The 72,089-nt window shown below is 42.7% G+C and overlaps 1 protein-coding gene across 1 annotated transcript; it reads right to left on the bottom strand.

Annotated features, from left to right (window-relative positions):
• Positions 1-13,979: 13,979 nt before the first annotated feature.
• On the bottom strand, positions 13,980-63,015 carry LOC306794614 (uncharacterized protein). Its single transcript, XM_079292734.1, has 48 exons — positions 62,983-63,015; positions 61,554-61,648; positions 57,123-58,147; positions 56,178-56,376; positions 55,731-56,080; positions 54,866-54,991; positions 54,587-54,784; positions 53,896-54,036; positions 52,861-53,121; positions 51,773-51,953; positions 51,498-51,664; positions 51,254-51,397; positions 50,924-51,102; positions 49,890-50,062; positions 49,496-49,720; positions 49,269-49,378; positions 48,019-48,234; positions 45,880-46,006; positions 45,612-45,801; positions 45,325-45,472; positions 43,693-43,870; positions 41,997-42,174; positions 40,201-40,327; positions 39,943-40,062; positions 39,329-39,479; positions 39,137-39,249; positions 38,312-38,462; positions 37,915-38,157; positions 37,356-37,568; positions 34,741-34,922; positions 34,377-34,560; positions 31,064-31,206; positions 29,916-30,097; positions 28,379-28,638; positions 28,025-28,265; positions 27,768-27,948; positions 26,872-26,998; positions 26,547-26,630; positions 21,708-21,893; positions 21,270-21,553; positions 20,923-21,071; positions 18,676-18,760; positions 17,668-17,782; positions 16,590-16,721; positions 16,270-16,497; positions 15,108-15,240; positions 14,831-14,984; positions 13,980-14,749 (listed from the first exon to the last, which is right to left on the bottom strand). The coding sequence occupies exons 3-48, from the start codon at positions 58,134-58,136 to the stop codon at positions 14,336-14,338; spliced, it is 9,087 nt and encodes a 3,028-aa protein (XP_079148860.1). The 5' UTR covers positions 58,137-58,147; positions 61,554-61,648; positions 62,983-63,015; the 3' UTR covers positions 13,980-14,335.
• Positions 63,016-72,089: the final 9,074 nt, after the last annotated feature.

Below are 72,089 nucleotides of genomic sequence, written 5' to 3'. Positions count from 1 at the left end.
ATTTCTTAATTTTCAGCAATTTTTTCACAATTAATTTCAGCTTTCAGCATTCCAACGCATTTTCAGCAGGAACTATTGTTATCCTGTTTCTTTATTCCACTATTTCGTCCGTCCCCCGTTTCGTCGCAACGCTTCTTCTTCATTTTTTAAGCTACAGAATCCGTTCAACTATCAAAATGTTCAGCTCCTTCAGCTCATGTATGCTATGACTTTTTCTATTTCTAACCTTTAAACCTTTTGAATTATTAAGCTTTTAGCAACTTTTCTTTGAATGGGTTTCTATGGAGAATATTTACAAATCCTCTTAAACTTCTTCAACTTTCAAATCCTTCAACTTCCTCATACCTTCAGCTACAGACACCATTTCAACTTTCAAATGTTGAGAAACCCTCAACTATTGCCAACATGATTCAGCTTTTTGATATATTTTAAACTTTTTGAACTGCAGCAATTGAACTTTTATGATTTTTCAGCCCTTTTCTGACTTTATAATGGATGTGTATTGCGCAGCTTAAAGTGCGTGATGTCACCGCTAGAGTGAAGAGCAGCTTGAGATTCTTGTGAAAAAAACATTTGTATTTTGCCACTGTGTCCACAATCTTCACTCTTCATGCATAATTTCTGGATGTAGAAGTAGCTAATATTGTCCTTGTCGTAGAAAAATTACTGTGGAATCCCACAGATTTCCACATTTGACACGGAAGCCGTTAATTGAGAGGAAAACCAACTTTCTGCTCCATAGAGACCAATGTTAAATGTTGCTTCAAAAACATCTTCCACAGAACACGGTACCCCATTTCTAGATCGCCAGTTAAGCCACAATTGCTACACTACAAACACAATTTTTACAGAATCTGTTCTTCAACTCATTCTTCCCCTCAATTATTAATATCGGAGCAATAGGAGGTACGGTTATGGGAGTTTTGATGATTTGTTTGAGAGGTGTTTCCCTGTTTTATCTCCATGAAATGGCTTCAGGCACACAGGTGTTTGCGATTGAGCCAATTAGTGATGTTGATAAACACACAGACTCACAGACACACGCGCACATACACTCCTCTCCCTCTCCCTCTATCTCTCTGTGTCTCTCATACAGTCATTCAGGTCTTAGGGATCTTTAGAGGTCTTTCCCCCCTCCTCCACCCCCCCCCCCCCCCCACACACACACATGCCATTTTAAAATAAAAGCCCCACAGAATGAATCCCAACTGAAATGCTTGTGATGAGCCTGTCATTTAATAACCGGTTTGTGTTTATCTAACATTATGATTCTGTCTCCTCTCCCCTTCTCCCCCACACCCCATTTCAAAATAAAAGCCCCAGAGAGTGAATTCTAACTGAACTGCTTGTGATGAAGCCTGTCATTTAATAACCTCTGTTTACGTGTCAAACATGATGATTATGTCTCCTCTCCCCCTCCCTCCCCCACCCAGTCCCACCCTTTCAAAATAAAAGCCTCATGGATTAACTGTATTTAAACGTTTCGCTCAAAATTAGGCTTTTTTGTTGAAATACTAATACTGCGACAACTACTACTACTGCTAATATTTCTAGTATTACCACTACTACTACAACTTTTGCTGTTGCTACTATTACTACTACTGCTACTGCTATTACTGCTACCATAAATATTATTACTACCACTACTGTTATTACTACCACTACCACTACTATTATTACTGATACCACAACTGCTAATACTGCTATTCCTGCTACTACCAGTACTAATAACCAGTACTAATACTACTACAGCTATTAGTACGACTGCTGATACTACTACTACTTCTTCTAATTACAAATACTTCGACGACAACTTCTACTACTACTGCTACTACAAATATCACTACTGCTACAACTAGTACTTATTCAAATGCCACTCATACTTATTCTGCAAATAATACTTCCACTACTACTACAACAAATATCACTACTGCTGGAATTCTTTTAAGCTACAGAAACCGTTCGAATATCAAAATGTTCAGCTCTTTCAGGAGAGGGGTGATATAACTTCATATTTGTAATCTTTCAACTTTTTGAATTATTCAGCTTTTTGCAATTTTTTTTAAATTGGATATCTATTTTCAGCAATGTTTTTGAGATTCATTTCAGCTTTCAGCATTCCAACGCATTTTCAGCAGGAAATGCATTTTCTAGTTCTAAATACTACTCGCCAAGTGCAATGCCAGAGCTGAGCTGTGAGCTGAGTCTCTCTCTCTCTCTCTCTCTCTCACACACACACACACACACACAAACACAAATCCAGTCCTTGCTGCAGTGATTATTCTTGGTGATTGTTTTCTCTTTTTCTTCCTGCCTGTCTCCATCCCTGACTCTTGTCAATCTGCCCTCCCAACAATCTCAGGAAAACCAGCAACACTTGGACTGCTGTCATATTTAAAGCACCTTCTTTATCATCAACATTACCAATCTATACACAAATTACGTTTATCTGATATTCTTCCCAAATCCTTCAACAAGTCCTCTTTCCACCATCTAGTTTTGAGATACAGAAAATAATTCTTATATGTCCTGAGCAGCTGTCATAACCTGCTTCATCACGTTAAGTCACCATGTGACTAAATACACACACACACACACACACACACACACACACACACACACACACACACACACACACACACACACACACACACACACACACACACACACACACACACACACACACACACACTGGTGAAAGTAGCTTGGTCTCCCCTCCACAGGCCTCGTGTCCGTCTGTGGGAGTGTGATATTTGTTGTGTGAAGCGGCCAGGAAGAGTAGTTGATATCAGCAGGTGAGGAGGGATGAGTCAGTTCGGGTGATGAATGGCAGCGCAGAGAGGATGTACTGTACCTCTCTCTCTCGGACTCACTCGCTAAACACGCACACATGCACGGGGGGGGGGGCTGGCTGTAAACAGAGAAGGCCATTTGTTTCTGTCCAGGATCAGGAGTGCTTACTGTGACACTGCAGCATGTGTGACTGTGTGTGTGTTGGAATACCGTTAAATGACCATCCTGAGCATCTTCTTGGACTTCATGAACATGTGTGTTGTGAACTGTCCAGTAGGTTCCATGTTAGTCCTGTCACAAGAATTGTATTGCCGAGTTTCATTTTTCTGATGCTCTGCGCAGACGACAAATATCCTGTGATCTCTCTCTTAGTCAGCATATTTAGATGCACACACATCACATTACTGTATCTGTGGACTGTTACAAGCTATGAGCCAGATTTATGCTTCGGGTTACACTGTAGCAACCGCTACGAGTTTCTAGTGCTGCCGGGGATTATTAACAACACAGCAAGTGGAGGAAAAAAACAACATCTCTCTGCTTGCTGTGTCTGTTGCTCCCTATCATAGAGGGAATGACACATGATTACTTTGGCTATTAATGAGTAGCCAAAGTCAGTACATTGGACAAGGCAAACCACATGCACATCACAAAGTGATGTAAAACAAATAAACAAAACAAAACAAAACAAACTCAAATAGGAATGAATTCCTAAACCAGAGATGCACACTCAAACAGATCAAATGATAGGATAAAGGTTCTATGTGAAACTTTTGACACAATTGTTTTACCACCGTCCCCGACTGTCTGTTATAGCCTGTGGACTGATCTATGTGAAGGACTCAGGGTGTGTGTGTAGAACAGCATACATCACACACTCTCTCCTTACCTGTCTTTCTGCTCTCAGCTCTGTTATCCAGTCAGAACATCTATGTGTCAGCCTGTTTACCAAAAAGAAAGCTGCTTCTGTGTTGATATAGCGGCAGCATTGGACTCATAGCTGAATGAGTCATCAGGTCAGGACAAATGTCTCCATGTGGAGAGGAAGTCTGCCATCCCACTCTCTGTGTGTGTGTGTGTGTGTGTGCTACGCAACACACACACACACACACACACACACACACACACACACACACACACACACACACACACACACACACACACACACACACACACACACAGGCTCAGTGTTAACAATAGCAGTAACTCAATGCACAACTAGCTGTATTTCACATCCTCAGAGTCGGTCCATATTCAAGAAAATCTGTATCTGAAAATTGTTTGTGTCAAGGAAAACCCTTTTTAATATGTCATTAAACTAATGTTAACATACAGAGGTAGATGAAGTACTCAGTTCTCTACTTAAGTCAAAGTAGCAAAGAATCAAAAAACACAGGACATGATGTTTGTCTGTCCTTTGTGCCAAGGTGGTGAGCACTTCCAGGAAATTAACCTTGTTCTGACTTCTGAGTGGTTGACGATCGGCGAGTGGGGGTTTTCCGGCTTGTGTGTATCTTGGTCTGGTTTAAGTTGTAGAATTTTGGGACACTGCATCAACTGTATCTGAAAAGTGTGTGTTCAGGAAAACCCTTTTTAATATGTCATTAAACTAATGTTAACATACAGAGGTGGATGAAGTACTCAGATCTCTACTTAAGTAGAAGTAGCAATACTACAGTGTAATGATACTCTGAATCTGTAACTTCAGTTATTTAAAAAATGTAGTGAAGTAAAAAAGTACACTATTTCCCAGTGAGTTATTTATGTTACTGCTTTAAAGCAGGACGTTTTTCTGACTATTGGGCTGTATTCAAAAGCGCCTCCAACAAACACTGTGTTTGTCAGTAATACGCAGTATGAAACTGTTAAATTGACTTATTTTGCAGTGTTCTTAAAGCACTGGACAAAAAACTAACACATACCAATATTAAAATATTATGGAAAACTGCAACTTATTGAGCTTTGCATTCTCTTTTGTTTATGACCAATGTCTGTTTAAAATACTGCATGGTTTCCCTCACCACTGACTGCTCTGTAGAACGGGATACACTGGAAGGCGCTTGTGGAGTTTGTCGAGATTTTCAACTCCAAAAACGCAGGTACATTATATAATGAGATCTGCGGGGATCCAGCTAGCGGCCCCGGTAGGCGCTAACTGTTGGTGGAGACACTGACAACATTGGAGCCAATTATTGATTCGCCATCAATTTTCATGAAACTGCCAACAATTCGAAATCTACACAGTTGATTTCTCACCTCAAAAATTCTCAGAAGTGAATTTAGTGATGTAATAGCATACGGAAATTGTAAAACACTTTTTGGCCACTGTAGTTGTGACCATAGTCTGTGCCGTTCCAGCGCTTTGCATTGTGGGATACAGTAGGCAAGGTAGAGTGGTCTGATGCATACTGGAGATTTTTTTCCAAATGAGTATGACATCTGTTTTTGTTAGACTGTAGATTTTGCTCTTGTTTTGCTATATTTGGGCCAAATCCGTATGTATGCCGTTTTGAATGCAGCCTTGGTGTTCCAAAAGAATAGGCTTTCGGAACAATGTCCCCCTCTCAACATCCAATAATGTACAACTAACACTTCTCAACAACCAAATAAAGGAGAATACACGGCATTAGTTCGCCCACCAGCTGGGATTCGATGAAGATGGAAAAGTAGCTGATATGCACTTGCCAACGTTATGCTGGGGCTAGCCACAACAGCTAGCATTTGCATTACCATACAATTTGGGGTCCGAATAGTGTTTTTGTTGTGTGGAGTGGACACAGAGAAAATGGGACACGGTAACAGCAACTTGCTCGGAACCTTTGTGCAGAGTAGATTTTCTGTATTTCTGCACCAAACTAGTGAGAAACTGCTTTTATTCTGTTTCTATTGTAAATTTGATATTTTCGGGTTTTGGACACAAGCATTTTGAGGACGTTAACGTGTGCTATGGTCAGTTGTGATGGGCATTTTTCACTATTATGGAAATTCTATAGACTAAGCAAATATAACTGATTAATCCAAAAATCAATCAATAGATTAATTGATGACAAAAAAATAACTGTAACAACACAAACCTTAGTTAAAATGGTAATAGTAAATGGACTGTACTTGTATTTCTCTTTTCTCGTCCTCTGACCACTCAAAGCGCTTTAACACTACAAGTCATCATTCACTCATTCACATCCATTCATACACTGATGACAGGGGCTACCATGCCAGGTGCCACCTGCCCATCAGAACTCTAACTAACATTCATACCCATTCATAGTCCTGCGGGAGCAAGTTGGGGTGAAGTGTCTTTCCCACGGACACATAGACATGGACTAGTGGAGCCGGGGATCGAACCACCGATCCTCTGATTGAAGAATGACCCTGCTCTCCACTGAACCACAGTCATGCAATCATTGCAATACATGTTGCAATGATTAGCCGATTTATAATACTCCTTCTTTCCTTCTCCGGACTGCACCTGTACACTCCCACATGCCTTCAAATGCAACGTACTGGAAACACAAAATACACGATGATCCTTTCAACACCCCCCGCTGAGTAGCACAGTACCAGCAGGTGTGTCTGTGTGTGTGTGGTGGCTTAGCCAACAGCTGACATCATAGCAACTCAAATCCCCGGTGTAGCAGATGACCATTTAGAGCTTAGTTTAAAGGTCAGCAAAACAATGATTCAGACTTCCTCCCTCTGTAACTGACACCTGAACTCTGACCTTATTGTAATTAGGAATCTTTTACAGCCTAAAATCACATTCAAACCCTGCTCATGAACAAGTTGTCAATTCCACATTCTGGCTTTAAGGGGGGCCTCCAGCAATTTACAGGTGAATAATGTCTTTTATGACCCCAGAAAAGAACCCCTTAAAGTCACGATGATGTCATCAGGAGGATTGAGTCTGAAAGACATGAGTGTTTACCAGCCAGGGAGGGTCTATCGGAAGATCATGTTATATATAATAAATAGAATATTAATAAAATAAGATAAAATGGGTCGGCAAAAATAGGGCGGCTGTTAATGTGGCAGCCCACCCAAGTAATATCTCTGTCTCCCATCAATTTTACATTTAATTTGTCTTCAGGAGAATCATGTGATTGAGTGACTGTGTACCTCATTGTCTGTCCACAGCAAATCTCAAATTCTGCTACAGCAAACTGCATAACATTTTAGGTACCCAGTTATGCATGCTGCATAACATTGACTCACTCTTTCTCAAATCACATTTTATTGGCTGTTTTATACTTCCATTAACTGCCTGCTGACTCCTCACTCACTGCTCTTAATCGACCCCTGGAAGGTAGGTGATAACACAGCTCAGTGCATCTCCAACCCCCGTCTGCTACTCTGCACCACAGACTGTATATAAGAAGTGGACGTAGTCATCTGGACGTGGTTTGTGGACTGCTGTTTTGTAGCCTCGAGTTCGGCGATTTTGCCTTCCCCATCTTGGATTACAGCCGTCGCCATGTCGTTGTTTTTTGCAACCGAAGTTACCATATTTGGAATATGGAGAAGTGACGTAGAGACGCTGTATACGGCTCTGGTAGCGGCAGCAACCTGTCAATCACAGTAAGCCCGCCCAAATATAACCTCTAGGGCAGGGGTTCTTAACCTTTTTGACCTCGGGGCCCAACTTTTCAAGTACAAAGTGTCCCGGGGCCCACTCTGACTATATGCATCAAAAGTGTCAGACAACCTGTAGGTCATACAGAAACAGAGCAGTGGGCCTTTGGAGTCAGTACAAATTTAAGATTTTTGTCCGCATAAAATAAAAAAGTATCTTTCAGTATAAATAACTGCCGGTGGCTGTATCTGTACAGGTAAAGGACAGTATTGGGCTGTAACTACACTATCAGTGAACAACTGCCTCAAATTTGAAGAAGATTGGACAAAGTATGACCATTCTACAGTGTTTCTTCCATGAAGAGATCCAGGCGGAGCTCTAAAAGGACATTTGGAGACCCAAATGGACACATGGTAACCACATGATATTCTGACACACTAAAGGTGTTTCTCCCTTTATATTGTGACATTATATTATTTTGCTTTTATTTTTAGCCTTTGCAAATTGCAAAAACGATGTATATATGGTCGAAGACATGGTGTGTGAGTAGCGGACTTGCTGTGCTTAATGTAATGGCTGCGACCGAGCGCACGAACGAGAATGAGAATAGCTCAGTTACGCAAACGTTGGTTGACGGCTTATGGAAGAGGAGGATAAGGTTTGTACTGTAAGTACTAGCGTTTTCTGAAGGCAGTAGCTCCATGGTAACATCCGCTAGCACGTTGTCGGGTCTGTAATGTGTCTTTTTCCGTCGAAATGCTGCAAGATACGACTTGCAGCGGTTATGGTGACTTTGGACAGTGTGTGTGTGGGCTCCTTTTGTGGAGAAACCATAAGAAATGAAAGAAAATCGATGATTTCTTTGCAAAGATGAGGATTTTGGGCATGCTGGGACATCAAACACGGACATGTTTTGTGACGTATTTGCGCAAACAAGCCGTAGGAACGGAAGGGGAGGGGATGGAGGACGCCGGTGTTGAACAGGCAAAACCCTCGTTAAATAAATGAGATGATACAATGTGATGATCACAAAGACATTTATAATCATGTGTATGTAAACCTGCATACACAACAAGAAGCCCAACAGACTTTCCCACGAGCGTTGGATGTTTCGTCGCTTGGTGTCGCTTTATTTTTGAAGGCTTCAGTGCTTCGTTTGATAGCATTAGCTCACATTCCACACACTGAGCCCTCGGCTCTGCCTCGTTGCCTCCGTTCACAAAGCCGTACTTAAGAAAGTCAGGGTTGTACTTGCGCACACATTTAGACTTTTGGGGGGTATGGCACCACTGTCGTCTTCATTTTTTCTTTTTAATAACTTATCCATAACTTTCGCTACAGGCTAGCGGCTAGCTGAGTGTCTTCTTCTGCTTATTGCAGCTTGTTAAACAACTGACTGACGCATTACCGCCACCAGGTGGTGGGAAGCTATATTGTAACTGAGCGTCTCATGGATAACAGTAATATCTCTGGTGTCTTCAATTGATAACCTATGCGGTCCCGCGGCCCTCGCGGCCCACAGGTGCAAAACTGAAAGTTTTTCGCGGCCCTCTAGGTGGCGCTATGGTTAAGAATCACTGCTCTAGGGTATTCACGCTGCATCCTTTGGACCGGAATTACAAGCAACCAAGTCTGAAAACACTCGCATCACTTTTACATTTCGATGGTGCACAGATTAATTAAACAAGGTCCACAGTGTTCATTTGTGATATTTAGGTGTTAGTAGCTGAAGTTTTTAACTTTCATCACAGCCAGGCTAGTTTTTTTCCCACCTGCTTTCAGTCTTTATGCTAAGCTAAGCTAATTGCCTTCTGGCGCTTCATGTTTAGCCTACAGATATGAGAGTGGTGTTGATCTTCTCATATAGCTCTCAGCCAGAAAGCGAACAAAGGTCACAAAATGTAGGGCTGCTCCAATAGAAGGCTTGTCTACACATTTTTGCCCCCGAGCAAGCTCTAATAAAACAATACATAAAGAATGAATTGTTGCAGGTTTGCTTTTACATGTATGAAGACTTTGGCGTCATGTAGTCTACCACATACAAGTGGAACACAGTGCATCACTGCACCCACATTCAAATTAATTTGCTCATCTGTATATAAGCAACATCAGCGCATATCCCAATTTCCTACCAGCTGAAGTTCCCACCCCTGCCAGTGAGATGCCCGCTGGCTATGTGACCTACATTGTGATCTGTGACTCATCATGCTGGGGTGTATCTTGCGTGTGTGTGTCTGCTTTTACGTGACATCAAGGAGTTTAAACCCACTTTTGATCAGCTGTGTCTCGGACTTCACACACACACACACACACACACACACACACACACACACATACACACACACACACACACACACACACACACACACACACACACACACACACACACACACACACACACACAGACATAAAGCAACATAAAGCAATAGAGGATTACCGTAAAAGAGGAATTAATTACAAGGTGGTTCACTCATACATTAAGTGAGAATTTCATTAGTAGCATGTTTTCTGGGTGATTATAATGCAACTTACTGGGTGCAAACACTTTGTCTCAACCTTTAATTGTCATTAGGAAGGCACTGTGCTTTGGCCCAGCGAGCACTGACACCAGCATGTGGACAGAGGCAGTGAGGATGTAAACACTATGATTCTTTCTCCAGACATCCTCAGCTTCAGCGTTCTGTCGAGCTGCGTCATGTTGGTTCACTTCCCACCTGCAGTTTGTCCTCAGACTGCACTGACTCTGTGAAAAATCACTGTCACTTAGTATAACTTCCTTTAGAGCTGAGTGACAGGCAAACAAACCAAAAACGCACGCACGCACACGAGCTGCTGCAGATAACTGTCTTGTCCCCCAATACACAGGACGCATGTATTGGTGGGTGAGGCTGTGTTGTGATCAATAACATAAATGCCACTTTATAGGAATACTGTGAACAATCTCAATTACAGCGTTTTGTTGTTTCCTGGAGATCAATGGGAGAACACAACACCCACCATCAAGGACCACAGCATTGTGTTCACTGTATGCTGCTGCACATAATAGGCCTAATCCACCATGCACTAAATACAAGTACACACGGTGTTATAGATCCCAGTTATTACAGTATATGCTGTAGACTATCATTTTGTGAGTCAGATGCGGGTTAGTCAGGGTGCAGGTGAGCATAGATGAAGTGTCAATCCGGCTTTTTTCCGCTACTCACCCTTCAATTGGTTTCCATATGGAGGCTGTGGAGTCCGCCCTGTCGACCGAGGCTGCTGGGCTATATACCTGGGCGAGATGATCTAAGCGCATACTAAGGCCAGGTGAGCCGGGAGAAACGCCTGATCTCGGTGTCCTGTGAGAAGCCTCTTTGCAGCCGTGTGACGGTGGATGTGGCGCCGATCATCCTGCAGACTGCTCGGGCTCTGCGTCCTATTGTCTCCGCATCGCTCTATCCTCTAAGATGGGAGGAGAGAGGAGGAGAAGGAAACGACAAAGAAGGAGAGGAGCGCCAGCAGTGAGCCCCCCCCCCCCCCCCCCCCCCCCCGCTCCGCTCCGCTCTGGCCAATCGCAGCGCTGCTCCGCCAGGAGCTGCCGCTGCTCGCTGTCTCCGTACAGACTATGCTGCATTCATGGGTAGTCGGAAATATAAAAGTGATGCAGTGGTTGGCAGTTCATTTATGCTTCACTGTCAGGCCATATGACATTATTTTCCTGCCATTATCAACCACAACTGTGCAACATTCAGTGAGTGTGACTTGATTTCTGAAAACCAGATTTTAAATTCATAAATGTTTGCTCATAATGCTCCAAATTACAAAATCAGACTATGCATTTAAGGCAGGGGTCGGCAACCCGCGGCTCGCGAGCCGCATGCGGCTCTTTAGCCCCTCTGTTGCGGCTCCCTGAGTCTTTGTGCAAAAAATTTAAAAAAATTTAAAAAATGATTTTAATGTTTTTTGTCAGTGGACAATCTTTCAAAGGGAACACCTCATATCTTGGAGTTTGAGGTGATACTGTGTCACGGAAAACAAAAAACGTTTTAATATTTAGTCAACTAAAATGTGCGTCACATTCTATTACGTCGCCGTCAAGCGCCTTCCCCTGCAGGTGGCTCGTCGTGATTGCAGACTCGGTAAGGTTATCAATGGATAAATCCAAAAAAAGAAAACTCCTGGAAGAAAATAGAAAATAGAGAATTTAATTCTGCGTGGACGTATTTATTTGCGTTCACTGCCAACAACGCTGGCCTACCTGTATGCTTAATATGTGGCGAGAAATTTGCAAACAACAAAAAATCGAATGTTGAAAGACACTTTCAGACCAAACACACAGCATGTGCTGAAAAAGATCAAGCTGGAGATGCGCTAAATATCGCTCCCGCCTCACAGATGACAGCCTGCAGTCCTGTTTGAAGCTCAAAGTCACATCTTACAGCCCTGACACAGAGAAACTCTGCAGCGATGTTCAGAAACAAAAGTCACATTAAACAGCTGAGAACAATATCATTTAACAGGCTATTATCTTGGAGAAAAATATTTATTTAGATCCTGAACTGATGTAGTTGTGTTTTTATGTTCAGGCGCGACGGTTGATGGCTGTACGTGTCTGAGGAAAGAAGATGACATCGCACTGAAATGGACTTTAGTCTTACTTAAATACAAACTGCCTATTTTTTTTATCTTCACTCATTTTAAGATATTAGGCTGCAGCTATATGTTATATTTATTTCAAAGTAAGCTACTTTTTATTTAATATTTTTTCCACAAACATGGGGAGAGGACCCAAATAGACTTGACTTGTTCTGTGTTTGATTCACTTCTGCAGCTATGTGTTATATTTATTTCTAAGTTATTTCCCACAACTATGGGGAGGACTCAAGGCCTGCGTAGTTCTGTGTTTAGTTCTGTGACCTCAATGTAGGCCTACACATGCCAGTGTATTTTTTTTCTCCTCTTCATGAAAGTTAAAATAGCAATAAAATGTCAAGAATTGTCTTTATTCTTGTTCTATTATTTCATAAATACAACAAACTATAGTTTTTGTATACATTATATAACTATATATAAAACTCATATAAGCTGTGATATCGAATAGCTTTTGCGGCTCCAGACACATTTTATTTGGTAGAAAATAGAGCAAAATGGCTCTTTGGACAGTAAAGGTTGCTGACCCCTGATTTAAGGCTTGAACTGCAATTCATTGTAACCATTTGCTTATATGGCAAAGTAGGAAATTCATTCTGAATTGTGATGCTTACACAGTGAATTGGACATTGAACTACAGAATATTGTTGGTAAATCTGAAGAAATGGGGATTTTTCATTATGTTATTATATGACATTCTCTTCGTACCTCCCCCCCCCCCCCCAAAGAAATGACCTGTTAAATGTTCATGCTTCAAGAGTTGCCACTTGTATTCCCTATAAATGTTTGTGGAACTAATAGTCATGCAGAGCATCGTATTGCTGAATGCAGATAAACTGATGTTTTTCTAATGCTAGGAAGGAGCCAATAGACATAGTGGACATTGTTACAGCTTAGAGGAGGATAATAGGAGTTGTTGCCCATTATAAATAGAAGTTTTTACCTTGATGAGACATTTTATTTTCAGCAACACGGAAGTCATCTGCAAAATAAATTTAAAGTGGGGAATTACTGTCTTGGCCAGGACTCCCTTGCAAAAGGAGCTTCCAACCTCAATGAGACAACAAATTAGATAAAAATAAATACAAATGTGTTAATATTCCAACTCAACTCAAAGGTTTTGTTGTTGTTTCAATCCAAAATCATATCTATGGCTGAAAAGCTCTGAAGCTGGAGTTTACAAGCTGTACATGAATGCTTCATAAATCCAGAAGAGGCTCCTATGCAATGCAAAAATAGTCCCACATCTAATACAGATGTGTTTTTTGTGTAAAAACCTAAACCTATTACCCGTTAAGAAAAAGCAGCCCTCTGGTTACCAAGAGGTTGCCTCACAGGATGCACATAAGGAGGTGCTGTCTCAGAGGCGGTTTCTGATCCCTCCACCAACACTCATCACATGAGTAAGAAGCCATCACACAGCACGTCCATAGACCGTGGCTCTAATAGTGTTTCAGGGACCACCAGGGGCCAGACAAATAAGAAGTAGAATTGTTTTGGACTCATGTATGATGGAAAAAAAGATGATGCTGGATTGCTTTCTCTGCATTGTTAAAGTTCCACATATTGCCTTTTTACCTTATTTCAGATTTGGGAGCTTTCTGTGGTTCAGTGTGGAACTGGGCACAATGTCAGATGGCCTTTTCTTGCAAGAGTAATACTTGTCTCAGGAAGAGCCTTGTAAGTGGTTCAAGATTCGTTGCGCTGTGTGAGCATCCAATAGATGTGTGTGTGTGTATGTGTTCACTGTGACAGAGTAATTACCAGGAATGATGGGAGCCTGTGAGGGACCTGTCCAGTCAGCTCCGCTTCCACTTGATTTAACTTAACCCTCGGCTATAATCACTTCATCCGTCAGTAAAGTTAAGGTGACGGAATCCCTCATTACCAATGATGTACTCGAACCGTCTGCAAGATTATTTAAGAAATAAAAACAGGACGTGTGTCACTACCATGAGTCAAATTCATTCAACTTACAGAAGGGTTTTATTCAGAAGGAATGCTCGAGTAAAGGTGAGGTAGGGGAATTATAAAAGGTTAAGAAATATTCAGTATGTCCACTGACCACTTTAAAATTGTACACATTCTACAAAACACACCTACGTGTGGCAATAAAAATATTCTGAACAGATAAAATAAAAAGAAATGTCTTTTTTTTCTGATTAGCAAGAACAATAAATGGGGAGGGTTGACGGGAGGTACACTCAGAAGTACATTTAAAACAACTTAAATCAGTGCAGTTAAAATAAACTTATATATGAAACACTTTTAGTGTTTCATACTAACTCATTGTGGTGTGAGTTAGTGTCGTGCAAATATCTCCACAAACGTATAAGGGACTTATACAAACAGATAAAGTGCCAGGTCTTTGGTGTGGAGATGCTGCGCCAGGTTCTGAATGCGACACAGGCGGACGTTGTGGGCGTCTCCAGCGCTGTACACTCTGAATATGTGATAACGCTCCTTCTCTTTCAGTGCAAAGTCCAGCTCGTTGGCAGAGAGGTGGATGAATGACTTCTCCTTCTTTATTGTTGACTTCACTTCCACGTACACTACCACCTGCCCTCCTGCAGGTCCAAAAGTGAGCTTAAAATCGTAGGGCTGGCCGCTCTCTCCGCTCTGATTGCACCACAGGATGTGTGCGGGTCGTCCGAGGTCGCCACTGTCTCTCCAGTGGCACAGGAAGGAATTGACCAGCTGCTCTCCCCACTCACCAATCACTGCCACGTCCATCGGGTCGTCAGATAACACCACCTACACAAGCATAGTACAATTTAGCAAATCTTGGCAAAGATCAACCCCTAAGAAAACATCCCATGTTTCCTATGTACTGACTGTGGTGGGTCTCTGGCAGGTGAGCTCCATATCCTCCAGTGTGGCCAGCGGAGGCTGCACTTTGTTCCAGGGAGGAAAGTCCAGGTTGAGAGGAGGACGCTGGGTCTCTGCACCCCCCTGAAACATACTGGAAAGCACCACGGCCTCAGGGACGCTGATGACAAAAGAGAGGAAAAGGTAGATGAATTGGGGATTATGTATTGAGGAGCAGTAAAAGTCAACATTAGTTTTCTACATAAATCTTTCAGATTTTTGTGGATGAGGAGAAGAAGCCTACAGGCTGTTTGGCGCGGATTGTATCTCCGCAGGCTGTGCAGATGGAAGACTCTGTGTTGGTCTGGGAGCTGTGAGGCTTTCCTCTCCATTCGGAGCTCTGTCACACTTGGTGCTCTCACTTGGTTGTCTGTGCTCTTGAGACAAGACCAAAAGGAAAAATTTAACACGGGATGTTCTGAATATTACAAAATTAAGCCAAAATGTGCAGATTTCTTGTGTGATCATGGCCATCACTGTGTGGATCCATCACTGTGTGGATCTATCACTGTGTGGATCCATCACTGTGTGGATCCATCACTGTGTGGATCCATCACTGTGTGGATCTATCACTGTGTGGATCCATCACTGTGTGGATCCATCACTGTGTGGATCTATCACTGTGTGGATCCATCACTGTGTGGATCCATCACTGTGTGGATCCATCACTGTGTGGATCCATCACTGTGTGGATCTATCACTGTGTGGATCCATCACTGTGTGGATCCATCACTCTGTGGATCTGTCATTAAGGCATTTAACTGTCCAAAAAGCAACATACTACTTTTTAAAACTAGATAGCTATCTTCCACATGTCTTCATTGGCCTGGCAGTTTCTTAAAAGCCTTGAATCAGCACTGAGAACAACTGCAGCTGAAGTAAAGTGAAAATATATGGAGCAGTGTTGTGATATACCGGTACTACAGTGGTCTGTTATGAGCGACTACTGAGCTTATTATCAACAGGATCCAATTGGCTGCAGTAGATCGTGGACAACAACATCTGATTTGACAAAAGCCCATCACTCTCCCAGGTTTTTTCTTTTACACCATCACAAACAAGACTGAATAGTAGGAGGGGAGACATAGTTTGTGTGTTTACATGCCAAATAATGTTGTTTTTTAACGGATCTACCCAATTCAAGTGTTTCATGTTTTCAAGTCAGACACTGCGGAAATCTGGATTAGTCCAGAAACAATCACACCCCTGATCCCTACAAGTGCCCTCTTAAAAAAGACAGTGATTTGATCCATTGTAAATACAACTAGAATTTATAAACATATTGATTAGTGCAGCTTTAAATTCAATATTATGCTTGCAACAATTACAACTACAGGATTCCCCAAGTATCTGGATACCAGTATGAAGAATGGCAGTAAGAGACAGAGGTTTGCTGAATGTGTCACCTGAAAGTGGTGGTGTGTTGGCGGTCACAGCAGCAGGGTGAGACTGGTCTGCAGGTCTCCTGCTGCTCCCGAGTGGCTGGTTTTCCTCGTAGCTGCTGCTGTGACTCTTGGGGATGGCATGGCTGCTTCCTCTGGGGACAGCATCATTTTCTGGGTCTCTGTCTTTAGGTCCAGCTGGAGGTGGCCACAGCTTCATTAAGGCTTCTACCACACTGCTACCTGCCTGACCTGTTGGTCCATAGAAGTTGTGGGGAATGAGAAATGTAGTTTTCCACAGTGAAGCGTTACCATGCAGAAACAACCATATCCTTCTCACTGACCAGTGCGACCGGGTCCTGTATTCATTATAGATGCTCGAGGAGGCCAGCAAACCAGTGTCTGTTCCCCATCTTCTTGTGCAGGGCGAGACGGCTCCTCTGGGGAACTGATGGAGGAGTAACTCCTTGATAGCCCTGAAGTTCAACGTTTTCAAGGAGTTAAAACCAAAGAAGAAGAAGAAAAGATTGGATCAAAGTTGTAAAGCACCAATCATAACTGCGCCTCATTCAGCGCAGTTATGCCATTAAAACAGATTTGTAATGAAAATGTCTTTTGATCATATTAATCCCTGTATGTGTTTGTGTGAGTGCGCTCTCTGCTGCAGTGAGGAATCTGCTCTTTAAGCCCCAGCAACAGCTGCTCTTTTGTTTCCACACACAACAGTGAACAAACCTGAATTAGCATATGTAAGACATACACCAGTTATCTATGTCTTCATATATAATAGATCTATATTTGGTAAAAAATAAACTCTGTGTGTGTGCAGGGACTGAGAGGAAAAACACATGGTATGAAATGATAGTGGAAATCGAGGCAAGAGTCACAGAGAGAATTGGAGAAAGTGAGAAGTCACAAACACAGACGCAGAGAAAGCAGCGCTTTAACAAGAGAGAGGTGCATACTGATGTTCTGCATCAAACTGTGACTATGTATTATCCAGTCTATTTTCCAAACATTGAGGACACTTTAACAATGTTAATGAGGATGGTGCAGCTCCACCAAAACAATAATCAATGTATTAATCAAATACGTGATTTAAGCACTTTTATTTTAAGCACTCCGCTACATAAAATAGTCCCCACTACATGCACCATTTTCTCCTGCTTGAGTAACGTTTGCTAAAAGCTACAGTGCCTAGATTCTTGAGGAAATTACTGATCCTTTAAAAAAAATGTTACTCAACATTTGAGACGTATGAGAAGTATGTCTTCAGGAGAAACAAACCGATGGGAGAAGGAAACATGTTTCCTTATGAGGCACAGTGTTAGCTTTTTCTTTTACTTTAGTCTTAAAACCACTGCAATTGTAACATGCTTTAGGTGCACTGATGTGCTAACTTTGTGTATAGGCCATCTTTACCTCTCTCCAGGTTCATCTCTGGTTTGGGAGGCTCTGGGACCTCCCACAGCTCCTCCTCACTGGGCAGCTCTCTGATGTCCTCCTTGCCTAAGAATCTCTTCAGAGACCCTTGGTCCTGCAGACACAAACAGAGTTATAACTGTGGTGACATTATGCAGCAAAGAAAAATATCTATTTATTATATTAAAGACTTTCTAATGATTTTCCCATTTTGATAGTGAATTGAAGTTCTCCACAACTGAGGATTGACATGCAGGACTGATCCAGTCAGGATTAACAAAAATAACTGCTGAATGCATGAAGACCAGAGCTGAGTAGATTTGCGGTTTCTCCTTTCAGGTTCTGTTGCCAACAGAGGAAGTGGCAGATGTTCCCAACCTTGTTTGTTCAGAGAGTCTCATCTTGTTTAAATGGTAATGACCTAATTAATATGTACTTGATCAACTCCCTGGAATAATATCAAAGTTAAAGTAATAAGCGGGCATAATAAGTTGAGAGGCAGATCACACAACTTCTCCTAAGCCTCTCATATCTGCACCTGGCTGAGTGTATTAAATGCTTCAGAATCACTTCACTAAAACCCTTTAATCAAACAGACAAGAAATCACATTTATTTGCTTTGGCAAATCCAGACATAGAACTTAATCAAACTGTTATTTAGATTTCAATATTGATTATATAATGCAGCCTAGTTCTGCTGCATGTCTCAAAGATAAGATATTCAACACAGAGGGTCTCAAAGTTGAAGCTTGATGTGAGCTTTGCAGAGTCTCTGTTCAGCTGCTGTACTGCTCTACAGAGATGAGAGCAAGTTGCCATGTAATGTAAACGTGACTCCCTCCAGGGAAATTGCCTATTCGTTCTAGCTACGGTCAGCTCTGTGGTGGTAGCAGTCAGTGTGTATGTGTGACTGAAAAGAAAGAGAGTGACGGGATGAAAGACAGAGAGCGAGCAAAGACCAAGATCACTGGATGTGGATCAATGTTTGAAGGATCATATACCACTTACGTTGAGAGAGGTTATGAGGCCGCTCAGGAAATGCATCAGCTCTCTTCTGTGGCTGCTCTCTGTGCAGAAGAGTTTCACCAGCTCCCTGAAACACACACATACACACAAGATTACAAGTTATAACAAGATAAGTTGTGTACTGTAAATAAAATATATTCATTCAATGTTAAATAATATGCGCTATACTTGTAAGCTTATATTGCGGAGTTGTGAGGTCACTGTAAGTAGGTCAAAAACTCCGAGCAGGCCATTCCGTCGCCTGTTCGCACGATAGAAACAGATACAGTGGCCCTGAAAGAAACACTTGCTTAAACCACCAGATTAGGGCGGAAACTGCCATCTTAGAGTAGGAGAAGAGTTCTCTTTATCTATTCACACAGAGACTTCGAAATAGCTTAGAACTGCACCCTTTTCGGCACCTTAAGAGTTAACAACATGCATACACACTGACGTTGCAGAGAAGGCGGTCCCGGACATGAGCCAGTGTGGAAGGAGATGCCCAGTGCTCCTACAGGCTGTCTGAAAGCTAGAAACAGATCCGCCTCCAACTTTGCTTTAACCAATAGGCTTCCATCAGAAGAACCTATGATACGCTTGCGCACTCTGTCTTAAGCGCCTTTAGGTTTCACTTGCCTGGGGTCCGTGCACGTTTAACTGCTGGACATAATACTTCTGTTACAAATAAACCTTATTGCTTGAATTGAGCTAAACGCCTCGACCTCAGTCTGTTCACTCGAGTTTCATTCTCAACAGTACATGCAGATAACCCACACATTACCGTAGTACCGTAAGTATCAAATGGATTTGATCACAGGTCCTTTGCTCATGAGTTATGATGTTTGATTTCTCGTTGATAGGACCATATCAGTTATAAGACCAGGTACCATTTAAAAGGTTCTATACAACTTTCTGAATATTAATAGAGCAGCTAACAACTACCATCTATGTAAAGAGTACGGTAGTAGAGTAATGTCTACCTGAGCAGAGAGTGAAGTCTCTCTCCAGATCAAGCATCCTTGATTTGTTGCCAGAGCGGAGCCGGACGGGCCACGCATGCTTTCAGTGCATGTTAGTGCATGTGAGTGTGCCCCACTGATTAGCTAACAACCGCCACTCTGCACTGCTCTGACACCATCTATTCTAGACTGACAGCATCGTCACAGAAACGTATCACCCACCCTCTGGTTCCCCCTCAGGTAAACACTGTTAGTGCCGTTAGCATTGTTGCTGTGTTTTACACTGTTAGTGCCGATAGCATTGTTGCTGTGTTTTACACTGTTAGTGCCGATAGCATTGTTGCTGTGTTTTACACTGTTAGTGCCGTTAGCATTGTTGCTGTGTTTTACACTGTTAGTGCCGTTAGCATTGTTGCTGTGTTTTACACTGTTAGTGCCGATAGCATTGTTGCTGTGTTTTACACTGTTAGTGCCGTTAGCATTGTTGCTGTGTTTTACACTGTTAGTGCCGTTAGCATTGTTGCTGTGTTTTACACTGTTAGTGCCGTTAGCATTGTTGCTGTGTTTTACACTGTTAGTGCCATTAGCATTGTTGCTGTGTTTTACACTGTTAGTGCCGATAGCATTGTTGCTGTGTTTTACACTGTTAGTGCCGTTAGCATTGTTGCTGTGTTTTACACTGTTATTGCCGTTAGCATTGTTGCTGTGTTTTACACTGTTAGTGCCGTTAGCATTGTTGCTGTGTTTTACACTGTTAGTGCTGATAACATTTGAGCAATGTTAGCTGCAAGCCACCGGCTCAGAAGTTGCCATTGAGAGTCGGCGAGAGGCAATAGATATGCTTTGAATTTTGTATTGAGCACCTGACACTCTGTGTACTTGCCAGTTTTTGATACTCGGTGCAACTGAACACAAACACACACTATCCTCTACCAATACAAAAATCCTGTTACCCACTAGTTAGTCCTAAAGATAAGAACTGAAGATGTATTAAAAAACCTACCGTTGGTTTCCTATTATTAAACTTACAACACAACAACTGTCCCACTTTGGAATTAAAACAAGTTTTAATCTGTCACACAGTGAATATTATATTAGATATTACCAAACACTTCATACTGACTTTGGCCAGTCTGTGTGGTGTGAATGTGTTAAAGCATTGTGAGAAAAGGCTCATGTTTGCCGTCATCATTTCTTGATTTAATGGAGGTTAAACAAATAGGAAGATGATGCTTTTGGAGGAAATAAAGGACAGAAGTGAGTGTTGGCACTCATTCCATCATATACAAACCTGCAGATGTCCAGCTTGGCTGAGAGGTGATCTTTCTGAATGTAGAGCTCCTTCTCATCCTTCAGCAGACAGATAACATCCTGCACCTCCACCAATGCATCCTCACTATCAGCAAGGTCCAGCTGGTAGCGAATGTACAGCTTACCCACCTGTAAACAGGTATGTAGGAGGGAGAATGTTGAAAATGGCTCAGTATAAATATTTCCTTTAGATGGGTGTGATTATGGTAAGAGATTCTCCCTCAACGAGGCTTCAGTCTAATCAGTATGCTTTTAGGAAAACAACCAAATAATGGACTTCCTCCAGGTTTTAAACTGCTCTAAACCAACTAGATGTGATCTTCTGACCTGTCCGAAGTGAAGTCGCTTGATTTTCTCTCCAATGTTGTTGTCAATCAGCTCTGTATAGACTTCAGCCAGCTCGTCGTGGTGGTACAGGAACCTCTGGATGTAGGGTATCACAGAGTGCACCATGGCCTGCATGGACAGACAGGGTCTCAGGCTCTCAGTCTGAGGCTCAGTCTTGACACACTGGGACAGAGGACGGATCCCGCAGATCTCCAGAAACAAAGATCGGTCCATCTCGTTGAAGGCAAGTACAGTGTTGGATCGTTCTCCCGGCACGGTCTGACCTGCAGGCAATTACACAACGATAGTCAGAATCTCCATTTTAACTTGGGTTCTATTTGTGTAGTTTGGGGCATAATTCTTATTGTGTATGGTGAAGAGTAATCTCTAACAAATCTAACATTGACAACATATTTAAATACAGTAGCAGCAGCGTACCAAAGTTCCCAGTCTTGCTCCTGGGAGCAGTCTTCTTCTCTGCTGGTGGCAGGTTGAGCAGACAGATCTGCTTGTGAGGTTTAAAGATCTTTTCCACCTCTTTGTTGTCAGCAATCATGGGTTTGTGTGCCAGAGTCACCCAGCTGTTATCCTTGGTGGGGAAGACCCTCTTATCAGACACCATACCTGAACACGAGGCAAAAAGGACAGCCAGGGTCAGTGAAGGCCCTTAATCTACTGCTGCTTGATCAAAGAGAGTGACCTGTCTAGTTTTCCTATTGACAAAGTTATCTTTTTATTCACTGTTTATCAACAAACCACACTGTGGCTGTCCTTTTCACTGACCAACACTGCATTTATTTCCTAATGACATTTAGTTTTCCAATGTTTGAAATAGACCGGGCGGCGGGTCAGGCGGGAGGCCTGGGTGAGTCGATCGCCGGCAGCATAGACTAGCTCTAGGGACGTGGAACGGCACCTCGCTAGCGGGGAAAGAGCCAGAGCTGGTGCAGGAGGTGGAGCGATACCAGCTAGATATAGTTGGACTCACCTCCACACACAGCACTGGCTCTGGAACCAAGCTCCTGGAGAGGGGTTGGACTTTGTCCTTTTCCAGAGTTGCCCAGGGTGAGAGGCGCCGGGCGGGAGTGGGGATACTCACGAGCCCCCGGCTGAGCGCCGCTGTGTTGGAGTTCTCCCCGGAGAACGCTCACATGGGCAATGATGGAGAAACCTGGCGGGGGGTGATTGGGAGGAACGGCTTGCCCGATCTGAAACCGAATGATGTTTCGTTATTGGACTTCTGTGCCTGCCACGGTTTGGCCATAACGAACACCATGTTCGAACATAAGGTTGCTCATAAGTGTACCTGGTACCAGAACACCTTAGGCCGGAGATCAGTGATCGACTTTGTAATCGTATCATTTGACTTGCGGCCGTATGTCTTGGACACTCGGGTGAAGAGAGGAGCAGAGCTGTCAACTGATCACCACCTGGTGGTGAGTTGGATCAGATGGCAGGGGAACCGGTTGGAAAGACCCGGCAAGCCCAAACGTGGAGTGAGGGTGAACTGGGAACGTCTGGCGGAGGACCCTGTCCGGGAGGTCTTTAACTCCCACCTCCGGAAGAACTTCTCACACATCCCAAGGGAGGTTGGGGACATGGAATCCGAATGGACCATGTTCAAAGCCTCTATTGTGGACGCGGCTGCTAGGAGCTGTGGCCGGAAGGTCATCGGTGCCTGTCGTGACAGCAACCCGAGAACCCGGTGGTGGACACCAGAGGTGAGGGAAGCCGTCAAGCTGAAGAAGGAGACCTTCAAGGCCTGGTTGGCCCAGGGGTCTCCTGAAGCAGCTGACAGGTACCGTCAGGCCAGAAGGGCTGCAGCTGCGTTGGTCGCGAATGCTAAAACTCGGGCATGGGAGGAGTTCGGGGAGGCCATGGAGAAGGACTTTCGGTTGGCCTCAAGGAGGTTCTGGCAAACCATCCGACGGCTCAGGAAGGGAAAGCAGGGCTTACCCCAGGCTGTTCTCAGCGGGGGGGGGGGGGACTGCTGACCCGGATGGGGGACATCGTCGGGCGGTGGAAAGAACACTTTGAGGAACTCCTAAACCCGACCAACATGTCCTCATGTCCACATGAGGAGGCAGCACCTGAAGATCTAGGGGGAGGCTCACCCATATCCCTGGCAGAGGCCGCTGAGGTAGTCAAAAAGCTCCTTGGTGGCAAGGCACCGGGGGTGGATGAGATCCGCCCTGAGATGCTGAAAGCGCTGTACATGGTTGGGCTGTCCTGGCTGACACGCCTCTTCAATGTCGCATGGGGGTGGGGATCAGTGCCCATGGACTGGCAGACCGGGGTGGTGGTTCCCATCTTCAAAAAGGGGGACCGGAGAGTGTGCTCGAATTACTGGGGTATCACACTACTCAGCCTCCCGGGGAAGACTTATGCCAGGGTGCTGGAAAGGAGGCTCCAACCGCTTGTCGAACCTCAGATTCAAGAGGAGCAATGCGGATTCTGTCCCGGCCGTGGAACAGTGGACCAGCTCTTTACCCTCGCAAGACTACTGGAGGGGTTCTGGGAGTTTGCTCAACCAGTCTACATGTGCTTTGTGGACTTGGAGAAGGCTTTCGACCGGGTCCCTCGGGGGATCTTGTGGGGGGTGCTGCGGGAGTATGGTGTGCCGGACCCATTACAACGGGCGATCCGGTCTCTGTACGACTGCAGTAGGAGCTATGTCCGCATTCTCGGCAATAAGTCAGACACGTTCCCGGTGGGTGTTGGCCTCCGCCAGGGCTGCCCTTTGTCACCGGTCCTGTTTGTGACTTTCATGGACAGGATATCTAGGCGCAGCCTGGGGGTGGGGAACGTCAGGTTCGGGGGTCTTGGGATCGCCTCTCTGCTGTTTGCAGATAATGTGGTCCTGTTAGCCTCCTCGGATCATGACCTCCAGCATTCACTGGGGGCGGTTTGCAGCCGAGTGTGAAGTGGCGGGGATGAGAGTTAGCACCTCCAAATCTGAGGCCATGGTTCTCTGCCGGAAACCGGTGGATTGCTCCCTCCAGGTGGGGACGGAGTGCCTACCTCAAGCGAGGGAGTTCAAGTATCTCAGGGTCTTGTTCACGAGTGAGGGTAAGATGGAGCGGGAGATCGGCAGGCGGATCGGTGCGGCTGCAGCAGTAAAGCAGGCGCTGCACCGGACCGTCTTGGTGAAGAGGGAGCTGAGCCGGAAGGCAAAGCTCTCAATTTACCACTCGGTCTACGTTCCTACCCTCACCTATGGTCACGAACTCTGGGTCATGACCGAAAGAACAAGGTCGCGGATACAAGCGTCCGAAATGAGCTTCCTCCGTAGGGTGGCCAGGCTCAGCCTTAGAGATAGGGTAAGGAGCTCGTTCATCAGGAGGTAGCTTGGAGTCGAGCCGCTACTCCTTCGCGTCGAAAGGAGTCAGCTGAGGTGGTTCGGGCATCTAATTAGGATGCCTCCTGGACGCCTCCCACTGGAGGTTTTCCAGGCACGTCCAACTGGGAAGAGACCCCGGGGAAGACCCATAACACGCTGGAGGGATTACATCTCCCAGCTCAGGATCCCCCATAATGAGCTGGAACATGTTGCCGGTGAGAGGGAAGTCTGGGTCAGCCTGCTTGGCCTGCTGCCACCGCGACCCGACCCCGGATAAGTGGAGGAAAATGGATGGATGGATGGATGTTTGAAATATCTTAAATCCTGCTTTGTAAAAACATTGTATTGCACATGTTGCTCCATAGCCTTACTACTGGTCAGAAATGCTACAGGGTGCCATTAAGAGGCAGAACATTAAAGGACAGATTCTTCCCTATTCTAAAGCTGTTCCCCTTAAAACATCATCATGTTTCTCAGCACCCAATAATAATTCTGTACAGATCAAATTGATCATTTATCTAAATCAAATTCACAAAGCCACCCAAAAGCTCTGTTGTAAAAGAATAAAGAAATGCCAAAGATTTGTTAAAGGTGATTTAGAGCTCAATCTAAATCATTGCTGCCATTACATGGTTGTTCACCAGTAAGGTGCTGACTTGTTGGTCTCAAGCTTGATGAGGTCATCATCAAAGATGTTTAGGTTTTGCTTTTATGTTGAAAAAGGAATATAAACTTTTTAAACTCTTAATAATTGGTGTTGGGATTGGCGTAACAAAAAGTACAATATCGGTCAGTTTGTGCTGCAAAGTTTTACGCTGTGACCTACAGCTCCTGCCCAATTGTTTTAGCTAAAGGGCACCATTAAAAGTATACCAATTTAGATGTTTGCAGTTTTGTTTTGCAATGTACCCATTGATGTTAAGTGAAAAGGAGCATCTTTTTATGATTTCTTAGCAGATATATGGACTTTTAATCGTACATTGGAGACAATGACATATTGGAAAGGGTAAAAAACATGTGTATCATGTCTGTGTGCTAAGATTTGACGCATTATGATGCAGTGGCAATCAGGTGCTTAGTGATTTAAAGTGCCATATCCTCCAGTCAACGACCATGTTAGTAAGTAGGACAAATCAGCAGCCAAACTACAATAACTTCCCTGTGTTTTCACAACATCACGTCATCCCCTCTGTGTCCCCACTTTTAACTTTCCTGTGCACATTTTATGCCAGGGCAGAGGGCATTACCTAGCACCGTTACCATGATGTACATCTCACTGTTTTCTTTGCAAAGGAGTATCTCGTTGTTAAACCTACATTTTTTCCCCTATTGGTAGAAACTGGTCAGCCGTTAGAACTCACTTAAAAACTTATGTTTGCTGCTTTGCGGCAGACCTCTTGAGGAAATTTATCGGTGAGAACTCCTACACTTTCAGAGGTTTCCTGAAATAACTGTTCCATAAACAGCATAATATAACGCTTTTTGATCCTTCGATGTCGGCTCTTCCTATCATTGTGAAGCAGAATGCACCAAGCGTTGGATTGTTCACCCACTAATAGGGAACGTGAGCTGGGTTTAGACCGTCGTGAGACAGTATAGTTTTACCCTACTGATGATGTGTTGTTGCAATTTACCTTAGCAACCACTCAAAGCGCTTAACAACACAAGCCAGCATTCACACATTCACACACACACGCATCAGTGAATGCCTCTGGCATACGAGCACTTACACTGCAGACAGTGCAGTAAGCTATATTACTGCTATCAGTCTCTGGTGTAAAGTAATTCCGGACTGCAGCAACAAATCCCAATCATGTGCTGCACTGACAGGTGTTGATGATGCTTGTTTATCGCAAATACTTTGCAGTAAATAGTCCGGCCAATAGGAAGTTGAACAGACACAAAGATTGAAGCGGTAATGTATATGCATTACTTACCCTTCAAGGTGGAGCAGTAGCTGGGATTGAGCTCACCAGAGCTCACCAGATTGTCACCAGATACTTTAGTTTTACACTTTTGAGCTGTTGAAAACAGAAATGTATGCTGTAATATATAATAGAATAGCATCGCATAGAATAACATAGCATAGCATAGCACCTCAAGTCAGGGATCAGAGGGAAGATGTAACAAATCAAGCTTGTCAAGAAGGAAACATAACAGTTGTTGAGCAGAGTTAATGAGGTGCAAACAGATGGGACATACAGAACACGGAAATGCGAGACACTCTATGAAGCTGAAGACTCTAAATCTAAATGTCCTTACCGAGTACGGCATAGAGCACCGACACATCCTGTAGCACTTCAGCAGTTGGTAAGGGAGATGATGAACAGACCACTTCCAACAAGCCGACATACTGCTTCATATTGGGTCTGAGATCCACATTCAGCAGCTACACACAAGATAGTAATCACAGATGCTGTCATAGTTTACATTAGTTATGATGTAGTCTATGGTGTCAGTTAAGTAAAACAGCAGAAGAGCTTTCACAGTAAGACTAATAACAGGTGACAGACAAGATACTATATCCTCAACACTACATTATTAGAAGTAACCAAGGAGCAAATCCATAACTAACTACACTAGTTTGTGGGGTTAAACCAATGACTATCTAGTCATTTGTAATAACTGCCGAGGTTGTCTGTGATCTCAATCTACCATGTCCGTAATTTGTCAAGTAAACATTTCACCGCAAATAATTTACTACATTTTGCCAAACACAGGTCATGTGAAGATATTAGTCTTGTACTAATCGCTACCTGACTGGGGTCGTATTTTTTTTAGGAGGCGTATGTTGCTACACAACATGCAGATGGAGGTTTCTGAATGACCCCCATTGATACAGATGTGTGCGGGACAGCGGGCAGCTTTTTCACTGGAGTGAAAATGTTGTTTCAACATATTTCAACAATTTGGATTAAAGTGGAATATTTTGTTAGATAAAAACATGTTGTGAATTTTGGAAATTATTACATAAGAGAGAGAGACAGAGAGCGAAAGAGAGAGAAAGAGTGCCTATACAATGTAATTATATCTATCATATTAAATATTATATAGTTTAACATTTCAAATATGTTTCTCTGCATAACAGGCATAGCCAACAACGTGTCAAGAAACTTTCTACGTGTAGGGAAATAATAGTATATTATCATATAGTTTACTCTGGTGAAGAAGGCTTTCATGCCATCCAGCGGGTTATAGAAGGGAAACAGAACTATGGGCTGCTGGACAGGGCTGTCTGGTGCCTGAGTCAGCTGTTTGTAGCGTTGGAACACCGCCGTCGGGTCACTCCAGCACACCTCCTTCAGGTGGTAGAATCGTCCTGAACACCACTCATCTTGCCTGGGGGGAAAAATTGATTTATGAAAAAATGTAGACATTAACCAGAAAAGGTATGCTGATATAGCTGAGGACCTACCTGTTGTACTCAGGTATGAATACAGCAGGGGTATGATGGAACAGCTCCCTCAGACTGCTCTGGGGACAGTTCATAGCAAGATAGGTGTAGACGTTGTGGATGTGCTCAACTGTGGAAGTGAAATTGGCCCCCTCTAACTCATCCTCGGGTAGTCTCTGCTCCTGGTCATCTGCTTGTGGTTTGACACACCACTCCTTCAGGTACTCTATCAGAGCATTCACTGAGATACTTTCTCTCATTCCTAAAAGAGGAAAAAGACAGTGACTCACAAGTTGTCTGTTTTAGGGTCATTGAAGGATAACCAAACACGAGCTATGGACAACAGAGATCTACACCATAGCATACACATTTTACCTAGAGCTTTGCTAAACTCGCTGGGGTCTATGTCCACATAACAGACATGAGTCCCCAGGAGGCTGGTGACCTCAGGTGAGGTCAGGTAGACCGAGTTTGGACGGAGGTACTTTCTCTCTCGCTGTTCTCCTTCCAGTGGGCGATAGGTCGGCACCCATTCAAGACAACTCAAGAAGTGGCTGAAGGAGGACTTGGTGCTTTTGATTGGTTGTCCATCACTGTCAATCACCTGAGCTGTGAGGTACTGAGAGTAGCGGTGTCTGGAAGAATGGGAAAGGTGATAATAAACAATGTTTGGAATAGGTCAACTTTCAAAGCCCTCTGAGCAAACAATAACAATGTTATGTGGTTGACAGGATACATGTAATATATGATCATGTAACTTCACTATGACTACAATGCATGGATTACATCCTATTCAGTTGTAGTTCAGTGATCTTGGTGCTCAACAAAGTAGCAGAACTATGTGACCTGAATTCTTCTGCACAATATACAGCCCTCAGCAGCACTGCACATGCTTATTGCTCAGAGTTAAATGCACTGAGAAATTCTCATCTACGCTCTAAAGAGAAATCTACCTGTGTCAAACTGACCAGTGTAACATAGACCAGTGTAATATTATCTCCACATGTAGAGTAAATATTGTGTTTAAAGAAAACACAAGATTTTGTTTTCAACTAATTCGAATCGTATGCCAGTACTACTATACTGTAGAACACTGTGGCTATTTATTATATTTATTGGTTTATTTGAATGGGACAGTGCACATAAATAAAAACATTTCTGCAAATGTGCCAGAGTTAGCCAAAAGGCTATTTTTCATCTGTAGTCCCAAATCAGGATTGCATTCATAAACTAATAATATAATGTGGATATTTGTAGTAGAAAACTTGATGGTATGCTTTGGAAAATGGTTTGCATTTGTGTTAAGTAGAATTAATAAATTATGCAAACGCGACAGTGTGATGCGATGAGTATTCATCCAACTGTGATATAAGAGTGGCTGGTGGGAAGGGTCCCACACAACCTTATTCAACCTTTAACTTCTATACTGCTCTGGTAGTGTTCACTGTGTGAGTTTGTGAGCTCTGCTGACCTCCTTACCTGGACCACTGTCTTCTAGTACCCACACACATCTACAACACAAAACTCAGCACACGGGGCAGACCTACAGACAACTAAACTCTGATATATTAAGACTGATCTCTCTGTGGACGTCAAACCCAAGCAAACCTCTGATGTTTCACTGCTTTTCTCTCAGGCAGAAAATAACATGTAATTGTCACACAATGTCCCCCACTTGACCTCAGTAATCACTTACTGGCCACAGTAGAAATGATCGGGATTACTAGATGACCCTGACTATCCCCAAAACCATTAACCCAGCCATTATCTCTGCCATGAGGCCTTCCTAACATCACAGGATGTTAGGAAGCAGGTGAATGCACCGGCTTCTCAAATAGGACAATCTTCACTCGACAGAACATGACATGGGAGCAGAGATATGTAAGTGAGGGTGTCTGTGTGTGTGTGTTACCCTGTATCCCAGTTTGTTGTCAGAAGCTCCAGCAAAGCCGTCCTCTGCTGAAGGAGGAGGTGTCCAGGAAGCTGGGCTGTGGCCAGGGCATGGAACTCCTCACAGGGGTAGTCATCTAGCACAAAGCCCCCTCCAGGATTTTGGTTCCACATTGCAGTTTCCACTGACCAGGGACTGGAGGCCTGGGGGAGGAGAACGACGAGAGTCGATTTGGTTAATTTGCAATTAATATTAAGTATTACAGTATCTGCATCTGATACCGGAATAATGTCAGTACAATCTTTCCCATATAACATGAAGGAAGCATTCGTCACACAGATGATGATCGTGACATATCAACATACTATCCCTGCTTGCTGAAGCCCAGGCTAAATCTGGCATCAGGAATATCTGATGGGTCCCATCTGTCACCTGCTTTTTCTGCTGATCCTCAAAGCAGCCATTGTCTCTCTAGTGCTAGTGTGACTCACAATGGTTGCTATCTTCATCCTTTAATCACTCCCGTATTCCTCATCATGAGTGTCAGTTTGTTTTTCATGCAACGTGCTTCAGGAAGATTGTGTTCGGCCTCTAGTGTCTATGCAACCAGTAAATATTGTGTCCTTACACGACACATCCATAGCCCTTCATCATGAGGGCTCACTGGTGGGGCTGTCACAACCTCGCTCTGGTCTTTTTGTGTCAGTGTAATTGCAGCCCTTGTATGAAAAATCTGTGCTCAGGGAGCACATATGTTGAAAACACATATTCTGAACCCAGAATTCCCAGTTGCCATCAGGAAGACGGTTCAGAATGCCAATCTGACAAAAGTAGTATTTAGTATAAAGTAGTATAAAAGTAGTTTTATTGGGAATAATATATTGTGACTAGAATACTTATCATCTGTGTTGATCACACCTGGTATTGGTATTTAATAATCCTTAACTATTGTTGACATATGTACTCAATAGCTGCTATGATCTATGTTATATGCGTGCATGTGGATTGTGGTGCTGGCAAGTGTATTGTGTGATGCAGCGGCTTGGAGCCCAAGATAAATTTAGCTGTGGGACAATCAAGAATATCTTATCTTATCTGCTTTTTTTGCAGCATGAGTAGAGTGTGATTCCTAAATAGCTGAGGTAACAGTTCAGGGATGTCCTCCTCACCAGTTGTTGAGCAGTGAGTGTTTGTCTCTCTTTGCGGATGATGAGACCGTCTCTGACTCCCAGGCTGCTGAACAGCGCTTTCCATCCTGCTACATCGCCATCTGTCTGCACATAGCAGGGACTTAGCAAGACCCAATCACAGCCTGGTGGTAGAAGACGTAGACAGGATAAGTGTTTACAGGAGGACCAATAAAGAAATATTGTATCAGACACATCAAAATGGCTGAGGAGATGGAGATAGAACAGAGATGATTACAGTGCAACGTTGACTTTTTGACATCAGTTAATGATTAGTGTAATTAGTTTAATCTGCTGCACTGCGTTACCAAAAGGTAAAATCCTAGATCAGCAGTCATACACTATATGTTATCAACAAGCACCTAAAATGTCTGCTGTTTGTTTACACAAGATGGAAAATGAAAGTAGAAATTTTTTAAAAGACTAAATATGAAGTTTTAAGTGGAGCATTAGGTGTGTTCAAGCATATACAGTAGGGCTGTCAACGATTATTGTCAATTCAAATATATATTTATTAGAATATTAAAAATATTTTAAAATACGGAAGTGAATATTGGCTCATGAAAAAAAGCAGCACTACCCTGGCTTCCTCACGTGTACTGAATGCACCGAATACACTGCATTTAGTGCATGATGGAGTCACGAAGGTCGCTTTCATTGATTGAAAATGAGATGCAACGTAATGTATGAACAAGCGAGGAATAATTTAACAACTGTAATGTCAGAGAACTCGGCTTTCGACAGAAAGGCACCGTGTCCTAACAGCAAGGGTTGTGTTCCGTTATGTAAACAATGAGACTGAGACCGAATCATTTAAAGCAGTGATTCTCAACTGGTGGGTCGCGACCCAAAAGTGGGTCGCGGACCCGTTTTCACTGGCCTTTGCCTGACAAAAAAAAAAAAAAAAAAAAAAAAAAAAGATTTTATTTTGAAGGGCATTTTTTATGCAGCGGAATTATTCCAGCATTTACGGCACTTGTTCAGCGGTGCAGGAAAAACACCGACCAATGCGTTGTGAATCACATCATGTGATGAAGCTCAGCCAATCAAATGTGGGTATTCTGACAAGTTTCCTGACTTGAGTGAGATGTACACACACCGTGACACACAAGGGAGAGACGAGGATATATGAGCAGAGCAGGACTATTTATTGAGGTGTGAGTCGTGAAAGTCAAATCATAGGACGATCTCCAAAAGAGAGAATGGCCAGAGAGACCAGAGTCATTAGACTCTGAAGAATTCACCTGTATGAGTCTGTCCAGTCAAACACTAATTTCTCTTTTTAGAAGATGAGAAAAATACAATATTAAGGCTTTTTCACTTCATCCTGAATGAACTGAATTTAAAGCTGCAGGGCAATTCAGTGAAAATTATTTTGCTAAAATTAATTTCGTTAAGTAATTTATTTTTTAATCCAGCCGTTATTTTACTTGAAATGAGAAGAACATGTATTCATGTATTTATATGTATTATTTATAATCCATCCAGTTAAATTAGAAAAATCGGAATAATATTTGTTAAAATATAATTGATGTGTACTTTTTTTATTTGATTTGACAGTTGTTTACTACACAGAGACGTTACTACTACTAGACGTCTTGAATATAGATATACCCAAATTATATATATAATTTGGGTCGTGGGTCCCGGCTTGTCATTAAGGGGTGATGGTGGGTCCCGCAGCCAGACCAGTTGAGAACCACTGATTTAAAGAATCATTTAAAGCAATAGTAGTACTTGCTATCTTTAGGAATAAATAGAAACAGGGCGTCCGACAAAAGCCCAGCTCAAAACGGCGTGCTGTGCAGTGCTGTGTCAGGACACGGTGTGGACACGTTTTTAAGAAAGAATATTCAAACATAATTTTCTTATTCTTATATATAAAATAGAGCAGAGTTGTGTATATGTAAGGGCTATTCATGGCATGTTTTATAGTTTGTTTATTTTTTTCATTTTGGGAAAAAAATTTCCCCAGAAGAGAAGGGCTGGTGTAGTGCTGGGCGGTACACCGGTATACCGGTTTTTATTTCCCGTATGATATCAATTTCTCACACACCGCCATAGCCGAAACAACTGCTGTCACTCTTCAGGCAGCAAAATATATTGTTCGCCGCTAAGGGCGCTGCGATCGGACCTAGTTGTCTTAAGAGGGACCTCTAATCATGGATATAACTTTATAACACAACAATTAATAACCCACAACTAACGCTCTTTAACAGGGCAAAACACCACGACACAACAGTTTGTGACACATAAACAATTTGTAACACTAATAATTGTACATTTATAAAATTTCACCGCCGAACGGCATGCTGGGTACAGCTCGCTAGCTAGCCAGCTAGCACAACAGTCTGCTAACAGCTGGGAGAGTCTCCGTCACTCCAGTAAAGTTACATTGATGAACAGAAAAGAGCGATGCAGGATGAACAAAGACAGACCGGAGCTGCACCGATATAGTCTGTGCCCAAGAGAGGAGCTGGGTCTGCTGTTTGGAAGTGCTTTGGTTTTGAAAAGTCCAACGTCCAAAAGACTACCGGTATGTATTGCAAAGTGTGTCGAGCCACTGTTGTTGACGCTGGTGGTAACACGAGCAACTTTCTCCATGACCTCAGCAGAAAACATGAGTTGGAATACCAAGAGTGTGATTTCGGTCGTCAACCGGTAACATTAGCTCGAGTGAAACCGTGAAGCAAAAGTTTCAGACATCGCTTGAAGAGGCATTTGCTCGAGGCACTGCATATGACAAGAAAAGCAAGCGTTGGAGCAACATTACGAATGCAATAACGATCCAGCTATGCAAGGACATGGTCCCGCTACAGACAGTCGAGAAAGACGGGTTCAGAGCAATGACTAAAACACTGGATTCAAGGTACGTCTTACCGGGGCGAAAATACTTCAGCCAAACTGCTATCCCAACATTATAGGAACAAACGAGCACACCCTATAGTAAGCAAAGCCTTTAGACATGATGACATTCAAATGTTTTTATATTCTATGTACTCCTGGCAGTAGGGTAAGCCACTATAAACCTATATAAAAACACAGTCAAGGAAAAAAAGAAATACCGTGATATACCGTGAAATCGCCAGAATCTTATAAATACCGTGATACAAATTGTTGGTCATACCGCCCAGCACTGGTGATTGTTTTGGATATTGTCTCTAGCTTCATGGGGTCAACATGGACACAGAACGATGGCTGGAGGAGCACAAGGTTCATGTTCAGTTGCCTCAACCTTTTTACAAACACAGTGCGTGTGCATGTCTGTCAGTAAGAACTGTGGGTTTCTACTTACCAGGTAGCTTCTTCGGCAGGTTGATGTTGCTGTACTCTTCAGAGAAGTGCACCCTTTCATTAGCCGGGCACAGTAGACCCCTACTGGTAAGGACGGGTACTTCAGTGTTGGAGTACTCCTGGCTGGAGGAGGAATGCAGCTTGATGAAAACCAAGTAACTCACCACCACTGCCTCAGGCTTTAACTGGTGGTGGAATCAGTGAGGGAGATAGGAAGGAAACAGAAGGAGATGAGAGAGAGAGACAGAGAGAGAGAGAGAGATATTTATGCCAAATATGATGAGCAATACTTTTGTAAAGCATAAGACTTGTTTTTATAAAATGAGCATTCAATCATATTTGTGACAGTAGATCCAGTTTGGTACCTTCCATTTGTTGTTCTGTATTGACGGGTAGATGTGCTGCTCCAGTAGCTCTTGAGGCTCCAGTTCATGAACTCCCAGTCTTCTCAGCAGCTCCCGAATCTGTTGACTTTCCAGAGGCTCCACACAGCTCAGCAGAGAGGGCTGAACTACATTTACATCCTTGTACAATGCAGACAGAGGGCCTATGAAAAGACAATGAATGCTAAATAGGAAAGCTAAATACTATCACTTCCCTGCCAGAGTGACATTTTTAACTTTCTAATGGCAATTTTTGTTACAGTGCAGTTGTACTGAATAGTATTGGATTGTATATAACCCAATTGACATTCATATATTTGGGTGCATATTTTAGTTTCAATGTTGAGTTTCCAAGCCTTGTGATACGAAATATTGTTTCAGTTATTCCAGTCCAGTTCATAATTCATATCCCTTTTACAGGCACAAGTTAAGAGAAGCAGAAGAAGGCTGTTTTATTATTTTGTTGAAAATTTTTTAGTACTGATGTCTAGTCTCATTTTGACCTGAATGTGGGAAATGTACAATTCATTCTGAATTTCATTTCTTCTTAGCAGATTCTTTGGAATAAATATTGTAAGGAGCAGAGGTCCAGGGTAATTGGCTCCTCCCACTCCCTCAGGAAAGCATTGGGATCAGGTGTGGGGAAAGACACACCTGGAGCTCATCTCCTCGTCAGGAAGATGAAGAAATGTGAAGCAGGGAAGCTGTTCAGGGGAGAACATGCTGCGGGAGGAGTAGGGTTGCCCCCTCCCTAAGAGAATTAAGAACGGTAAGTTGGCTAGCGGCCTGGCTGAAATAGTTTAGTTTGTGTAGTTTTGTGATAGAGCTCTGGACTGAGCTATGTTTTCTGTTGCTTTGTTTAATTAAAGATCTTGACTCTGCCCATTGCTGCACTGCCACTATTATCTGTGTCCTCCATACCGTCCTGCAGTGTTCGGAGATCTCAGCAATTCATTTGATGAGAAAACATATGTCCCAAGATAGGCAAAGAAAAACCTTCAAATGTAAAGTATTTACAAGTGTACTCACACTGTCACCTTTACCTTAGGCAGACTGTCTAAATGTTGTCATGAAGAAAAATGTACAGGGAACCAGACAGAACCTGCCGAATTACCAACATGTCATTAACAAATCTACAGCTTATGTCTTAATCCAGGGATTCCCAAAGTGGGGTGCGCGAGCTGCCTCTAGGGGGTGCGCGAGAGGAAAAGTGTAATGGCGGTCTGATGGTGTAATAATATTAAATATTTAAAAAAAAATGTCATTTTAATTTAAAAACTGTCAGGTGGGACATCTGAAGCTATCAGTCGTAAAAGAGGAGAGGGACAGAGAGAGAGAGAGGAATCGGAGGCGAGGGGAACGGAGAGGTGCGTTGGGGAGAGACCGGGAGAAGAAATCGAGCCAGAGTCAGAGGAAGATGAGACGGAGGAGACCGAAAAGGAGGAAGGGATAGCACAGACAAATCGGGAGCACATCGGCCCATCGCGGAGTCAAGGTGAAAAAAGAGGAAACAAGGGTGAGCATCAGACTGGGAAAAAAAAGAGGAAATATGATGAAAAGTATCTGTGTCTGGGCTTCACTTGGATTGGCAACGCAGATTCCCCAAAGCCACAGTGCGTGGTGTGCAGTGAGGTTCTGGCTAACAGTCTGAAGCTCTTATTTACGTCGCCACCTGAACACCAAGCATGCCAGTGCAAGTCAAAAGCCCCTTACATTGTTTATATCCAAATTGGAGGAGTTACAAAACAGCCAAAAACAACTGGAGTCTCATTCTGTGTTGGGTCTATAAATGACGCACTACGGGCTTCATATCTGGTTACAGAATAGCGAGAAAGGGGCTACCGCACACAATCACTGAAGACGTGAGCTCGCCAGCTGCCAGAGAGATGGTGGAATGTATGATTGGGGAGAAAGAAGCAAAAAAGTTGTGCATGATCCCGGTGTCCAACAACACTGTGTCGCCGCATCGATGCTTTGTCCGAAGACATCCTGGCTACATTAGTCGCTCATTAATTGTAAATTAAATGTGATAATCTGCCTCTGAGCCTGTGCGTGTGTCCTCGCATCCGTATTGCTCTTTAAAAGTGACGCCTTGTGTCACTGAAAGTTATTGAAACTTTGTTGCAGTGTTTCAGGGCGTTTTCACACCTTCAGTTCGTTTGCTTTGTTCTGATTCAGGGATTAATATGATACAATGTTGCAGTTGCTCCTTTGTTCGGTTTGTGTTCACACTGCAACATTTAACAGCGGACTAAATCTTGTAAACAAATGCCACGCGCGAGCAAACTGTTCTCTCATTGGTCCGATTCTTATGCGGCTATGAAGGCTTAAAAGGCTCTGTTGCTTCTTTTTTTTTTTTTTTTTTTTTTATTAAGGGGGGGGGGGGGGGGTGCGCGAACCCGGTCGTTATGTAGAAGGGGGTGCGCGGCCTAAAAAGTTTGGGAACCGCTGTCGTAATCAATTCAGAAACATGAAATAATTATTTGGGAGGCAATTACTTACCCTCGTCAGTTGGAGGCGCTCAAACAAAGACTCAGTTTGCAATGAAAGCATCAGTCATTATAATTGCAGTAGAGTATACACTGAAGTGAAATTACCTTTCTGAGCTTGAGCTTTCTTTTTGTTGGCCTTGGTTTCCTCCATTGGAAAGAACACTCCTTCCCCTTTTAGTGCCACGACACGTCCGTCAGCCAGGGGGATTATGGGTAGATCCCGGAGGGTTTGCAAGATGGAGTCCGCCTCTCCGTAGCCATGCTCCAGAGCTCGGAAGTTGCAAACCAGCAGCTTGGCCAGCTGACGTAGGCCGTCATCTAGAAGACGGTGGGTTGGTGTCAAAAATGTACATGGAAATTAGTTATATTTTCAGATTACACATGGTTTACATAGGCACGTGTACTCTATGAGCAATAAGTACACTAATACGAGCATGTTAATTAGAACTTTTTTTTTAAAGAATGACTGATGATCTATCTTACTTTCATAATTAATTAGTTTCTATCGTTTATTGTCTCTTGTGTTATTGTGCTTACAATAAAATGTCTTCTATTATTCTGTCAGCAGTAATGAATAATACATTGTGCTCTGCCATCATTTAAAGTGACATGGTTGGACTTTACATCAGATTTCCCCCTCTCCTTCTTCTTCCCATCCACACACCTGAAAGGATGCCTTCCACCAGCTCCTTTGCCATGGCTGTGGTCACCGTGGTAACATCAGATCCCCGCAAGTATCGAACTCCTAGGTGGGTGAGCAAGGAGGTGGGTGGGGCAGGGCTGAGACCCGGATGGAGATAAGACAGAGACAGATGCCTTTCCAGCTCGTCGCCGCCAATCACGTCGCGGATCACAGCGTCCTGACAGATGGCCACTTGGGAAGGCAGCTTGTACACAACCTTACCATCTGGTAGAGAAAGCATGGAGAGGAACATTTACAGGGTTAGATTCAATGCTCTGTATTGCTGGTATACCAAAGCTGAGCTCACAGCACTGGTAGACTAGAAAGAATTTTGTTTGTTTTTGTTTGTGATTTCAAAACTTGCATGTGTGAGCAATACCTGAGCTGAGTGTAGGCAGAAATGCCTTGCCCTTGAGCATCTGAATAATCTGCCCGGCAACAGGCTTGAAGAAGTCCAACACCTCGTCAGGCAGGGGGACAAATGGCAGAAACTTGCACAGGCCCTTCAGCCCCTTGAACTCTGGGTGATCCTGGAATAAGTAGAGAACAGGACACTGGTCTAAAGACAGACAATAGCCAAGGACTCATCAGTGATATTTGTGTTATCGCTGTAGTATGTTTTAGACATAATACCTTGACTTCCTCATATTTCCCAAATTTTCAAATGGTGGCCAAAAATGTCCACGCAATCCTGATGTTTATTTATTTTTGGGTAATAAACTCTTAATGGATATTATCTAAATGTGTTTTTTCTTTACATTTTTTACTTTGATCGTTGCTTATTCAGTCATGAATATTCAATGTTACAGAGAAACGCTTAATTTCTGAAACCAGGTTTTCAGGGCCTTTAGTAGTTTCAGTGGTGTAAAGGGGCATAATCCCTCTTAACATTTTTAATTTGTTTGGCTCCATCAATGATAACTTAATCACTTGAAAAAACAGCCACTGGAATTACATCCCAGCTAATTTCCACCCTTCACAATGTTTTCGACTTTTTATCCATACGTTGTACTTTCAGTAATACATTCTACTTCCTCGCTTTGTCCCAGTTGAAAGCTTCATACCACCGGTTTGCTTCTCAATACTGCATTATTTTTGTATTGGTAAATGATCCGGTTTCCTAGCAGGGATCACTGGAGTAACATTTCCTTCAATCTTTTAGTAACAGTTTTCAGATGGCTCTGCTGATACAAAAGAGTCTTACAGTGAAGACATCCATGGCCTGGAGGAAGAGTTGTGCTATCTCAGCTCGAAGCCACTGGTTCCATGAGCTGTCTCTGTCAACATCTTCACGAGAGGAAGGGATGTCGAAGTCACCTGAAGAAGAAGAGTATGCTTCATTACACCAACTGGGTCCATGTTGGGATAGTTCGATAATTCTAAACTCCATTCTAACCTTGGATGATGAAACGGAAGCCAAAACTGCGAAGGGGAAGGTAAGCAAACACAGGTTGTTTCTGTGGCTGGCAGACAATGTCTCTTTCTGTGACGTTGCCGTCGAGCTGGAATGCCAGGGCAAGCTCGGTGGACTCAACATCCCCTTTGATCTGAAGGAGAAACGGATCAATATCAAATGATATGCAACAGCTTACAACAAGCTGACGTTTTACAGAAATGGATATTGGTGCCTGTTAAATGGCTGCTGGCAAACTGGAGCACAGTGTCTATTGCTTCTCTTTTGGAACCTGACTGCATGTAAGGGCTAGCTGCCTCTGGGAAATGGAGAAGAAAGAGGATTTTTTTTTTTTGTCATATATTTCTGTTTGATGGGGGAACAAAAAGTCTGCCTAATAAGTGAGTTCTCACGACATTTGGCAAGATGCAGAGAGGGAAAGGCTTCTACGGAGCAGAACGAGGAACAGTTATGAAGGGAAAGATTTAGTGAATTTAATTTATTCCACCGGAAGGATGGCACAGACGTCAACTTCTTGTTCTGAAATCCAGATATGATGCATTTGCATGAAAATGAAGCAACAGAATGAGATTTGAATGTTGGTGTGTCTGCATTACCTTCTTGGGCTGCACCGTAGTTTTGACTACGAGCCAGCGCTCGATACCCTCTGTGTGCTCCACCTCTAACACATTGTGACTCAGGTCTTTTCGAGTCATGGTCACAAGACGCTTCTCACTCTGCAGGGAGACAGATGCAGCAGGTGGTGGAGGTATGGAGAACAGGTGAGTTTTCATGGCTTATATTATGATTAAATCAATGATGTAAACGATGTATGTTTGCATGAATCTGAGCAAATGTAGAAGTGCAAGACCTACCTGATTGTAGATGGAGATGGAGCGCAGACGGTGCAGAAAGAGCAGCAGGGACGGGTGCACGTCATGAAACAGGTTTCTGGTCTGATGGCTCTCCGAGCGCAGAGGAAGGCAGATCTTAGTGGTCCAGCTGTAAAGAGAACAAATGCAGTGAGGTGGTTAGAAAACCAGTAGTTTGAATAAGTGTTCGGGCTGCTGTTTTTGAACCTGGTGGTGGTCAAAATGGACCTGTAGCGCTTTTCAGAGGGGAGGATCGAAAGAGATGGTGGGCTGAGTGGGAGGGATCTCTGGTCATTTTAGCTGCCCAGTTGAAGGTGACTCTTGATGAATAAAGTTAGTATTCTGCATATTGGCAGTGTGCAGCTGAGCTAGTACTATACTATTATTATAATTTGAAAGCAGCACCAAACAAAAATAAATACATTTTAGTATTTTTCAGCTCATTGTTTTGGTTTAATGGCCCACAGCTTAACAGTTTTGATTCACTCTCACTCCTCTCAACAACCAGTTTACAGCCAAAAAGCTTTAAACCCACTGTACTCTACCCGCACAGCACCAAGTGACAATGAGACAGAGTTAGCGACTAGCTTGTGAACATAGCGGAGCATTTAGCAGCTAAACAGATCAGAAATTGGTGGCGAGTGGAGCCAAAACAGGTGAATATTGTACTTTCAGTCACTACAGAAACATGACAAATAATGAATGCGACTTCATGTCTGCTAATTAGGCAACTCCTTACCGAATTACACATCAGCTTTATAAGGTGATGTCACTCTTCTATGACAAATGTATTTAATTATGTATTCCATCAGACACTGGAAAGATAAATGTAAACGCTCCAATATAATGCATTCATTTTGCTGTGATGGAAGACACACTTTCAAATGTTTGTCATATAACATCTGCTAAATGTTTCAAAAATATTTTTCCTGTGGAATTAAATTCTTAGCATTAAAAGCCAATCAATTTACTTGGCAATGTACTTTATATTTGAGGTACATTTACAACCAGAATTAAACAGTACGAGTTAGATAGATTTGGAATATGGATTGCATCTTTACTGAACTCACAATTGAACAATATTAAAGTGTTTGATTTCGGAGAAGACATTTTGGCATGTCACAGTAGGAAAATCACAGAAGTAAATAATAAAATGGATGACTGAATTCCATTGAATGTAGCAGCTTCAGTCTTAGGGTCCCGATGTGCATGCTGGTTGACTGGCGCAGCTTACTGGGACACTTGAAGAGACTGAATCACCCAGACGTCGCTCTATCAACAATCACTTATGGGAAGGCAACTGGCCAAGTTTTTTTTGTGGAGGTATGTGAAATTGTCAGTTTTATGTGATTTCCAGCATAGCTGTAACATTTAAAGAATCAGTTAAACAAGGTGCTTACTTCATGTACCGCATTGCTTTTCTGGCGTCTTTGATAAACCAAATCGACCCAACATCTCACCGCTGGTCTGACTAACTGCTAGTTTTTGGTAAACTCCAGCAGTCATTTTCTTTAGTCGGTTAGGTCACCAACCTAACGTCAGTGAAAATGTTGTTGTCAATGAGCTATGAAAGCGTCACACATGCACTTTAGATGAGTATCTGTTGTTCCTCATCACCGCTTGCACAGTGCCGTTTTATTGTATGTGTGAGCGCAGGTTGTTTTTTTACCCGGAAGTGATTGTAAACAAACATTGTGATTAAGTCTATAAAACAGTCATCAATCATTTATTAGAAACTCATGCTTGTCCTACTATGACCAATCAAAATGTCTAATCCTACAGTTTCTTTGTCACCCAACCTGTGTTGATGTATTTCCTTCAGCTGCGTGTCCAGGGGCCTCTCATCTTCGTTCCAGTGGGGGAGGATGTATCCCATGGGGCCGCAGGTCTTGTCGAAACGCAAGTGGAAGCCATTGGAGTGGATCTCAGGACAGTCTGTCACTTTAAACACGGATTTGAAGCCGATGCCCTTTTGACCTATGATGAGTAGAGCAATCGGGATCATTAATTGGAAAATTTGCCCATTTTCATGGTATGGACAAGGATTTTTAGAGGGTTTTGGCTGACTCTGATATTGAACCGTATTCAGCCAGAGAGGCTGCCCGAGGCTGCAGCGGGTAGGATATGAGCAGTGGGGACCCTCCAGAACCTGAGCGGCAGAGAGCAAATACCGACTGGTGGAAGTCTTTGTTACACCAGTTCTCATAAAAGGTGCCATATTTTCCCTTAACAGACCACGTTAAAGTTGCAATAGATCACTTTTCAACTCCCCCACTAGTGTTACCAAGTGGTATTATTGTTGCCGTCGGTGACGCAAAGACAACCAGATTGCTTTCAGTCTTTTCTCAGAGCTTTCTACTAGCAACTTATTCAGACCATCAGGGAAACCTCAACAAATATATTATATTGAAATTAGGGGTGCAACGGATCACAAACCTCACGGTTCTTGAGTCACTGTTCGGATCAGCAAAGAAAAGGGGAGGAGTCAATGTAATTTTGCTTTCCACTCATTAATTAAAGAACTTCAAGAACACTTAAAGCAAAGAACATTGGGCTATAGTCTTACATAAAAATATTGAAGATGTATAATTTGAAATGAAATAAATAAAACATTCAAGAATACTGAACTCTTAAGTTTTTAAGTGCAACATGAGGTATGTTGCTATTGGGCCTGTCTAGCGTCACACTACTGCTTGGGTCTACGTTTACTTCCTGTCAGGTTATGTCATTCAAATACACTGCAATAATTACCATTACTGTGAAATAGTCTACAACTTTACATTTGTTTTAAAAAAAGACGAGAATATCTACATTGTCTGGGGAGAGGGTCGACCTTTCTGTGGTGAATGGGATATTACTATTGGGCCTGTCTAGCTTCCACTCTGATACTTCTGTCAGCACCTGCACCAGGTGTGTGTCTGACTCTCACAGAGGGGGCGTGTCTACAGCACCGGACTATGAATCTCCCACTCCACCGTGATGAAGTGAGCGGCCTTTTCATAGAGGAACGATCTTCACACTGAAGTGGGGTGCGTGAGGGGATTTCGTAGCATTGCTCAAGCACTTTAACCAAATTCTAAATCAGATTAGGGCTCTCGAATACATTTTTTCACAATCCTTTTTTCAAAACTGTTAAACACAACCTAAACTGTCCCCAAATTTGTGTGGAACGTCCCAATTTTAATATCTGTTTTTCTACGCTATCATTAGTTCAAATCATTCAAAGTGACATGATTTGAACTGTTTTGAATACTCATAGTTAACGAAACGTTATTGTCAGCTCACTCATTGTAAATATCAGCTGCTGACTGGTTAGCTAGAGTTACTTGTAACGTTATCATTAACATCAAACAGTCTGACATTTTTCTTTTAATTCTCACCCTGAATTTGTCCCGCGTTCCTATTTTTTTTCTGTCCCAGGGACAACGGGACGTCCTTCATTCAGCCTTGATTTAGATATTCTAATCTCCTAGAAGGCATCATGTACATACTTACCTATGTATCCATATTTGTGTTTGCCCTTGGTGCTGCAACCCACATCACAGATGGCCCTGATGTTCTTCTCCTGGAAGCCCGTCTCATTGTTGAGAACAGTGATGCTGTCTCTCTCCACCACAAAGGCCAGTGCTGGAACGACACCAACCTCTGATGGGTAACTGTTGTCATCAGCGTTCTGAAAAAAGGAAACTGAGGTTAAAAGGTCAGAATTTGACATTTCAAATTAAACTATAAGACACGAAACTCTTGGGAGCCATCTTCAGAGTACCGGTAAATAAAAATAAAGTGTCTTTTTACTTTTACAGAATTAGAGTTTTCCTGTACCAATGTGAGGGTCCTGGGACAGAGGATGTTGTATGTGTACAGATTGTAAAGCCCTCTGAGGCAAATTTGTGATTTTGGGCAATACTAAATAAATTTAATCACAATATAAAGGATAAACATTCCAAAAACTTGATTCTTTAATCGGTAGTAAGTAAAACTACCCGGAGCCCACACAAAATGGCTACGGAGTCATTTAATACACTTCTGCAGGTTCTTTCATGTTTTCTCCACAGAAAAGACATCATTTGACACAAGAACCCCAACTTTTCCGAGCCTGGCTCTTCCACAACTGACCTCTTCATCCATGAACCTAATGTCATGGAACTGGACCTAGCATAGCAGGGCATTAGCTTAGCATAACAGGAAATGGCTAAGCACAGCACTAGTTAACTTTTGCCATTGTACAGTATATGTTGATTTAGTTTAATGCTATTCACTGAGCTTTATTGTTGTGACCTCACATAGACACAAGGTCTTGCATGCAACCAACCATCCTCTTTTCTGACCCCCGCACTATTATTCGACACATTACATACAGAAACTGAATTGGCCTTTTAAACAAAGCTATATTATATATAGCTTTATAACACTATATAGAGTGTTGTTCCAATATCGATAGCAGTATCGGCAATGCCTTCAATAAAATGCTGAATCGTGTATTGGCGAGTATACCCGTGGTCCAAAAGTGTTGAGAATGAGAAGTATTGGTTTTCACAAAGTTTGCTGCTTCAGTGTTTTTAGATATTTTTGTCCAATGTTACTATGGTATACTGAAGTATAATTACAAGCATTTTTTAAGAGTCAAAGACTTATTGACAATTACATTAAGTTTATGCACAGTCAATATCTGCTGTTATTTTATTGTGTATATATATATATATATATATATTGTGCATTTCCATACGTAATATTTGTTATTTTACTCTATAAATTGCTGCTGCTACAAACTAATTTCCCCCTGGGATGAATAAAGTATATCTAAACACCGACCAGAATGAAGGAGGAAAACTCCTGCGGTTAATAAAATGGTTTGCAGTCTATTATAAGTGTTTTAAGAACAAAACTTAAAGTGTAATTCCCTCTGAAGCAAATTTGTGATTTATCCAACCTAAGCCTTTAGGATCATTAGGTGGGGTTAGTGTCTTGCTTAAGGACACTTGCATGCAGACAGTAAGAGCCGATGTTTGAACCACTAACCTTTTGGTCAATGGACAACACGCTCTACCCTCTGAGCCACAGCCACCAATGGTCATAGAGGCATAAAGATTTAGTCATCTTTATGGGTGTAAATATTCGAGGATTAACCTGAATGAGTTCCAGGACAAAGTGTGTGTCTTTGCTGTAGAGTTCCGTAGAGAGGCGGTCTAAGCTGCGGCCCAGCCTGTCCTGATGGACCTGCATCAACTTCTGGCCTGCAGCGGTCAATTCCACACCAATACCAAACTCACTCTTCCTGTCAGGAAACAAATAAGGGACAGAAGAAGAAAGTATAGATCAACAATTCTTTGAAGGTGCCATATTTAGCTAAACTAAATCATAGAACTTCAGTAGACACTGCGTAGGTCATTGTAAAGGGTGGTATGAAAACAAACCTGATGTCCTCAATTATGGCTCTTTGGAGATCTGATGTGGATTGGCAGCTGGTAGAACCAGACATTTCTGACAGCTCCTCGTCCTGGCCTCCTTCAGCTTCACTGCTGACGTCTGATGTCTCTCCGTTAAGCAGTGCAGAAAACTCATACAGCTCCTCTTCATCCTCAACTATGTCTTGCTCACCATTAACTAGAACAAAACATTTAGTAATTGAAATATCAAAGCAAAACTGGTAAGGTCCTTATTCAGTCTAAAATGAAAATTCACCTTGTTGTAGGCTCTGGTTGAGATGAGAGGAGGCAAAGCTGTTGTCCATTGTGTTATTCTCAAGATACTCCTCTTCACTCATGTTCAGAGCTGACAGACTGCTGCTCTCAGAATCTATCAAATCAGACTGAAGTCCAAAAAAAGAATATTTAGAAGCTAAACCAATAACATTAAAACATGTTTGTTTCGTTTTTCATTAAACATAGTGTACACAAGATGCAGGGACAAGCAGATCAAACTATTAAATCCCTGATGACTTAAGATTACTGACTGACCGGAATGCATAGTGCTTCCTTAATCACTTAGGCTTTGTCTCCAATCTGAATCTGATTTCAGTATTAAATCTTCCTATTAAAACTGAATCCATTTGGGTTTAGTGTTCAACTTTCGAAGAAACCATCCATCCATTATCTTCCGCTTATCCACGGCCTGGTCTTGGGGGCAGCAGGCTTAGCAAGCTATTCCAGACGTCCATCTCCCCAGCAACATTTTCCAGCTCTTCCTGGGTCCCCCATATACAACATCTCTCCAGCATGTTCTGAGTCTACCCAGGGGCCTCTTACCAGTTGGATGTGCCCCGAGAGCCTCCAAAGACAGGGGTCTAGGAGGCCTCCTGATCAGATGCCCGGAACCCTAGCTCTACTCTACTAACGAAGGTCATCTTGTCCACTTGTATCCACAATCTCATTCTTTGGGTCACAACCCAAAGCTCATGACGATAGGTGAGGGGCAGAACGAAGATGGTCTGGTATGTCAGCTTGGCCTTACAACAGTCCGGTACGCTACATTTTTCCCTCACTCATGAACCAGACCCCGAGATTGTTCAGCTCCCTTACTTTGGGCAGTGATGGCGCAATCCACCGCTTTTTACTGGCAGAGATCCGTGGCCTCACTTGGAGGTCCTGACTCTCATCCCGACCGGTTCACACTCAGCTGCAAGCCACACCAGTGCGTGCTGAAGGTCACATTCTGAGCTAACTAAACTACATCATCTGAAAAGAGCAGAGACACAATTCTGAGGTCCCCGAACCCGACAGCCGAGTATACGGACCCAGCTCTCACTTTGGTTATCTTTGGACGGGATGGCTCATAGCTACAACCCGCCCGGTACTCCACATTCCCGCAGTAACTCCCACACACAGGTCGTAAGCCTTCTCTAAGTCTATGTAGAATGGGTGGGCAAACTCCAATCACCCCTCCAACAGCACTGCAAGAGCAAAGAGCTGTTACACTATTCCACAACCAGCACAGAATCCTCCTGGATCGGAGCCTCCTTTCCAGCACCTTAGAGCTCTGGGAGTCTGAGCAGTGTGATATCCCAATAATTGGAGCACACTCTCTGGCCCTTCTTTTAAAAATGGGAACCACCACCCCGGTCTGCCACTCCACAGACATTGTCCCCGACCTCCATGCGACACTGAAGAGGCATCTCAGGGCAAATCTCATATGCCCCCGGCACCTTGCCGTCAAAGAGCTTTTTGACAACCTCGGTAAGCTCTGCCAGGCATTTTGAACACAAATTAAAGTTATAAATAACAGCTCTTAAGATTCAGCTGAAATATGTAGGGCCAGAGGACAGAACTAGTTTGCGGTGGCAGCCTTACCTGCAGCTCATTTGCCTAAAGAGGCAGAGGATATGAAATGTTGATTGAGTATCTGGCACATGGAAACGACAGTAGCCCATTGGCTTTGGTCCACATGATTTTTCACAAGTAACTTTCTCCAAATACTCTTAGGTCCTGATTCAGAACTATTCATCCAATAAGCTTAAATTATTAGTGTGATAGGAATGAAAGTTGTACTGGAAGAATGCCAAGATTGTTTTAACGCATCACTCTGTTTTGGGAACCCCAAAACATTCCACTCGTTGTACTGTGATGTCTTTGGCTGACGATAGACACCAGCTAAAGGGAGCACACAAGCCAGTAGGGCTGCCTCCGATAAGTCCATAAGTCCACTAAATGCTCATTTTGGTCTTTAGTGGATAACCCTACAAACCAGACTTCAGCAGAGTTTCGTTTTGGCAAATCGTTAATCTACTGGTACTCATGGAGTTAACATTAGTTGGAGACTTATTGTGACTCATTCAAACCAATGTAAGTAGTGTTTTAAAAAAAATGTTCTGACTTGTATTCTGACCTTGGCCTGTTCTACAGGTGCTGTGTACGTGGTGCAATTTTGGCTCTGTGGTGGTTTCAGCTTTTTCTGGTAGTCTTTGACCCAGTCCGTGATGCCCAGGAGGATCCCCAGCCGATGCAGACAGTTCATGTGCCTCGGGTCTGACTGGGCCACAGTGATCAGGACCTGTTTCGTCTTGGCCTGGCCCAAGACACGAGAGAAAGGCTCCAGAAACACCTGGAAGTTTCAGGAATCATGTCAAAGATCAGGATTACCGAAAGTATGCTGTCATAATTGCAATAGCGACAATTATGTTGTGAAAGGAGTTAGCTTTAATCCTGTGTCTAATGTAAAGAGGAGAGTTTTAACACAAACTGCAGGAAGTAAAAAACAGTTGACATGACAACCACCTCAGCAATTTAGGCGAGCAGATTAAATTGACAGGCTAAAGCTGCCCACTCATTTTGTGTTTGTTTATTAAAAGCTGTGCTCCATCTCGCACCACCAAGTCTGACAGTCTCTACGTATATAGACACATTTTGGCTGGGAGGCTGGCTCGCTCTGTGCCCAGATTGTAGCAAATCATCAGTTTCCCCCCTCACTTCATAATGGCGCCCTCTTGGTCTGGCATGAGAAGAGTATTGTCTAATTTACGGATCTGTACACAGACAACCTCATTCGATCAGCTAGGATCTAAATTTGATAGATATATATATATATATATATATATATATATAAATAATGGTTGATCATCTTCCTGAGGAACAGTCAAATTGCATTGCTCATGTCACTCTTTTAGCCAGCAGAAGACTTATTTTACGCAATTGAAAGCAGGCTACCCCTTCCTACTTTTAACTTCGATTTTAGAGACACTACAGTTTTTGAAGCTGAAGATAAGATTTGCTCTACAAGGACCTAATCTAAGCAGTGAATGGCACCCTTTCATAACATCGACTTGAGCAGCTGTGAATTTGTTGTATTGTTCATTTTCTATAAAATGTATTTACCCCAAACCACACACACCTTGTCTATAATGTTTCTTAAATGAGAAAAATAATAAACAAAGAAGTAAGAAGAAAAAAGCTGTGCTCCATCGGTTTACTGAAGAATGTTTCCTACTTATACACTCTGAGTATCGACATATATAAAAAGAAAAAAACGATTTATTGTTCAGCCTTCTTTAAGGAGCCAGGGGATTAACTTAACATGGTAAATGGTAAAACAAAAGCGATGTGATTAGATCCTGAACTCTCCAGTGTAGTGTGACTGACCTGCTTCAGAAGCGCCTGGCAGGTTCTAGTGGGGATTCGTGTCAAACATGCCAAGAGGAATTTGGCCACTCTGCTGTAACATGACACATCCTCTTCAGCCTGGGACAAATCTAAGGAACACAAATATTATATCAGTAATGATGACACACACATGCTGCACTCAAAATACAATGCATTATTCCAGCTTTAAACAAGGTGAACTTAAATCAGTCCTGATGCGTCACTACCTTCTTTAGCCACAGCTGCTGCCAGGGAGCTCTGCATGTGATTGGCCAGGAGGGCAGTGGGAGCATTGACGATCCCATCAGCAACTACCATGGACAGGAGGTGGCCGGCTGTGCCGACGGGGTCGAGGATCACAGTGGCACTGGAGAAATGCTTGTCTCCTGTGTGTGTGGTGATCCTGAGAAGCAAACCTGGTGTCACCTCCAACGCTGCCAGGCCTGTATTTGCTGTTTTAGTAAATAAAAACAACCATATTTCCCCACAAAACGTTAAACATTTACTACATTTTTCTTCCATCAAATGGGCATGCTTGAGGAACACAGAGCAGAATTAAAATTTCACAGTGCAGGAAGAGGTGTAGTACATTTATCTAGAAATGATCCAGCCACATCCTACCTGCATTTCTTTCGATGAAATCTCTGAGGGAGCCATGAAGTGGTTTGAAGATCAGCTCCCATTGACTCCACTCACTTAAATCCTCCAGCAGAGGGCAGGAGAGCAAGCTGGCCAGGGCCTGGGCCTTGGACATCTCCCCTAGGCACCCCACTGCCTCACCCCCACATTCTGCACTGTTCACAGGGGGGATGTGGGAGACAGGAGGACATAGATGAGGACAAAACTTTGTATGTTCAGTTATATGTTGGGGGGGCTGATAAATCGAATATATAATGTTATGTAATGTAAATACTTGGTCCAGGAAACTTCAAATACAAATTTGCACGAATTTTCTTTTAAGCCGCCGCCATGAGACCCATTTTGGCATTTCACTTCTCTTGCTCTTTCCTATGGCTCTCTACCTATCACAGACACTAACAGAAGTGGGCGAGTGTGTGACGTATGAGGCGTGTGTTTTTGTATCTGGAGCAGGGAACAGGGATAGAGCCTAGAGAGCGAAAGGAGTGAAGCGCCAAACTGAGATTACGTGTTGAGTTTGGAAACGGGAATAGAAGACGGCAGTCCCGACCTCAGCTGTGCTGTTATTGGCTGGAGGCTTCATATACACTGCCCAGAAACCAACACAGCAAAATAAGATTGGGATATTGATTGAGAGAGATTATTTTGTATGAACCTCTATATTGTTGTTTTTAGGAAAATGCTGCATCGTATAAAATACAGGAATTATCATGGCAGAAAAAACTGAATCCCAGCATTTCTTATATACCCTGTATTTATTCATGGAGACTTGTAATGACCTTTAAGATTGTTTGTTTTCCACAAAAAAGGATTTTCACTCCTAACAGATATATATCACATGCAATAACAATACTAGTTCCTTAATGAAAATTGTACGGTGTAGTGATTGCTGTTTGTCTTAGAGCAACATATTTTGATGATTATCGGGATAATATCGTGAATCACAAATATTTAAACCAGGACAATCATCCCATGCATACCTCCCTATTTTGTCCGTCTGATAAAAAACTGCTAACCTCAATTTGCTGTGTTTGGCAAACAGGGCTGACTCGTAGTAGACCTGGCTCAGCCCTCCTCCAGTCAGCCCTCTCTGACGCTGGACCAGGCCAGCCAGCATTTGCAGAGTGCCGTAGCCCAGGTCCCGACTGTCCCGGACCCTGTAGTGGGCTCTCAGTGCTGTTTCAATGTGGGAGAGCTGGGAAAAGGAAGGTGAATGTTTAATGTTCCTGTCACCTGCTAGAACATTTATTACACAGGGAAACAGGGAAAATGAAGAGCTTTGTTGTAGTACTTAAAAGGTACGGAATATGTTTTAACAGCTGCGTGTGTGCCTTTAAATGACTCACTTCATCTGTATCAGTGGATGTTATGTCCCCACACTGTGTGATGAACTCAAACACATCTTGTCTGGTGGGTCTGAAACCACTGCCTGCAAGTTCCATGCTGCCGCTGCCCAGAAGCAAAGTACAGCCCAGTGTGTCCTGCAGCAGCTGCACACAACCACAGACAGGATGAATTAGTATCATATACCTGAGGACAAAATCAGGAGATCTAACAGTCTGACAGTAAACTAAATAAAAGGCTTTGTACCTGAACGTGTTTAACCAGGAACTCCAGAAAGTTTCCCTGCTCTAAAGAGAGGAAATCTTTGACCTGGAAGTGTTTGGTCAACTTTCTCTCCAAAGACGCCATGTGGGCCAAAGTGATGGCTGTGTTCTGAGAGGACAGGCTGTCTTTAATGTACTGCTTCACTTTGGCTGAGAGACACAAAGAAATCATAGACTATCATAGTCTGGACCAGACACATCAAGAGGACATTATTAGATTAGTTCATATGGCAGAAACACTATATCCTGCATTAATACCTTCACTGGGGAGGGAGGTGGTGGGTTTGTCCTCACTCTTAGTTTGTTCTGTGGTGTTGGGTGCCTTGTCTTTGGGCACCAGGTCCAGTGGGACGGCCAGCGAGCCTCCACAGATGGCTAGCTGAAACAGAGCCTTTGCCAGCCGGTTACCTGACACCTGCAGAAGGAAACTCTGGACGTGCTGGATTGGCAATTAAACAAAGGTATGTCACAGACATGTTAGTCATTGACATGACATTACTTTTGAGAAAAATATCACATCTGACCCACTAGAAGTGTGTAGTGGTGTCTGTATTTCTATATTTTCTCTTTTCTTATTATTTAGCTATGTTCAAAACTCTTCTAGGTCAGCAAAGACAATTTGGATTTCTCGTGATGGTGTAACCTCCAGATAGGGGGATAAATGAATGGATCATAATCCATCCATCTTCATGATTATTAAAAATGCCGCCTATGTTTGATAAGTTGGATAAAGATAATTTCAGAACATGTACAAGTAGACGACTGTCATAAGTCTAATGTCGAGCCAGAATTCATTAGATAAAATGAATCTTTCATTTGAATTCCTTAACGATTAAGAAGAAACACTTTATTGATCCACGAGGGCGATCACTTTCGCTTTTACTTACACATTACACACACACACAGGGTTGAAATACACACACATGCACAAACAAGAACTATGCAGAGGAATTAATGGAGAGATGTCAGAGCGGGGGGGGGGGGGGGGGGCTGGACAGGCAGTTGGGGGTTCAGTGCCCTCGACAATGACCCTCTGGCTCCCAAGCCAAGTCCCCACGGACTGAACTACTGCAGCAGGGTTAAGGGTGACATTTTGTTGTTGAACTGGAGAGGAGCTCTGTAATTCTTTGTTATCTCCTCGAGGCTCATGGTGGGAGGCTTAGCAGAATTAACATCCAGCAGCTTAAAGTAGCAATTTAAGGACACATAACCAGGGTGTCATAACCAATGAGCTCCCAAAAGCCTCGACACAAAACCCCCACACTGCCACTGAGCCAGCGTGTCTGATGCTGCTGAACAAGCAGCAGATAAATTAACAGAATACACTGTCAGTGTGTAGAACCCACCTTAGTCATCTTGGGACTGAACACCCCCTCTGCGTTTGAGAAGACTGCCAGCGACACTTCGGCTGCCGGCATGGAGGCGTAAGTTCTCCTGAGGTCTAGGCTACCTGTGGAGGCGAAGGAACCTGCTCCTTGCAACGGCTCCAACACGCTCTTTTTTATCTTTCTCAGCCGCTCGTAGGTTTCCTCCTCCAGCTCTTTCTGGATGAGCTCCCTGGCTTGCTCCATGATGGAGTGTTCACATCGACTCACCTTCAGTATGGTCTGAAGGGGACAGAGAAGGATTGTTATACAAGCTGAGAGTTTCAAGTTTTATAAAAACAAAGCAGGGTTTATTGAAAGCCCGGTGGCCCGCTGTAGTGGACTCCCTGTCTGGCTTTAGCATTGGGAAAATGTCTTTATGTTTTTTGAACCAAAATGTGTTGTACAAGTGTCAAACTCCTTTAAGCAATAACTCAGTGCGCAGGTTGTGTGTGTAATGTTAGCGAGTGTGCGATCAATAGTGAGAGCTTGTGTGTGGCAGTGAGAATGAAGTTAGCATTAACACTATAGCTTTGAACGTAGCAGTGCTGTATGTGTACAGGTCAGGCTATTTGTTGGTTAATAAATGCAGCAACTCCTTAAGATGTAACTGAATAAGAGTACTGGTGTTGCAGGGATTTCAATCAGATATAGTGAAAAGGAAAATAACTGCAGAATTTATAAAAGAAAAACTAGAGACCATTTTGCTTCAGCCCCTTCCCCACTTCCTACCCCTCTACTTCTAGCGCCCTCACTTGGACTACACACATCTTCTAACTCTGCATCGTTTTGATCTCAACCACACCCCTTTGATTGTCTCAACTGTATCTAGCACAGTTGTGATAAAGTCACAGTGACAAAATCTGTCCACAGACAGAAAAACACCTCCAGGATCACATTTTGTCATGACCACTCACACACAGGTGAAATAGGTGAAATAAGATACCAGTTACACTGTTGTGGTACAATTACATAACTCAGGAGTAAACTGCCCCGGAAGGTTACAGTGGGTCTTACCGAAATGGGCAGCCCGATGCTGTGTATCCTGACACCCAGCTCGTAGGGAGAGTCACAGTTGTAGTGGTCGGCCAGATACTTCATAAACTCAGCCAGGTCTACTTTTGGCTTGTTCTGCTGCCTCCTAAACACACGAATTTGCTAAACAATGGAAACAGAGGAGACACATTAGGCAAAAGAATGAAAAGTTCAGACGAGATAGAACTAGGGCTTGACCCGAATTTTCCACCATGCAGAGATAGCTGGCCTGCAAACGTGACTTTGAAGTGGCTCCATCCACACTATCCATACAGAGGCATGAAGACACACTCAGAACAGACACTGTATACCTCTGTGAGGTGTAAAAAGAGTGCTTGTGGACTCATCATGGCACACTTGGTTGGAAACATGTGTGGGGAAAGCCTCTGAGACTGTTGTGCTGCTTTAATGAAATGAGCCCGTGCTGCCTACTAACCCAAGTATGGAACACAGCCATAGGTATTACTGATTTGGTGCATGTGATGAATAAGATGTTTTCATTTTCCAGCAGAGAACATTGTTGGTTCAACAGTTAATCGTCCAAACACAAAAAGGGACTCAGATTATGTAATATAAAACTGTAAAGCTTGAATGCAAAGCTCTAACAAAGTATAATCTACACTATATTTGTTGGTGAATGTTTTATACCAGTTTCATCAAATATGAGTCCTACCTTTAGGATGTCAATCGTCTCAATCTGGTTGATATCATCATCCTTAGTGTTACTGTCTATCTTGAACATGCGGTGGATGAGGGGGAGTTTGCAGAGGGGCCCCAGGTTCAGCTCCTCATAACGCTTCTTGTCCTTCAGTCCAGCCAGTGACTGGCCCAGCTCATACAAGGTACAGATGGATGTCACTGCTAGACTAGACTGACAGAAAGAGAGAGAATACTTCAATAGCAACCAAACATCCATGTCAAAACAAGTATTAGGAAATGCATGTGTGCCAACCTCTATGAACATGTTGATCTCTCTCATGACGTATTGAAGATCTTTTAAAGCCGGAAGCATCCAGGGATTGATCCTGCCTGCATCCAAAGAGGGAATCTGCATCAGCCTGCACACCCTGGATATCACCTGGATACAGCGAGGACAATGAGGAAATGAGATACATTGCATTGGTTTGTTTAGCCACTTCAGGAGCAAATAAGTAGATAGGATACGTGAGCTACCTTTTAGTTGCTAAAGGGCCCATGTTAGAGCCCCAGAACAGTCCCCAATCTGCCCATCAGCTACCATTAGTCTTGTAGCTATTAACTTGAACTTAACGGTACAATGTGAAGTTTTTTATCACTCTGTTTTTGGGAGGGGGTCACTGTAGTGTTTGTATTGCAAAAGGACACACATATGCGCAGGAGCACATGAGCTACGCAATGACAGCTTTCACTGATGGTATTAGGTGCTGTAATACAACAGCACAGGCAAGAGATGACTGCTAGTGAACAATCATGGATGTAAACAATACATGTTTTCATAGATACCACTAGAGACAGGAGGCGAGTATAATAAGCTGTAGTAACATGCTGGAACCATCTCTTGGCCAGGTGCAGTGACTTCCTTTCTTGTCATCACTATGAAGTTGCCAGGCAATCAACAAAGACATCAGGATTAAGTTGTTGTACGAGTCGTTGAATGAATTAAACTAAATTAGTAAAATTTTAGAAGTGGTGGTGAGCCGATATATTTTTTACCTTTGGACAGAACCTGTGTTCCCCTTGCTTCTTGCTTATGCTAAGCTAAGCTTGCTCTAGCTTCATATTTAACATACAGACAGAAGAGCGTTAGCAGTCAGTAGATGTGTCCTCTTCCCCCTCACCTTCTCTTTGGTGACCAGCTCTCCCTCTGCAGCGATGTCTCGTATCACATCTTCCATCAGACTGTTGACCGAATCCTGATCCAGGACTCTGTTCCTCCTCCCTGTGAGCTCATCCTCCTCCATAGCCTCTACTGCCCTCATATTAGCACCATGGACCTCTCTCAGCTGGGCATGATGAGCTTCTCTAAAGATGCCCTCTCTCTTGGTTACATCTCTAATTTTGTTCTTCTTCTCTTTGGTCGAGCTCACATCTGCCCCCAGCACTGGGAAGTCAGAGCCAGAGAGGAAGTTGGACACAATGGACTGTTGCAGGTTTTCTACTTCAGGCTCTCTTGTAAGATCCTGTGCTACTGTGGAAGGATATGTCAAAACATGTTGGTTTTAGAAGTACGGAAGTGACAATCTTTGTTTCAATGCATGAAAGTTAATGTTGTCATGATTGGCTACCTGCAGTTGGCTGCAATACAACAGTCTCGGGATCTGCTGTTGGTTCAGATTGAGTGGGAAGCTTCTTAGAGCAATTAGCTTCCAAGCTGTCATACAGAGACATGTACTGTGTGATAGGAAGCTGTGCATCAAACAGCTGAAAATAGCAGGTTTGTAAATGGTCCATTGATGGAGCTCTCAACTGGTACTTGTTAATCACCTGGAACACATAAAGAAACTTTTACTGGCCAGCTGCTTTGCATACAGTACAAAGGTAGACAGTGGCAATTACTTTCCATGCTGTAAATGTTAAGGGTTAGTTTTTAGATGAGTATGTTAAAGATATGCTCAAACATCCACTATATACAAGTTATAAGCGTAATATTTTTTTCTCAAATATTTTCTGACCTTTTTAAGTATTGACACCATGCCCCCGGTTCTAGCAATCTGTCTGTGTCTGACACTTCTAACTGAACTGCTTTGACTTAAGACATTTAAAGCTTTTGTTTCAAAATGTTCCACAACATTTCAAAGCAGCAGAAATGTTATGTCACCCACATTACATTATCAACATTATCAGAAAACCAGTGAATGGTTCTTAGGCATCGGGGCCCAAAAGCACGTTTTTGCCCTTGGCCCACTAGACTAGACTTAAAAGGTATTTGGGTGTGGGGTTTCCATTTGGATTGTGACTTTGACTTGCTAACAAGCTAGCGCCAGCCTCAGTACCATCTTGGACTCTTAACCCCATGTCTAGCCAATGTGAAATGTAGACTTTTTAGCAACACATTCGGATGAAACAGGAGCTGTCCGGATCATTACTAGCTAAAGTTAAATGAGTGCTATTGCATTATTGTTGCTTTCATGTCAAATATGCTCAGATATACATTAGAAACCAATGCTGACAGAGTACACAACCTGACAGAAAAATACTCTGTGGTGCATATATTTGTCTTCATAACTGACCTCTATGACCCTCTGGTACAGCTGCTGCTGGGTCAACTTCTCCGCTGGCTTGGACGCAGTAAAGAGTGGGTTAACCGGGAGACAGTGGGTGGAGAATAAAGAGGTGGTGGGAGGCACATAATAAGGGCTGGTATCCACCTGAGGCACTGTAGCACTTGGGGTAGCGCTAGTCTTCCCAATAAGTGTTTCAGTTCTCTGTGGTGTTGCGGGCCTGATGTCCTTGGTGGCTTTTGCTGGCTTCCCAGGTACAGGCTGATTTTGAGGCTGGTGGATCTTATGGAACACCACTTCCTCCCTCACAACTAGATCTCCTTCTAAAGATGCTACCAGGCAGGAAATTGTTTTGAAGCCAAGAGAGGCTACGGCCAGGTTTCTGCAGTATTTCTGACTGTAGACTATAGCCACCATCTTCAGAGGAATCCCATCTGGGTGTTCTGTCATCATGGCCACAACATTTTCCAGAACCTTCTCAATCTTCTCTTCTGTAGCTTTTGCTGATGCCCCAGCTCCAGCTCCAACGCCAGCACAGCTATCACGATGATGGTTCTTATAAAACACCAGTTCACCCTCCACAACCAGGTCCCTGTCCAGAGAGGCTACCAGGCTAGCCATGGAATCGAAGCCCAATGAGGATGAAGTCAGGTTCTTGTGGTATGTCTGGCTGTAGGTTACAGAGAGCTTTTTCAGGGTGATCCCAGCTGAGTGCTGCTTCACCATGGCCACTATATCTTTCAAAACCCTCTCCATATTCTTGCTGTCTTCTGTAGCTTTTGTCGATGCCCCGGCTCCAGCCCGCCTTGAACGGCAGTGGGTCTTGTGATGAACCAGTTCCCCCTCCACAACCAGATCCCTGTCCAGAGAGGCCACCAAGCTAGCCATGGAGTCGAAGCCCAGGGAGGTTAAAGTCAGGTTCTTGCGGTATGTCTGGCTGTAGAACACGGCCAACTTTTTAAGGGGGATCCCAGCTGGGTGCTCCTTCACCATGGCCACTATATTCTTCAGAACCTTCTCCATTTTGAGTGATGCTGTCAAAGGAGAAAAGAGACCATCAATTACAGATAAACCCTAAAAGGTGTGTGCTCTTACTAAGAAGCTCCATGCAATTCATGTGGTTTAAGCAGTGGTGGGCCGTCAGGGCCAGCTAAGCCTTCTCTGCTGGCCTAAACAGAATCACAAAGTTATAGCTATTTTATAATTAAATAATTTTTCACAAATACACTACATGTATTATAATTTTTTTTTCCCATTAGCTTATTTTCTCATTGCACAGCTCAAGTCTTCCTCAGTTGCTCTGCTTCCAGTGCAGCTTGTTTTAAGTAGAGCTTTTATCCAATCAGATTCAGCGCCTATGGCTCTATGTAAATACAACTGCCTCCTCAGTTGTATTTCACCGGTCGCGGGCGACCGGTGAAATGTTTTTTTACATCTGCAGTAACGTTACTACTGTTCATTTGTCCATCGTGTCGTTTTTATGAATAATATATGAATGTCTCGTGCTCTTTGTGTGGTGGAACTTGTGGATCCGCTGTAGTGTTGCTGGATTGATGTGTCATGCTTTGTTGTCATATAAATATATGTGACTGGTTCTTATGAGTTTGTTGTTGTCATGATATTAATTACGTTGATTTTGACTATGCATTGTCCGTTAATGACGAAAGCATCCCGTCATGCACGTATTCATGTATCTGCACTCTGCAGTTAGTGTTTTGTAGGTGTTGAGCTTCATGTAACATTTTATTTCACTTGTCAAATGTTGCAGTGTTATGTGAATATGCGGCTTTTACACAAAACAAATAATAACCTGTAACTGTTGCATCATAATGAGGTTATTAGGAGGTAATTCAACTGTAGTAGGACAGCACAGAAGGCCCAGGTATAAAATGCACAGCCCGCCACTGGGTTGAAGTAGTGTGTTTAAAACACACACAAATTCAACAGAGAATGATCCTTACTGTTAGAGAGAGAAGAAGAGGAGGCAGATACCTAAACACTGTATATAAATGGGCTAAGTATTGTTTGAAATGTACTGGTGACATTTAGAGTCTAATGTCTGGGCCTATATATCGACCAATATTAGCATATACTGTATGCCACCTGATCTGTAAAAAGAAATTATGGCACAGCAATGGCAAAGATATGTTTGAGCATTGCCAATTTTGATTTTCAACTTCATAATGTCTCACTCAGTACATACAGTATCTTGGTTTAGGGCAGACCTCCACCAAAGAATTCTAGTAGACTTCCACTCATTGAATTTGGTCGACTTATCAATAACTTGATATAATCGAGAGATCTGTAAAACAAAATAATTCCACAAAAGCACCACTTTAAATGTCCTGTTTATCAGAGATGTGTTCATACATTTCTTGGATACAAGTCCTTCAGCATGAAAAAAGCATTAAGAACATCTGTCCTACTGGAGACATTTTATTGGACTAATACCAAAACAACTTATTAGTCAACTAATCGACTAAGAGAGGACAGCTCTTGGTCACGGTGGATTATATTCTGTTCCAACAGAGGCACACCCAATGAATCATTGTTGTCTATTTGTCTATTGTTGTCTGTACAGCTGACAAAACCGGAGTAAAATTCCATGTATGCGTATGCCATCAAGTTGAACAGGTTTACACTTGCCAAACCATACGACCCCAGCTTGTCAAAAATAAAATCTTATTAAGTCAGACCATGGCATGAACATGATATAGGAAATATGAGAATATATAGCTCATGGATAAAAGTCACCAGCACTAAGTTGCATGTAAAGTAAGAGAGAGATCAGATCTATCTTACCTTTCAAATGGCTACGCTAGGTCTGTTGCGCATCGCTCCCAGAGGCTGAACTGCTGTGTTTTAGCCACCAACCTTCTTGTTTTAGCTTTTAAACTCCCCCCACCTCCTCCTTTCCTACTGTGTTTCGTTCTGAGCCAAGCCACAGAGAAATGAAACTGAAAGTATCCGGCAAGCTCATTCAAGTCTATGGCTTTTTATGACCACAGCCACACTCTCATATTCCTGGAAATGGTTATGCCTCATCTCACAGGCAAAGCAATAATAAGAGGCAAACATGACGCAATCCAAAGCTGCAGCATACTGCCTGTCTTTCATGACCTACGGTTCATCTATTTGTCTGAGGCACTAATTCATTTAGGTCTGTTTGTCAAAGGATATCTGCAGAGACACAAACTTATTGATCAGATATTTACCAGAAGACACGGTAATAAAAGTAAGTAAAACTGGTTTGTAAGGGCACATCAATGACAAAATAGAAGGAAAAACAAAACAAGAGAAGCCTGGGGGGTGATGTGACTGGGGAAGGGAGGGGAAAGAAAGTAACTTTAGTTTCACATTACATGCTTGGACCCAGCTGATTCATCCCAACTGCTGTGTAATAAACCATGTGTGCAAATACAGTTACTGCCCAGTCACTTGTAAAAACAAATGTGTACCTGAGGAAACAAAACAGACCTTAAGAATGTCACTTTGGCACTTTTAATCCCTGGATAACTGTGTTGTAACAACACAGTCACATGTGAGCACATCTACCACTCCACTTCTTTGGGTAATTGGCTGGTTCCTTCTTGCCAACTGAGCAGAATGACTGACTTCTGTACCACTGAGGAATTCACAGCACAATAGTTATCGTATAGCTATCACCCACTCCCGTGACCACATCACCCCTGTTCTCCAGAACCTCCACTGGCTCCCCGTCCCACAACGGATCTAATTCAAAATCCTTCTCCTCACTCACAAAGCCCTCCATAACCGGGCCCCCTCCTACCTCACCGACCTGCTTCACCACCACACTCCATCCCGCCGGCTCCGCTCCTCTGATGCCAACCTCCTGTCCCTTCCACTCAGGACCAAGCACCGGACATGGGGTGACAGAGCTTTCTCCATATCTGCCCCCTCTCTCTGGAACTCTCTCCCCAAAAACATCCGAGACTGCACTGACCTTTCTATATTCAAATCACAAATCAAAACCCACCTGTTCAAAACTGCTTTTAATGTGTGACCACTATGGTGTATTTTATGCTTTTAATGTGTGACCATGATTGTGTGTTTTATGTTTTTAGTGTATTGCTTTTATATATGATGATTTTAATGTAAAGTGTCTTTGAGTACTCTGAAAAGCACTATATAAATAAAATGTATTATTATTATTATTATTATAGCTATAATAGTAAAGCCACCTTCTTTTTGACTCCACATCCCAAGACTTGTATCTTCTAGCATAGTGTTCTCTTGTATTACATGCAACTCTGACCCACAATCTCTGAACACTGATTTCATACAATGAGGTTAACTATTCTGCTTCAAGACAAAATCATCCAGATTTACAAAGATAGTCCACTGAAAACAGCTGTGTGCATTTAAGAAAACCCCATCTTGAAGGACTATGGTTACTGGTAACAGCCACTGACAACATACCGTGTGTTGTTCAGTTTGAGATGTGGTCAGTGCATCACATCTCCTCTCTCCTCACAGCTAGGGCTGCAGCTTTCAGCATGGGAAAAGCACTGCAACTGATAACGAGGACAAGAACATGAGAGAACAGTGATGAGAAGGTGGCTGACAGGAGGCCTTAATCAGTAATGCAACTCATAAGTCAAAATATTAGGTCACAAGGTTCAATAACATGTTGAACTTCCTACAACACAGGATTGTGACACCCACTGACCAAGCAGTTTACTTTCTCTCTCTCACACACACACACACACACACACACACAGTGAGAGCAGGCAGTGATGATTCTGCTTGGCATGCTCTCAAATAAATGTGGAAAATACAACTCAATTTCATTCCATTTGTCTTCCATTAACAGCTAAGATGACAGCGTAACGTTAGTAAGAACGTCCCACTTCTGACATTAGCGGTTGCACTAATATATTGTAAAATGTGGGGGAGGAAGTTACTATTTTCTCGTCGCCTAGTAGAAAGCGCATGCATCTAAAGAAACAAAGGTAATGTTAGTTTCTGTTAGCACCAACTGTGTTCAAGCAAACTCAATAGCAGCAACAATAACTGAAATGGCTGGTTAAGCACGACTGACTGACTATCCAGCTACCTGATATTGTGCCAGACAATTCCCTTTAGTTGCAGTTGACGAGTGGACATCTTCGTTTACATACAACACCCTGCGTGTCTGTGCTGAAGCAGATAAACATGGCAATGTAACGTTAGATCCAATGTTCACTACAGCTGGCGAACCTGCTATGCCAGCTAACATTAGCAAAAAATAATACCAGAAGTGTCCTGATGTAATGTAACTCAAAATGAATCCTATTAGTCAATTAATAACGAGTGTTAATAGCCAGTGTCACAGTCTCGCAATGTTAACACAGCTGCAATTAAGTGCAATATGGTCTAAAATGAAGAAGTGAAACTCATAAGATGCTCACAGTCTTACTGGGTTAGCCGGCAACCTAGCTAGCGTGTGCTGCATTCAAGTTCTATGGCAAAGATAGTAAATCCGAACTTTCTACTCTAAAACGACTGTTGATATACAAAAATTGCTCAACAATAATAATTTACGTCAGCCACAAGGAATTGTTTATCCCAGCTTTCTGCTTCTTGATGATTGGGGCTTTGTCTTGTTAGTTTGTTCGCGAATATTTGCGTATGCATACATGGCCAATAAAGCTGATTCTGACAGACAAAATGTTTGCATTGATACCATCAAGTTGAACAGGTTTACACTTGCCAACCCATACGACCCCAGCTTGTCAAAAATAAAATCTTATTAAGTCAGACCATGGCATGAACATGATATAGGAAATATGAGAATATATAGCTCATGGATAAAAGTCACCAGCACTAAGTTGCATGTAAAGTAAGAGAGAGATCAGATCTATCTTACCTTTCAAATGGCTACGCTAGGTCTGTTGCGCATCGCTCCCAGAGGCTGAACTGCTGTGTTTTAGCCACCAACCTTCTTGTTTTAGCTTTTAAACTCCCCCCACCTCCTCCTTTCCTACTGTGTTTCGTTCTGAGCCAAGCCACAGAGAAATGAAACTGAAAGTATCCGGCAAGCTCATTCAAGTCTATGGCTTTTTATGACCACAGCCACACTCTCATATTCCTGGAAATGGTTATGCCTCATCTCACAGGCAAAGCAATAATAAGAGGCAAACATGACGCAATCCAAAACTGCAGCATACTGCCTGTCTTTCATGACCTACGGTTAATCTATTTGTCTGAGGCACTAATTCATTCAGGTCTGTTTGTCAAAGGATATCTGCAGAGACACAAACAAAAAAAAGGTCCCAAACTGCTTATTCTAGTCAAAGCGGGGTAACCCATTTTGACCGATTAGGAATTATCCGTCCAAGAGAACCAACACCTGCTGTCTTTTATATTCTATTTTCCTGGCACTTATGTCTACACATCATCACAAACCTAAAAATATTTCAATCCCATCAATTTATATTTATATACTTTCATTGTGTCTTCGTAGACAACATCAAGTTTGTAACGCAAGGGTAGTACAACATAGGCTATGGCAATGGTAGCCTATGAACCACAAGTAACCCTGGCACCTTCTGAATTCAGGGTTACTTGTGGTTCCGAGAGTCCTAAAAATTAGAATGGGAACCAGAGCCTTCAGTTATCAAGCTCCTCCTCTGTGGAACCAGCTTCCAGTTTCAGTCCAGGAGGCAGACACACTCACCACATTTAAGAGTAGGCTTAAGACTTTCCTTTTTGATAACTGTTATAGTTAGGGCTGGCTCAGGTTTATAGTTAGGGCTGGCTCAGGTTTATAGTTAGGGCTGGCTCAGGTTTATAGTTAGGGCTGGCTCAGGTTTATAGTTAGGGCTGGCTCAGGTTTATAGTTAGGGCTGGCTCAGGTTTATAGTTAGGGCTGGCTCAGGTTTATAGTTAGGGCTGGCTCAGGTTTATAGTTAGGGCTGGCTCAGGTTTATAGTTAGGGCTGGCTCAGGTTTATAGTTAGGGCTGGCTCAGGTTTATGGTTAGGGCTGGCTCAGGTTTATAGTTAGGGCTGGCTCAGGTTTATGGTTAGGGCTGGCTCAGGTTTATAGTTAGGGCTGGCTCAGGTTTATGGTTAGGGCTGGCTCAGGTCTATAGTTAGGGCTGGCTCAGGTTTATAGTTAGGGCTGGCTCAGGTCTATAGTTAGGGCTGGCTCAGGTTTATGGTTAGGGCTGGCTCAGGTCTATAGTTAGGGCTGGCTCAGGTTTATGGTTAGGACTGGCTCAGGTCTATAGTTAGGGCTGGCTCAGGTTTATGGTTAGGGCTGGCTCAGGTTTATGATTAGGGCTGGCTCAGGTTGATGGTTAGGGCTGGCTCAGGTTTATAGTAAGGGCTGGCTCAGGTTTATAGTTAGGGCTGTGTCAGGTTTATAGTTAGGGCTGGCTCAGGTTTATGATTAGGGCTGGCTCAGGTCTATAGTTAGGGCTGGCTCAGGTTTATAGTTAGGGCTGTGTCAGGTCTAGGGCTGGCTCAGGTCTATCGTTAGGGCTGGCTCAGGTTTATAGGGCTGGCTCAGGTCTATCGTTCGGGCTGGCTCAGGTTTATAGGGCTGGCTCAGGTTTATGATTAGGGCTCGCTCAGGTCTATAGTTAGGGCTGGCTCAGGTTTATGGTTAGGGCTGGCTCAGGTTTATGATTAGGGCTCGCTCAGGTCTATAGTTAGGGCTGGCTCAGGTTTATGATTAGGACTGGCTCAGGTTTATGATTAGGACTGGCTCAGGTTTATGATTAGGGCTAGCTCAGGTTGATGGTTAGGGCTGGCTCAGGTTTATGATTAGGACTGGCTCAGGTTTATGATTAGGGCTAGCTCAGGTTGATGGTTAGGGCTGGCTCAGGTTTATAGTAAGGGCTGGCTCAGGTTTATAGTTAGGGCTGGCTCAGGTTTATAGTTAGGGCTGGCTCAGGTTTATAGTTAGGGCTGTGTCAGGTCTAGGGCTGGCTCAGGTCTATCGTTAGGGCTGGCTCAGGTTTATAGGGCTGGCTCAGGTTTATGGTTAGGGCTGACTCAGGTTGGCCTTGGACCAGCCCCTAGATGTGCTGCTATAGGCCTAGACTGCCGGGGGACTTCCTAGGATACACTGAGCTCCTCTCTCCTCTTCTCGCTCTCCTTCTGTATGAATTAATGTCCCATTAATGCACATTACTAACTTCTTCACAGTCTGTGTGCTTTCTCTCCTCACAGGTTTCCATATCTGGACCCTGGTCTGCTATTATCATTATTCGTCCCTTTGCTATTGCCAATACTATTTATGCTTTTGTTATCATTGTTATTTTATTATAGCCACTTCTGGGGCGACTGTGGCTCACTGGGTTAAGAGGTCGTCTGGGAACTGGAAGGTCAACGGTTCAATCCCCGACTGGGATGTGTCATGTGTCGAAGTGTACCTGAGCAATACACTGAACCCCTGGGCACCTGTCATTGGCAGCCCACTGCTCCCTATATACAGGGATGGGTGAAATGCAGAGAAACATTTCCCCCTTAAAGGGATGAAGATAGTATAAATTCTGTTCTCTTCTTCTGTTGTTATTATTAGTCGTAATTTTCTCTCATTATATGAATAATGTCTGTCAGCATTGAATGTGTTGTAACTCTGTTATGTTGTTCATGCTGTACACATGACATCTATCACACTTCTGTCCATCCTGGGAGAGGGATCCCTCCTTTGTTGCTCTCCTTAAGGTTTCTTCCTATTTTTTCTCTTTCTCCCCTACAATCCTGTACCTCTTTGCTTGTTTCAGTACCACACATCCACCTTAGGCAGCGCTGTGCTCACCTCCACAACTTGGCATCCTTAGCACATTTGCCATTGTCATGTTGACCTCCACATTTTGCACAGTGTTGCTTCCTTTACATTGTTGTGCTGTGTGTCTCATTCTCTGGGGTTTGAAGTACCTTAATGGTCGCAAATTCTCTCACTTTGTAATTATTCCATCCTATTTTCACCTCAGACAGCATTATCTTCTCAAATATAATCCTCCGTCACAACTATCATACATTGCTACTCTCGCAGTACAGTTTGATTGAAACCCGCCCTTTGCTTGTCTCATGGATGTGAACAGAAAAAACACGTCATGAGTAATATTTTTATATATTCTACTTCTTATTATTACTGTTTTTATTATTACCAAATATACATAGCCTAGATATAGCACATATATAAACTGGAGCGTGATGCAACAAATCTGTGTTGGTTCGGTTTTCTATTTGTAATTGTGCCCCCATTGTGCCCGTGTATTCTAACATTGTATACAAAATCCAAAAGAAGAAAAAAAGATAATATTTGGTTTTTACATAACTGTAGAAATGAAAAAAGATAAATCATTGCAAAAAATACGAACAAATAAGATTGTTAATAAATTAATATATCTGTAAAAATATGTAAAAAATATACATATCATTTAACAGATGGTCCTTTTGATAAAGTTTAAGCTTCATATATCACCTTTGTCTCAAGGTACCGTCTCATATGAAAAGATAAACTGACATCCATGAGTGTACCATAAAGAACTTTTCAACTGATGTGTCTGCAGCATGTCACATATTTCACCTGGAATAGGTGCTCGTGAAGTTGATGTTGCTGTGAGCCTTCAGCCTTTCCACATAAATGTCCACATACTGGGATCGTAACATGTGTTCCAATTTTTCATTTTCTCTCTACAATTATTATTATTATTATTACTATTGTTATTATTATTATTATTATTATTAGTAGTAGTAGTAGTAGTAGTAATCTTGGTAGTAGGATAGGCGACTCTATGGTCGTGCTTGAGTTTACCTCAGCTGCAGTCCAGTGCTGCCACCTGCTGTTATGTTTTGTTATTGTCATACAGAAGCTTTTATTCAGCTCTAACCACTACTTTTGGACCGTTACCTCTACAAACATACAGTACTGTATGTTTGTAGAGGTATTTAGGTATCTAATATAAAACCAATGAATTTATGTCATTTTATTTACACCTTCCATATTATCAACAGTTGAATACAGTATAATTAGATACTCCACTATCATGAAGTGACTTGAACGTTAACATTAGCCTATTGGTTGCGTCAATCAAAAGACCACAAAGATATGCAAAACGACTACAAAATGACTCAAAACACACATATATACAATATATATACACACATATATACTATATATATGTGTGTGTGTGTGTGTGTGTGTGTGTGTGTGTGTGTGTATATATGTATGTATTAATTAGGGGTGTAACGGTTCACAAAATTCACGGTTGGGTTGGGTTCGATACAGTGGAGCCACGGTTCGGTACGTTTCGGTACAGTAGAAAACTATAAATGCAGAGAAATGTACTTGATTTTAAAATATATTTATTCATTACAACTAACATCAAGTTATTCTTTGACTTTGAACAATGATGGAACTATACCTGAGTGACCCATCTTCTGGGGTGTCTTCTTAGCAACACATAAGCATAAAAAACAAAAACTGCTCCTTCATGTTATGTAGTATTGTTACTTACAGCTTGCTTACATCTTGTATTGTTACTTACATCTTGCTTACATCTTCTCCATCATCATTTTAGTATGAACAATGATGGAACTAAACCTGAGTGAACGTGGCTCTTCATCAATAAAGGTTTGAACGTGGCTCTTCATCAATAAAGTTAAAAAAATTTAAAATTTAAATCTTTTTTTTTATTCAAACGTATTGTTCGGTTCGTCATGCGTACCGAACCGTGAGCCTCGTACCGAACGGTTCAATACGAATACGCATATTGTTACACCCCTAGTATATATACGCGCGTATATATATATATATATATATATATATGTATATTTCTTATTTTCTCTGTTTGTCCTTTCTGTCTCAATAGGAGAGTAGTTTCGGGGAGGCAATAAGAAAAACCTTATCACATGAAGCTTGATCTACAGCATTAAAGATGTTGTAAACCACAGATGACCAATCAGAGATATAGACCCCAAACATCTATATACTAGTTTAGTGTTTAGTTTAGTTCCTGTGGCAAGCTCAGCTGCTACGACTTGCTGCAGCAGTTGCCACAACTTTCCGCGGCAGCTGAGCTTGCAAAAGGAAGTGGCTATGCTAGCTGCCGCTGAATGACGACATGTAGTGTAAAGTGAGCAGACAAATTTGAGACCATTTAGTTAGTTGTGAGTCACATTTTAAGTCATTTCTCAAATGTTTCAGAAAATTAGTCTGTTGTTCAGACTTTCACAAAGCTGTAAGCAAACCAGTGTCAAAGAGTAAGAGTTTTATTGTTATGTGGGAGTTCGCAGGTAGGACCCAAACGCAAGACCACAGGAGACAGAAGTTACTATGAACAGGTTTTATTTCGAATGTGTGAAGGTGTGGAGCCTGTGGTCCGACACCAGAGTGGCAGAGCGACGGTGTGAGGCCCGTGGCTCGACACCGGAGGGCTGGCAGCTTGACGGCGAGAGTAGTCCGTGTCACACAAGGAGGGCAGAGCGGCGGAGTGTAATCCATACACACAAGGAGGGCAGAGGATGCCACGGGGTTGCCGCGGGTGAAAGACGGTACGACCTGACAACCCCAGACTGCAGGGCCAGAGCTTATGTAGTGACAGGAGACTCATTAGTGGGCCCTGAGTCTGGTGTGTCAGGCAGCAGGAGGTGATCAGCTGGAGTGTCCTCAGCTGTGTACAATCAAGGGTGTGGCCATGGGAGGCATCAGGTCAGAGAGGGATCCTGGATCCTGACATTTATGGGTATTTAGTAAGGCAAGGCAAGGCAAGGCAAGTTTATTTGTATAGCACATTTCAACAACAAGGTAATTCAAAGTGCTTCACATAAAACCATTAAAAGCATCAAAACATAAGGCAAAAGAAAAGGAGATTTAAAAACAATTAAAGAAACAGTGTAAGAAATCAAATTCAGTCATAAAAAGTAGAGGAGATTTAAAACATACATTGAAACAATAATTGAAGTAGCCAAGGCCTCTGCTCTGGACCTGTCCTCTGCTACTTTCTTTTAAACTTCGCCCGTTATCAACGATTCATCGGTTAACTCAAGATTTGCGCTCTCGTACAGAAACTCCGTCGAGGATACTCTAAGCAGAGATATCATGTTTTTTCACTGGACGCTACCCACAATCCTGGTGTCCGGAGACTTGATGTCTTGATAAGGTAATTTTCACAAAAAGTAGAGGAGATTTAAAACATACATTGAAACAATAATTGAAGTAGCCAAGGCCTCTGCTCTGGACCTGTCCTCTGCTACTTTCTTTTAAACTTCGCCCGTTATCAACGATTCATCGGTTAACTCAAGATTTGCGCTCTCGTACAGAAACTCCGTCGAGGATACTCTAAGCAGAGATATCATGTTTTTTCACTGGACGCTACCCACAATCCTGGTGTCCGGAGACTTGATGTCTTGATAAGGTAATTTTCACATGTCTCCCTGAGACATTACGCTGCACGCAATCAACCATACACTGCCGCAATTCTGCAATTACTCGCACACAAACCACGTCAGGAAAAGATCTCTGCCGATCTGCGTTTTATAGTGTACGCCTTGCACAAACCCGGTCCCGGAGGAAATGGCGATATATTGTGCAGTCCTTTTAAAACCATTAAAAGCATCAAAACATAAGGCGAAAAGGAGATTTAACAGCAATTAAGAACAGTGTAAGAAATAAAATGCAATAGTAAAATGCAGAAATGCAGGGAATTGATTAATATATTAATTGAATGTGGTTCAATTAAAGGCATACAGTTTGGTCGTATTTCCTGTTTAATTGAACAGAAACAGTTTTGAGACACATGATTTAACTGTGAGTGCAAATATCATTGTAACCCCTAAAAAATGACATTATTAAAATCTGGTAGAGTAATACTTCTACAGTACAGTACGTGAGTATGAGCATTATTTAAAAAAAAATATATATAGCATATATATAACATTCTGCATAAAGGGTGTACTTTCACTTACTACTTTAGATATTGCATCTCAATGGGATATTTCTGTTAAATTAAGGTTAAATAAAGAATACATAAAAACCTTTACTTTACTTTATGCACTTTTACTTTAAATGTTGACTTTAAATGCAAGACGTAGGTATTTGCTTACTGTGGTATTTCATGTATTCATACAATCTCTATACTTTTACACCACTGGACTTGACTCTCCATCACATCAAATGTCAACACTGCTGCAGTGTGAAGTGCTGGCAGGAGCCACAAAGAGCAAACACCACACTGAACTTAATCCCTGTCCCCTTTAACAGTATCATGTTCCCGTGGCCCAGGGAAGGTGTAGGAGTGTCTGTGTGTGCGCACACATGCACTGTTCAGCAGGCTTGCAACAAGAAAGACAATAGGTGTGAGGTGAAACCTGAAGCCCTGGAGATAGACAAAGAGACAGACAGACAGACAGAGGGATTGTGACACCTTAGAATCACATGTGGACCGTAATTCTCCTGGAGCTGTTTGGGACATTAGGGTGCAGTATGAATTAGTAATGAAGAGCTGACACATTTCCAAATACTCCCCTTGTGCAAGGCTAAATTGCAGTGTGGGCCTACTCCTGAAAACACTGCAGCTTTTGAGAAGAGAATGAAGAGCAGAGTAATGGAGGCTATCCACTCCCCAAATACATTTTCCAATCCATTGATTTGATGATTCAAACATGTCATAACATTGTGTGTTTTAGCAAATCCAAAGCAATTAAAAGTCAACCTATTTCTAAGAAATGGTTCTTAGAAACTTCAACTCTTTTTTTATTATTAACATTATTTCTGTCACCGATACCATTAACGCACATTACTGACTTTGCTCCTTCACCAGAGTCTCTGTGCTTTCTCATCTCACAGGTTTCCATGGATAGTGGTTATACCTGGACCCTGGTCTTTCCTCCTGCCGTGGTTCTGTCATATGCAAGACTATCACCTTCTCACTCTGACCCTGTCTCTGATCAGACTGCCTGGTCATGATATCCTTGCTGCAAATATTGTGTTTGATTGTGGTGATTTCCCGTTGTGAAATCTGAGTATTGGTCGCTCAACCTATTCAACAGAAACCAGTCAAACTGGGTCCATTAGCTACAGGGAGTGCTCTCATTTTACAATAATGGGTTTGTGTGAGGAGGAAGGGAGAAACATTTTCTAGTCTATGAAACATCATATAAAAAGTATAGTGGAATCAAACTGTCAGAGGTTGTGTGTGCAGATTTAGTTGTGACATGTGCTGTTGTATTATCTTTACATCAAGTAAGTGGCACAACTTGTTCCTCTGTTAAAGTATTGAAGTACATATTTACAGTGTAGCTGATATTTAATCTTAACACCAGAATAATCCTCAGGTTTAACAGCACGGACCACAGTGATAGAGCTTCAACAACAAGACAAACAAGAGACAAGGGAAGAAACTAAAGAACTCTGTTGTGTTGTTCATTCTGTACACATGCCATCTATCACACTTTGTCCATGCTGATAGAGGGATCCCTCCTCTGTTGCTCTCTCTAATGTTTCTTCCTCTTTTCTCCCTGTTAAAGTTTGTTTTGTGGGAGTTTTTCCTGTTCCAATGTGAAGGTCCTGGGACAGAGGATTTCATATGTGTACCAATTTGTGATATTGGGCTGTACAAAATAAATTGAGTTGAATTGAATTTGAATTGAATGTAGAATTGCCCTTAAGAGATACAAAACGATTAAAAATAGGTCAAAATCCCCATAGAAATGCAAGACGACTTCATAGAGATGCAAAACGATCACAAAGACAACAGCTGTAACTATATGTAGTTTTGAATATCAACTGTTCATTGATATTATTTTGATATAGTTGATATTTATTTGTTGCACTGAATAATAAATAAATCATGTATCTATTATCAATGTACAGTTTGCCAATAAACAGGGTTTTAGATGAAAGTATTTTCATATCATTTTACAAATGTGCCCCCTCCTCTGAAACCGCGTCCCGGTGTGTTTATCCTTTCCACTTTTGAAGCAAATACACAAACATTCACCAGCCAGATCAAGCATAA

The sequence above is a fragment of the Melanostigma gelatinosum genome (genome assembly GCF_949748355.1).
Source record: "Melanostigma gelatinosum genome assembly, chromosome: 21".
In the NCBI taxonomy this organism is placed as follows: domain Eukaryota; kingdom Metazoa; phylum Chordata; class Actinopteri; order Perciformes; family Zoarcidae; genus Melanostigma; species Melanostigma gelatinosum.
This window is presented reverse-complemented; position numbering and strand designations above follow the sequence as displayed.

Excerpts from the sequence above, each read along its gene's own strand:
- LOC306794614 (XM_079292734.1), bottom strand. The coding sequence starts at position 58,136 with ATGGAGAAGGTTCTGAAGAATATAGTGGCCATGGTGAAGGAGCACCCA. Across the intron at positions 54,785-54,865 it reads AGATCAACATGTTCATAGAG|TCTAGTCTAGCAGTGACATC; the intron begins GTTGGCACACAT and ends TCTTTCTGTCAG. Across the intron at positions 53,122-53,895 it reads GCATCGGGCTGCCCATTTCG|ACCATACTGAAGGTGAGTCG; the intron begins GTAAGACCCACT and ends TGTCCCCTTCAG.